Consider the following 70,596-nt stretch of genomic DNA (forward strand, 5'->3'; position numbering starts at 1 on the left):
GTGTGTGTGTGTGTGTGTGTGTGTGTGTGTGTGTGTGTGTGTGTGTGTGTGTGTGAGTGTGTGTGTGTGTGTGTGTGTGTGTGTGTGTGTGTGTGTGTGTGTGTGTGTGTGTGTGTGTGTGTGTATGTGTATGTGTGTGTGTGTGTGTGTGTGTGTGTGTGTGTGTGTGTGTGTGTGTGTGTAATAAACCAAACAAAGCTCCACCTGAAGTGTGTCTATAGTGGGGGAGGGGGGGGAGCAACCCCGCCACCCGCGAGACCAGAGGCCGACACGGAAGAGCCTGGAACCCAGGCCACCGGCAACCCAACAGAGGGGAGAAGTAGGAGGGAGGCAACCCACCGCCTGCGAGGCCCCCCCCCCCCCCGACAGCGCGGGAAGAAGCAGCCAGGGATCCCGCGGCGGCGGACCGCGACCCAGGCAATCCCCGGCCACCCGGTCCAGGCCGGACACGCGGCCAGGAGGCCCTCACCCTTCAGGCCAACGACCCCCACCCGGCAGGGGGCCAGCCTGCCCGGAGAGACAGAGCGGCCCCGGCCGCCGACGCGGGCAGGCGCACCCGCCCCCCACGAAACTGTGGACTCTTATTGAACATTTTGTGAATATGTGAAACCGACTTTGGCTCAATCTTCAGTCTGGGACCAGTTTCAAATGCCTCTTAAAATGGCTGCTTGGTGAAAAACTACAAAGACCAGTGTGGCTTGGGGGCGGCGCCTGAAGGGCGCACGTCCAATCACTGGCCAGGCGCTGATGACGTCACCGCAGCCCACGGAACGAAAAGGCTCGCCTTCCTTCTTCAAATTCTCTTCTCTTCTGCTCTTCGTCATCTCTGCATCCCCTCGCGCTCCAGCTTGGCTTTGTGCCAAAGGCACATCGGGAGGGGGGGGGTGCACCCGCATCGGATCATCGTGCCTGAAGATCCGTAGCGGTCTCCTGCGGCCCTGCTCGCTCCTAACCTTTTCTCTGTTTGAGTTCTTTCACCAGGAGGATCCGATCCTCCGGCAGCATGTCCATATTAGCCCGAAAAGCCATATCCTCCTGCGTCCGTGAAGCCCGTGCCTCGATGATGAAACGGGAGCAGCCCTGATTACAGTGGACTGTCCGGCACCTGTAGGCCGCATCAAGAGGCTCCGTGGCGGGAAGGATCGGCATGGCTGTTGCACGCTGTAAGACTGTCTTTTCTTTTCAGAGTTGGATGCAGGAGAGGGATTCAGGAGCCGCCCGCTACTGGAGAATCCCCGTCAGAAACGATCGGCGGTGGGATCAGAGCCAAGCCGAACCGAACCGAGGGGCTGTCTCGGACTGAAACCCCCGGCAGAAATCGATCAGCATCCAAAAGAGCCCGCAGCTTCCCGATCCGGAGGAGAAGAGGCGAGAGGTTTATGGTTCTGGGCGATCAGTTTAATTTAGAGCGGTTCAGAGCTAAATTTGCATTTAATGTTTAGTTACCATATGTATATTACTGTGTAACGCCGGCAACTACCGGCATTATTGTTGTTTGCTTATTTTGTGGCGCCATTTTCACCAGTTATCCGTGGGTTTAAATACCGCGGTCATCCGTCTCATTGCACGTGGTGTGACGGGGCGCAGCCATCTTGCCAGCTACGTCCGGTCACGTTGTTTTGAGACACAGATGATCGGAAGATATGTACAACATGTTTATTGTTTTGATCTCTTTTCCTTCATGCAGTTAACGTTTTATTCCTGTTTTCTTTATGGTAGTGTTTTATGTTTTAATGTAGTTTGCCGTCAGGATTTATTCAATGGTGTCGCTTTTCCACCTGCTTGACACCTGGATGTAAATAAATTCTGATTGATTTTAATGAGAGAAGTCGTTTGTGTTGTTTGCACATATTTTGTCACAGTGCTGGTTTGACAGAGCTAGAGCCGAACTGGTAATGGCCTTCAACAGTTATAATGTAAAAATAATACTAAAATGTACTACTCTGCAGAATAATCCCTATTTTTGAGACTTATTTTACTGTTAAAAGTTATCATTTTGCTGGTTAAGCCCAGGTGGTGCCCCAAATAATTAAATCATTTTGAATAATTCAATTTGATAAATAATTTACTTTATTAATTATTAATAATAATTAATAACTCTTGATAACTGAAACAGCGCCCCCTACGTGTGGCACAACAGAGTCATACAAGCGCTTCGACTGCAGCCTGAACGTGCACAAGGGTGCGAGGGCCTGTTCATCGCTGCTTGCAGCACCAGGGATTTTGTTTTTGGGTTACTGAGTTTGGAGGTTGCTGCTGAACAGAGCAGGTGTATCAGTATACACATTTTTTCCCTCAGTTTCTTTTCTTAGTTTAATTTGTTGGACGTCCGAGTTTCTTTTATTTTTTTGTCTATAAAACACCTTGATGGATGGATGGATGGATGGATGGATGGATGGATGGATGGATGGATGGATGGATGGATGGATGGATGGATGGATGCATGGATGGATGCATGGATGGATGGATGCATGGATGGATGCATGGATGAATGGATGACAGATGGTCCTCCAAAACTGGTGATTTCATGATTGCTTTCCAGGAGGTGGAAACTCTCAGGTCCTTCTTCAGCTACAAGATTGTTTTAAAAACCAGTTTTAAAAAGCATAATATGGTTTGCTGATTGAAATTTTCAGGTACCGGTATTTAGTTTTAAATAAGTATAAGTTAGTAAAAACAGCTTGGACCTACCACCCGTCAGACACTACTGACTTTGGAAAGTTGTTTTAATTTATCTGTCTTTGCATCGTCACATCAGGAACCGTTTTCTGTCATTTTCTTCTCCCACAGAAACATGTCTGTGAAGAGGAAGAGTGATCCACAGAGGGGATCCGGTCTGGACCAGGATAAGGACTTTGGTCTGGACCGGGAGGAACCAGAGCAGCTGGTTCTGAAGCAGGAGACTGAAACCTTCACGGTGACTCCCACTTACCAGGAAAGGGACTTCAGTGACCCAGAACCGAAACCTGAGCAGCTTCACTCTCAGAACTCTCCCTCAACCGAGAACCCAGATCAGGACCAACGCCAGAATCTGGATTCAGGAGCAGCTCCAGATGTGGAGACGGGTCCAAAGAGGAGTCTCAGAAACAGACCTGACGGTAAAGTAGAGCAGCCTTCTGAGCCACAGCTGGGGGTTAAACCGCAGGAGGGTAAAACATCTGTAATATGTGATATCTGAGGAGAAAGATTCAGAAACAAGAACAAGTAAGGTCTGGATCCAGACCTGCAGTTCCTCTACTGACCACTAGGGTCTGGATCCAGACCTGCAGTTCCTCTACTGACCACTAGGGTCTGGATGCAGACCTGCAGTTCCTTTAGTGACCACTAGGGTCTGGATGCAGACCTGCAGTTCCTCTACTGACCACTAGGGTCCAGATCCAGACCTGCAGTTCCTCTACTGACCACTGGGGTCTGGATCCAGACCTGCAGTTCCTCTACTGACCACTAGGGTCCAGATCCAGACCTGCAGTTCCTCTACAGACCACTAGGGTCTGGATCCAGACCTGCAGAAGTCCCACGGTAACGTGTCTGCTGTTCAAAGTTTTAATGATTCATCAACATAATCCAGTAAGAGTGTAGACATGTTTGTTTACATTTACAACAGTTTACAACCATAAGATGTTTATTTGCATGTTTACATCCAACTAGTAATATTTCTGGTTAAAATCTATCGTGGGCAGCTGTGTGTAGTAGCAGTTGTGTATTTCCTCCACAGCTGTCCAACCACAGATAACAGTCTGTGATACTAAACTCAGAACCAACCTGCATGTGTTTGTGGGAACATGAAGGTTTTAGTGCTTCTGCATCATGTGACCCAGACCGAGCTGTCAATCAGCAGCAGCAGCTTCTCTGTGGTCTGCAGGGGCTGATGGGAGTTTCCAGGAGCTGCTAGAAAGCAGCTTTTCCTGCTCTGGTCTCACAGCTCGTCCTTGTTGGGTCTGGGCTGCATCAGAGCTCCACTTCTCCCCAGGTTCACCAGAGGAAACACCACGGACCAAAATGCTTTTCCTCCCAGCTGCTGCTCTGTGCTGTCTGTGTTCAGGTGAGTGTTTCCAGCCAATCAGGAGCCCCCAAACTCCACCTGGAACAAACACCGTCACACTGACCTTCACCTGTCTGTCTGTGTCTCTGCAGCGCTGGTTGCCATGGCAGCAGAGCTGGTTCAGGACGATGTAACACTGACCAGGAGAGTTGGACAAAGTGTCTCCTTCAGCTGTGGACAAACTGATCAGTGTGATCGTAACTGGATATTCTGGTATCAGAAAAAAGAAATGGAAACTTTCAGAGTCATTCTACGTATTTACAGCGGTGGAATTGATTCAAACTACAATCATCCTCAGAAAGCAGATTTCTCAGCTGAAAAGACACAGAACGGTTGTTTGTTGAAGCTAAACAGAGTTAAACTGGATCATTCAGCCACCTACTACTGCTCCTGTAGGAAGTATGACGCCCACAGTGAGAAAAGATCCCTGCAGCCTGAACAAAAACCTCCAGCTGAACAGATGTCAAACACAGTTTCAGATCAGAATCTCATAATAGTTTGGGTTTCATAGAAGTTTAATTCTGTGTAACATCAGTATTACAGGGAACTTTAAACAGCCACAACAACTAAATTATGTCCATATTTCCTCCCTCTGGAGAGCAGCTCTGACAGAGGAAATAAGCGGTTGCCGTGGCAACAATTACAGTCTGGGCTTTCAACGGCTGACAGGTTTTTGTACGAGTCTTTCTCACCGTGGGAGGATACTGGTACTACATCTTTGGACCTGGAAGTAAACTGTATGTAACCGGTAAGAAACAACATTTCTCTTCCTTCAGTTGTTTGATTGTAGAAGTTGAAAATGTGTTTAAAGTCAGTTTGAGCTGCTTCAGACTTTCCATGTTAGTTTGTTCATGTTTAGTAGAGAACTCATCATGCAGCCGTTGCTACAGAAGAGAAGCTCCATCATTTCTGGAAACATGTTTAAATGTCTCCCAACAACTAAACGTGTTCTTTATTTCTGCAAATATCAGAGATGTTACAAATATTGATGTTTGATCATCTCAGTAATTCTGGAGCATCTGCTGCTCTTTGAACACAAGACGACTTTGAGCTCAAAAACAATTTAATAGAGATTTACAGCTGGATTTAAGAACGTTCGTGGAAAGCTGGAACTGCAAATATATTCACTCAGAACGTTATTAAGTTCAGCAGTTGGACTGAATAAAGTAGCTGCTTAGTTCACGTGGAAGAGAAGAACTCATCTTTATTCTCAGTCAGTCGCCTTTTTATTCAGTCAACCAGAAAAAGGTTTTAGCAAAGTAGTAAATTAAGAAATAAAAAGATGAATAAGTGAAATTAAAATGAATAACACATTTATGGACAGTTTGACATAAATATTTCTTTCAACAATTTAAGAGAACGTATAAATGACTTAAGTCAAAATAATTGTATTTTGTTTTTTTAATATAAAGTTTAAATGATTAATATATTCGAACATCTCCAATAATGTTATCAAACCAGATTTTTATGTATTAGGTTGGATTTCAATGAATTGTTTATATTGATAAAGTTTGGTTTAATTGTTAATATGTGAATGTTGTTGAGAGGATCAGACACACAAACATGTTTTTAGTGATTAGATTAAAAAACATCAGAGTAAATACTTTATTTTCCTCCAGATGGAGTTGGTTTCAGAGTCAGAACAGTTCAAATTAGGACTCGGACAGTTTCAGAGATAAAACATGGAGCATAAAATATAAAACTACATAAAACCATGAAAACAAAGATCCTGGAACCAGAAGAAATAAAAAAAGAAATATTAAACTGCATGTACACTTTATTAGAAAGAAAACGATAACATGTGATATTAATGTTTTGTGATCTGAGTCCAACCAAAAATATTTAAAAATACAGATAAATCTTATAAAACAGTGATTAGTTCAGCAGTACAATATAATTCAATCACTTTTATGTCTAAAGCGTCTATTCCAACAGAAGTGTCTCCAGGATGTTTCCAGAGACCAGAACACGACCCCCGAGCAATTATTACATAAACAAGATTGTATATTCCAGATTCCCGTCTCCCACAGAGGACAGACGTGGACCAGCGGCTGTAGCCACAACATTGTTTTAGAGTCATAAATAGAACTGGTTCATCCCTCTCCCTCACCTGCACTCACACATATTCAGAGATGGATCATGTCTCTGTCTGTGTTTGTGGTTGTTGTTGAACAAAAATGAACTAAAGATGTTAGAAGAAGGACAATGTTGGTAAAATGACGTCCCTTCTGGCTTCTTCAGGAGTTAAGAGATTGTTTTTTTTTCCTACGATATGTTTATTGTCGTTTTTTAAATGTATTCAACCATACAACATTATGCATACATTATACAGACACATTTAACTTGCAGAATTCTCTATACAAAGGTAAATAATTATATTGGGAGGAAAATATAAATAAATAAATGAAATATAAAGTTAAAAAATAAAATAAAATAAATGAAAATGATATTCTCCACAATATTTACAAGTTGTTTTCAGGTAAATCCTGCACTTTCATCCGTCATAATGTTCATATATGGTTCCCAGAGTTAGACAAAGTCTTTCCCTTATCAATGTACGTTAGTCTTTCCAGTCCAATACAGTTAGAAAGCTCCTTATCCACATTCTCAATGTAGGAGGATCCAGACTTTTCCAACATGATGCAATAGCTCTCCTGGCCTGAAGAAGTCCAAAGTCCAGAACTGTATATTGCTTTGATGTGGTTGAGCAGTTAAGAGTTAAAAGTTAGGATTGAATCTCCTGCCGGGAGGTGTTGACCACCAACGGCAGGTGAAGGATCATCAGGGGTGCAGACCTCTGCAGAAACACGTGTTGGCCTCAGTTTTGTAGCTGCATTGATGAGTGTTTAGTGATCAGAGTCCACGTGGTTTCCAGGATCAGGCTGAATGCTGGAAGCTGCTGCTGACTGTGTGAATGTGTCTGTGTCCAACTTCAGATGAGCAGGTAGTGAAGCCCGTGGTGAGCGTGTACCCAGCAGCATCCAGAGTCCACCTGGGGGGGGGCAGCTCCCTGCTGTGTGTGGCCTCAGCCATGTTTCCTCCTGGGGTCCGGTTCTCCTGGAAAAGACAGAAGAAGAACGGCCCGCTGGAGGACGTCCCCCCTGCCGAGGGAGAGCAGGTGGAGCTCAGAGAGCCGGGACGCAGCGCCTCCATCATGGTGGTCCACCGCCTCCATCAGGACACGTACAGATACAGCTGCTACGTCAAGCACGAGGGCGGCACGGTGGAGGCCCAGACACAAGGTGACGGAGGCTCGGTGACTGTGTTCAGCAGAGACTCAGCTTCACGTGGAGACGCTGTCAAAGACAGCAGAGGACGGACATTTGTCCCTGCAACTCCCAACATCTTCCTTCTCTGTTTCAGAGCTTCCAGCTCCAGCAGCCCCCTGTCCTCCAGAGAGAGAGCCAGCAGACCTGCCAGCTCCAGCAGATCCAGGTTCAGGGGTTCCAGCTCCAGCAGATCCAGGTTCAGGGGTTCCAGCTCCAGCAGATCCAGGTTCAGGGGTTCCAGCTCCAGCAGATCCAGGTTCAGGGGTTCCAGCTCCAGCAGATCCAGGTTCAGGGGTTCCAGCTCCAGCAGATCCAGGTTCAGGGGTTCCAGCTCCAGCAGATCCAGGTTCAGGGGTTCCAGCTCCAGCAGATCCAGGTTCAGGGGTTCCAGCTCCAGCAGATCCAGGTTCAGAGATCTTCCAGTCTGAGTGCAGGGTGAAGCTGCTCTGCCTGCTGTACACAGTGCTGACCCTGAAGAGTCTGCTGTACTGCTGTGGACTCTCTCTGCTGATGGTCCTCAGGAACAAGGGGCCGTCCACCAACTGAACACATGCTGACTGGTTTCTCTGATAATCTCACTCATCACATCATTTATACTCTTGATATACACAAATGATTAACCGTCTTGGTGATATTTCATCTTTTAACAGCATTTATTTCTCCTTCATTTCCTTTTTAATATTCTTTATGTGCACAGTTTGGAAGCTGATTACCGTTTAATCAATATTATCATCAATAAAGTGAAAAACAAGCTTGTTGTTGTACTTTTATCTCTACTTGTTGCCAGGTTACATGGGTTAAAGCAGAGAAAAGACTTCCTGCAGGGGGTGAACAGCAGCAGATCTGAATCTGGTCTCTGTGGTTATTAGGACTCATCAAAACTGCTGACAGCCAATCACAGGGGTTTTCCTGCAGCTGTGTGGGTTCCTGCTCTGCAGCCTCCACGTCGTGAGCTGTGGCTTTTCACTTTAACACCACCGTGACAGTTACAAGCAGCCACTGCTGCACACGGTCCGGGGACGTGGGGGAGGTCGGGGGGGCAGGAACATCGTATGCATTCAGACTTTCTAACCAGTTACTGAATTTTACTGGAACCTGAAGCTTTATATCAATTTCTTGTACGATGACATTTTCTTAATAAATAGTTTTTTATCATTAAACAAAATTTGCTGAGTCATTTCTCTCAGATGTGATCAAATAAAAGTTATGGGGTAAAAAATCCACCACTTCTACTCGTGCTGTGTTGCAGGGAAACGTGTCAAACAGCGTCTTCAACCCTGGTCCTCGGGGCTCCTGTCCTGTGTTGTGCCACAATCTGGGTGCTGGTTCAGTTATTAGAGAGTTTTAAAAACTGTCTTACTATAGTTATTAATAATTAATAAAGAAGATGACTTATCAAAATCAATTATCAAATTGAATCAATCTAAATGGGGCACCACCTGACTTATCAGGAAATAATAACTAAACAGCAAAATCAGTCTCAAGGTAACTGTTATTCCATACAGTCTGTTGCCAGGGGGGGCGTTACAGAATCACAGATAAGGAAGGAGTCTGAGCACAGATCTTTGTAACCAGCAGCTGTGACAATGTATAAAATAAACACAAACAACTTCTCTCATTCAAGTTAAACAGAATTGATTTAAACAAGTGTTAAAAGATAGTGAAACAACACTTGGGATAAATTCTGATGCCTAAACTACACATAAACAACTAACTAAACATTAAACACAAACTTCAGATAATATACGTGTGTGTGTGTGTGTGTGTGTGTGTGTGTGTGTGTGTGTGTGTGTGTGTGTGTGTGTGTGTGTGTGTGTGCATGATTCAAAATGGCGGACGAGATTTCGTCTCGTCCAGTGAAAACAAACTCGGAGGCTTTATGGCCAAGAAAAGAGTGTTTTTTGTGTGTGCAGGGGTTAGTAAGCGAGGATGAGAGGAATAGAGAAGAAAGTAAAACCAAAGATACTATAATAACTTCTAACTAATGGAAAACCAAGCTCTTCTGATGTTTCCCACACAGAGACGCACCAGTATGAAACTAACTTCACATGTGCGCTCTGGTCATTCAACTGGGAAATGAGGAAGGACTTTTTTTCTGTTGTGGAAGAACATTTCATCAAGATCCAGCAACGTGGATGCAGCAGTAGACAAACGATTAAATAAACAAACACACTTAAACTAATAAACACAGTTGTGACGGGATCAGCGGTCCGGCTCACAAAGTAAAACTAAACTAGTTAAATGTGTTCACTATGTTTCACAGCCCAGACATAAAAAGCCTCTTAGGTGGATCTTTGTAGTTGAAGAAGAAGGTGGTTTGTTCGGGCCGGTTAGGGTTCCTTGGTGAACAGCGGGATGGTTACGCTCCGCAGGTGAACAGCGGGATGGTTACGCTCCGCAGGTGAACAGCTGGATGGTTCTCTATCGTATCGAGACTATCTCTCCACTCCGTTACATATTCCATATGTACGGGCGTGGCTGGCTGTGCTGGCGTGTAATTAGTGATTGTTTGATCTCCACCTGAGTTAAGGTGCAAGTGTGAGACGATCCGTGTTGCAAGAGAAGCGTGAGTGTGTGGGTGCAGCGTGAGTCCACTTACCCACCGTAGCTGTGGTTGGGCGTCTGTCTTTGGGCAGCCTCCCTGGATTGCTGTTTCCCTTCTTCTTCTCCAGAAAACACACAGAGACGCGGCCGTGATCCCATTCCGGCGTATTGCCCATGCTCTCGTGGGTTGACGCGCCGGCTGGATCCGTGCTGATCTTCCGGTCAGGGCGACTGTGATTCCTCCTTCCGGCATATGGCTCATGCTCCTGTGAGTTGACGCGTCCGGTTGGACCCGTGCTGATCTCCGGTCCCTTCCGGCGTATGGCCCATGGTCTCGTGGGTTGACGCGTCCGGTTGGACCTGTGCTGATCTCCGGTCCCTTCCGGCGTATGGCTCATGCTCCCGTGAGTCTACGCGCCCGGTTGGATCCGTGCTTTAGGCTTGTCAGAGTCTGTGGTAAAGACTGTGCAAGCGGCCCGGGCACCTTCCACTAGGGCTGCCTACTCATACCGATGGGGGGTATTTACCACGCCCGGGGCATCCTGTGGTTTTTACAGTCTCAATTGGAGGCTGGGAAGTCTGCTGCCACCCTATGATTTATGGTGGCAGCTGTCAAGGCAGTTTGTGTCGGTGAGCATGCTTTGTCTCCCGATGACTGCTCCCTGATTTCCCGATTCCTTAAGGGCGCCCAGAGGCTTGCGGTTCGTAGGACTAGACCTTCTGTCCCTCCTTGGGACTTGGATATCGTCCTTGGTGCACTTCAGCATTCCCCCTTTGAGCCCCTTGGGGTTGCTGATTTGCAATTGCTCTCGTTTAAGACCGCGTTTCTGCTGGCTGGGACTTCTGCCAGGAGGGTGAGCGAGCTCTATGCACTGTCTGTTCACAGTGACTGCTGCAGGTTCCTGCCAGATGGCTCGGGGGTTGTCCTCCGCCCAAATCCAGCTTTTCTGCCTAAGGTTCTGTCTGAGTTTCATCTGTCCCAGACAGTCGAGCTGCGGTCACTGTCCTCTTCGGACGTGGGACAGTCGAATGAGCAGCTCCTGCCCGTGCTATGCCCTGTCAGGGCCCTGACAGAGTACATACGGCGCACGCAGGCCATCAGGAAGACAGATCAGCTTTTTGTTTGCTTCAACTCGAGCTGTCTTGGCGGGCCCTTATCGAAGTCTCGACTGTCCCACTGGATTGTGGAAACTATTCAGATGGCTTATGTGCTCTCGGGTGTGCCTGTCCCGTCCGGGGTTCGGGCGCACTCGACACGTGGCATGGCCACCTCTTGGGCCTTGTGGCGAGGGGCCTCTCCCGCTACCATCTGTGCAGCAGCCACATGGTCATCGCGGCCCACGTTTTCACGGTTTTACCGTCTGAATGTTGCAGCCAGCCCCTCCTTTGGTGAGCAGGTGCTGGGTGTGACTCAACGGTAGCCGGCTAACCTTTTGTTTGGTTTCTTTTGGTCAGATCCTTTGTTGTCTCCTTTGGTCACCTTGGCGCCTTGCTGGCTGATCTGAGCGGCCGCTCCGTTCTTGACTTTTTGTTTGGTTTCTTTTGGTCAGCCTTGCGACTTGCAGCCCGTCTGCCTCTCAGGCTTGGACTTTGCGTCTTGCGGGGCCTTGTCCTGACTGGTATGTAGACAGTGTGGAAGAATAGGAGATGTCACTTTGGTGTACTCGGCTGTGAGCTGCACCGTCTCCTCACGGGGTGTCTTAAAGAGTTCCCCGTACATGGAATAGGTAACGGAGTGGAGAGATAGTCTCGATATGATAGAGAACGTTTGGTTACTTTGTAACCTTGGTTCTCTGAGTGAGAGACTATCTCTCCAGCTTTTCAGGCCGCTCGGAGACATGTTTCGATCAAACTATCACTGATTACACACCAGCACAGGTGCTTTATAGGTAAACCTAAGGGCGTGGCCGGGCAAGCCGGTGTGTCTTAAAGAAATATCCACGTACCTTGACAGCAGGGGGATCAATCCCCGTACATATGGAATATGTAAGGGAGTGGAGAGATAGTCTCTCACTCAGAGAACCAAGGTTACAAAGTAACCAAACGTTACGCTCCGCAGGTGAACAGCTGGATAGTTATGCTCCGCAGGTGAACAGTTGGATGGTTACGCTCCGCAGGTGAACAGCTGGATGGTTACGCTCCAGAGGTGAACAGCTGGATGGTTATGCTCTGCAGGGGAACAGCTGGATGGTTATGCTCCGCAGGTGACCCTGGTGAAGAGCTGTTCTCTGTTTCCTGCTCTCCTCATCGCTGTGTGGATGAGGGATGCAGCATGGGCACAGCAGCTGGGCCTCCTTCAGCTCCATGTCAGTCCAAAGGCGTTCATGTTGTCGGGGCATGCAAGGGTCCCTCATTCAGCTTAACTGGGGCTCTGAAAGTTCGCAGGTTACTCGTTGCAGCACTAAAGACTGTGGTTACCATTTCAAGGCAGGTCGTCCTGGACGAACCCCAGCCTGTCCCTGTTCCATGGTGGTCTTGTACGCACCCCAGCCTTTTTCCTGTTCCAGAAGTGGTCTTGGACACACCACAGCCTGTCCTTGTTCCCGAGATGGTCCCGGATGCACCGCAGTCTTTCCCTGTTCCAATGGTGGTCTTGGACGCACCCAAGCCTGTCCCTGTTCCAGCGATGGTCCTGGACGCACCCCAACCTGTCCTCGTTCCAGTGCTGGTCTTGGACACACGTCAGCCTGTCCGTGTTCCAGTGGTGGTCTGGGATGCATCCCAGCCTGTCCCTGTTCCAGTGATGGTCCTGGACGCACCCCAGCATGTCCCTGTTCCCGAGGTGGTCTTGGACGCACCCCAGCTTGTCCCTGTTCAAGTGGTGGTCCTGGACGCACCCCAGCCTGTCCCTGTTCCAGAGGTGGTCCTGGATTCACCCCAGCCTGTCCCTGTTCCAGTCATATTCTTGGACGCACCCTAGCCGGCCCTATTTCCCAAGGTGGTCCTGGACGCACCCCAACCTGTCCTTGTTCTCCAGGTGGTCTTGGACGCACCCCAGCCTGTCCCTGTTCCAGAGGTGGTCCTGCACGCACCCCAGCCTATCCCTGTTCCACTGGTGGTCCTGGACACACCCCAGCCTGTCACAGTTCCAGTGTTTGTCTTGGACGCACCCCAACATTTCCCTGTTCCAGTGGTGGTCTTGAACGCACCACCGTCTGTCCTTCTTCCCAAGGTGGTCTTGGACGCAGCTTGTGATCTGATTTGACCCTAAAACACTGAAAATAAGTTTTAAAAATTATAGGTGTGTGGATGATGGATGTATGATAGATGATCAATGATGGCTGATAGACGGATGATGAATGGATAGATGGACTGATGGATGGAAGGATGGATGATAGATGGTGTGACGAAGGCCCGTCACTGAGGACAGGCAACACATGGCATACTTGACACACACTAAATCCGATCACTCATATTCATTATTTCCCTCAGTCATTGTGGTGAGTGCACGCATCGACTCCACCTGCTGAGGAGACTGAGGTCCTTCGGCGTGTGCAGGGAGCTCCTAAGGACTTTTTATGACTGTGCTAGCGTCTGCCATATTCTATGCAGTGGTCTGCTGCAGCTGCGGGAGCTCGGAGAGAGAGAGGAAGAGACTGAACCGACTGGTCAGCAGGGCTGGCTCGGTTCTTGGTTGTGCTCTGGACTCTGCTGAGGAGGTGGGTGAGAGGAGGATGCTGGTCAAGCTGAACTCCATCATGAACAACCTTCTCACCCCCTACATGACACTGTGGGAGCATCAGCAGCTCCTTCAGCTAAAGACTGCTCCACCCGCGCTGCAAGAAGGAACGCTACCGCAGGTCCTTCACCCCCACAGCCATCAGACTCTATAATAACCAACTGTAGCCACCCGAGTGCAATAACCTGTTTCTCTGAAAGTGCAATAACCTCCGCCCGCTAAATACCTCATGTATTTTTGCACATGTAAATATTATACATTTTTTGGGTTTACTATTTTCTCTTGTACATTGCTCATTTTTCTACATTTTATATTGCTCTTTTTAAAATTATTTAGCTATTTATTGGTTATTTTTATTTTTATTTTATTTTATTAATTTATTTTTTAGGATATACTTTTTTATACCTTGTCATACTTTCATGTGTATTTGTATAAACCGTTCAGTGTGTGTGTGTTTTGCTGCTGCACAATTGAATTTTCCTCTGGGAGATCAATAGTCTATTCTATTCTATTCTATCACAATAAAACAACAATTGAACATTTACAACATCACCTGAAGTCATATATATTCTGAGAAAACATAGTCACAGTTTACTCAAGTCAGGTTTTTTTATTCATGCTCATCCTTTAACTAGTTACTGAAGTATACTACCTGCTGTCTCTCTCCTCCACAGTCACTGAGTGAACCAGAGCTGCACAACAAGTGTGCTGATAGTGGGATGTACCATATGTGGCTGGGTTATTATTCAATTTAGTTGTGGTATAATTCAGGGATTTATTTGATATGAGGTAATGGTATTGTTTCAGGGGCCATTGTAGAGAAGCTTTAATGTTTGCTTATTACCTTTAATGGGTTACTTTTATTTGATTTCCAATTAATTATGAGTTGGTCCAGAGGGAAGGGCTTAGCAGTTAAAGGCCTCTGGCCACCAGGGGTTTTGTTTTGGGTTGTTCAGTTTGGGGGTTGCTGCTGAAAAGAAGAAGTGTATATATCAGTGTACATATCTTTCCCCTCAGTATTTTTTCTTAGTTTCGTTTGTTGAGTTTCTTTCATTTTTTTTGTCAAAAAAAACACCTTAATCTGCTTTAGCGATTCCAGCCATTTTTTTCTTTCTTGGACAGTAACCCACAGGTTTTTAACAGATGGATGGATGGATGGATGGATGACAGATGGACGACAGATGGACAGATGGTCTTCCAAAACTGGTGATTCCATGATTTCTTTCCAGGAGGTGGAAACTCTCAGGTCCTTCTTCAGCTACAAGATTGCTTTAAAAAACAGTTTTAAATATCATATTTAGGTTTGCTGATTGAAGTTTAAGGTATTTCACAAGTTTTAAATAAGTATAAGTGAGTAACAACAGCTTTGACCCACCACCCGTCTGACACTACTGACTCTGGAAAGTTGTTTTGATTGATCTGTCTTTGCATCGTCACATCAGGAACCGTTTTCTGTTATTTCTTCTCCCACAGAAACATGTCTGTGAAGAGGAAGAGAGATCCACAGAGGGGCTCCGGTCTGGACCAGGATAAGGACTTTGGTCTGGACCGGGAGGAACCAGAGCAGCTGGTTCTGAAGCAGGAGACTGAAACCTTCACGGTGACTCCCACTTACCAGGAAAGGGACTTCAGTGACCCAGAACCCAAACCTGAGCAGCTTCACTCTCAGAACTCTCCCTCAACCGAGAACCCAGATCAGGACCAACGCCAGAATCTGGATTCAGGAGCAGCTCCAGATGTGGAGACGGGTCCAAAGAGGAGTCTCAGAAACAGACCTGACGGTAAAGTAGAGCAGCCTTCTGAGCCACAGCTGGGGGTTAAACCACAGGAGGGTAAAACATCTGTAATATGTGACATCTGTGGAGAAAGATTCAGAAACAAGAACAAGTAAGGTCTGGATCCAGACCTGCAGTTCCTCTACTGACCACTAGTCTGGATCCAGACCTGCAGTTCCTCTACTGACCACTAGGGTCCAGATCCAGACCTGCAGAAGTCCCACGGTAACGTGTTTGCTGTTCAAAGTTTTATTGATTCATCAACATAATGCAGTAAGAGTGTAGACATGTTTGTTTACATTTACAACTGTTTACAACCATAAGATGTTTATTTGCATGTTTACATCCAACTAGTAATATTTCTGGTTAAAATCTATCGTGGGCAGCTGTGTGTAGTAGCAGTTGTGTATTTCCTCCACAGCTGTCCAACCACAGATAACAGTCTGTGATACTAAACTCAGAACCAACCTGCATGTGTTTGTGGGAACATGAAGGTTTTAGTGCTTCTGCATCATGTGACCCAGACCGAGCTGTCAATCAGCAGCAGCAGCTTCTCTGTGGTCTGCAGGGGCTGATGGGAGTTTCCAGGAGCTGCTAGAAAGCAGCTTTTCCTGCTCTGGTCTCACAGCTCGTCCTTGTTGGGTCTGGGCTGCATCAGAGCTCCACTTCTCCCCAGGTTCCCCAGAGGAAACACCACGGACCAAAATGCTTTTCCTCCCAGCTGCTGCTCTGTGCTGTCTGTGTTCAGGTGAGTGTTTCCAGCCAATCAGGAGCCCCCAAACTCCACCTGGAACAAACACCGTCACACTGACCTTCACCTGTCTGTCTGTGTCTCTGCAGCGCTGGTTGCCATGGCAGCAGAGCTGGTTCAGGACGATGTAACACTGACCAGGAGAGTTGGACAAAGTGTCTCCTTCAGCTGTGGAACTGATCAGTGTGATCATGACTGGATATTCTGGTTTCAGAAAAAAGAAATGGAAACTTTCAGAGTCATTCTTCTTATTGAAAGACAATCCAGTGAAATTTATTACTTCAATCATCCTCAGAAAGCAGATTTCTCAGCTGAAAATACACAGAACGGTTGTTTGTTGAAGCTAAACAGAGTTAAACTGGATCATTCAGCCACCTACTACTGCTCCTGTTGGAAGATAGACGCCCACAGTGAGAAAAGATCCCTGCAGCCTGAACAAAAACCTCCAGCTGAACAGATGTCAAACACAGTTTCAGATCAGAATCCCATAATAGTTTGGGTTTCGTAGAAGTTTATTTCTGTGTAAAATCAGTATTACAGGGAACTTTAAACAGCCACAACAACTAAATTATGTCCATATTTCCTCCCTCTGGAGAGCAGCTCTGACAGAGGAAATAAGCTGTTGCCGTGGCAACAATTACAGTCTGGGCGTTCAACGGCTGACAGGTTTTTGTACGAGTCTTTCTCACCGTGGGAGGAAACTGGTACCGCATCTTTGGACCTGGAAGTAAACTGTACGTAACCGGTAAGAAGCAACATTTCTCTTCCTTCAGTTGTTTGATTGTAGAAGTTGAAAATGTGTTTAAAGTCAGTTTGAGCTGCTTCAGACTTTCCATGTTAGTTTGTTCATGTTTAGTAGAGAACTCATCATGCAGCCGTTGTTACAGAAGAGAAGCTCCATCATTTCTGGAAACATGTTTAAATGTCTCCCAACAACTAAACGTGTTCTTTATTTCTGCAAATATCAGAGATGTTACAAATATTGATGTTTGATCATCTCAGTAATTCTGGAGCATCTGCTGCTCTTTGAACACAAGACGACTTTGAGCTCAAATACAATTTAATAGTGATTTACAGCTGGATTTAGGAACGTTCCTGGAAAGATGGAACAGCAAATATATTCACTCAGAACGTTATTAAGTTCAGCAGTTGGACTGAATAAAGTAGCTGCTTAGTTCACGTGGAAGAGAAGAACTCATCTTTATTCTCAGTCAGTCGCCTTTTTATTCAGTCAACCTGAAAAAGATTTTTGCAAAGTATTAAATTAAGAAATCAAAAGATGATTAAGTGAAATTAAAATAAATATTACATTTATGGACTGTTTGAAATTAAACTTTAATAACAATTTAAGAGAATGTATAAATTACTTAAATGAATATTTTTTATCTAGTATTTTAATCTGAAGTTTAAATAATTCATATATTTGAACATCTCCATTAAAGTTATCAAACCTGATTTTTATTATTATTATTATTAGTATTAGATTTCAATGATTAGTTTATATTAAGTTTGGTTTAACTGTTAATATGTGAATGTTGTTGAGAGGATCAGACACACAAACATGTTTTTAGTGATTAGAATAAAAAACATCAGAGTAAAGACTTTATTTTCCTCCAGATGGAGTTGGTTTCAGAGTCAGAACAGTTCAAATTAGGACTCGGACAGTTTCAGAGATAAAACATGGAGCATAAAATATAAAACTACATAAAACCATAAAAACAAAGATCCTGGAACCAGAAGAAATAAATATATATCTATTTATGTTATTAGACAGAAAGCAATAATGTGTGATATTACTGTTCTGTGATCTGAGTCCAGCCAAAAATGTTTAAAATACAGATAAATCTTATAAAATTGTGACTGGCTCAGTGGTTAAATATAATTTAATCACTTTTATATCTAAAGCGTCTATTACAACAGAAGTGTCTCCAGGATGTTTCCAGAGACCAGAACACGACCCCCGAGCAATTATTACATAAACAAGATTGTATATTCCAGATTCCCGTCTCCCACAGAGGACAGACGTGGACCAGCGGCTGTAGCCACAACATTGTTTTAGAGTCATAAATAGAACTGGTTCATCCCTCTCCCTCACCTGCACTCACACATATTCAGAGATGGATCATGTCTCTGTCTGTGTTTGTTGTTGTTGTTGAACAAAAATGAACTAAAGATGTTAGAAGAAGGACAATGTTGGTAAAATGACGTCCCTTCTGGCTTCTTCAGGAGTTAAGAGTTTGAGTTTTTTTCACGATATGTTTATTGTTGTTTTTTAAATTTATTCAACCATACAACATTACGCATACATTACACAGACACATACATTAAACTTGCACCATTCTCTATACAAAGGTAAATAATTATATTTGATTAACCAATTGGGAGGAAAAATAAAATAAATAAATTAAATATAAAATTAAAAAATAAAATAAATCAAAATGATATTCTCCAGAATTTTAACAAGTTGTTTTCAGGTAAATCTTGCACAATCCTCCATCATATTGTTCATATATGGTTCCCAGAGTTAGACAAAGTCTTTCCGTTTTCCCTTATCAATGTACGTTAGTCTTTCCAGTCCAATACAGTTAGAAAGCTCCTTATCCACATTCTCAATGTAGGAGGATCCAGACTTTTCCAACATGATGCAATAGCTCTCCTGGCCTGAAGAAGTCCAAAGTCCAGAACTGTATATTGCTTTGATGTGGTTGAGCAGTTAAGAGTTAAAAGTTAGGATTGAATCTCCTGCCGGGAGGTGTTGACCACCAACGGCAGGTGAAGGATCATCAGGGGTGCAGACCTCTGCAGAAACACGTGTTGGCCTCAGTTTTGTAGCTGCATTGATGAGTGTTTAGTGATCAGAGTCCACGTGGTTTCCAGGATCAGGCTGAATGCTGGAAGCTGCTGCTGACTGTGTGAATGTGTCTGTGTCCAACTTCAGATGAGCAGGTAGTGAAGCCCGTGGTGAGCGTGTACCCAGCAGCATCCAGAGTCCACCTGGGGGGGGGCAGCTCCCTGCTGTGTGTGGCCTCAGCCATGTTTCCTCCTGGGGTCCGGTTCTCCTGGAAAAGACAGAAGAAGAACGGCCCGCTGGAGGACGTCCCCCCTGCCGAGGGAGAGCAGGTGGAGCTCAGAGAGCCGGGACGCAGCGCCTCCATCATGGTGGTCCACCGCCTCCATCAGGACACGTACAGATACAGCTGCTACGTCAAGCACGAGGGCGGCACGGTGGAGGCCCAGACACAAGGTGACGGAGGCTCGGTGACTGTGTTCAGCAGAGACTCAGCTTCACGTGGAGACGCTGTCAAAGACAGCAGAGGACGGACATTTGTCCCTGCAACTCCCAACATCTTCCTTCTCTGTTTCAGAACTTCCAGGTTCAGAGGTCTTCCAGCAGTCTGAGTGCAGGGTGAAGCTGCTCTGCCTGCTGTACACAGTGCTGACCCTGAAGAGTCTGCTGTACTGCTGTGGACTCTCTCTGCTGATGGTCCTCAGGAACAAGGGGCCGTCCACCAACTGAACACATGCTGACTGGTTTCTCTGATAATCTCACTCATCACATCTTATACTCTTGATATACACAAATGATTAACCGTCTTGGTGATATTTCATCTTTTAAAAGCATTTATTTCTCCTTCATGCCCTTTTTAATATTCTGATTATTGTCAATAAAGTGAAAAACAAGCTTCTTGTTGTAGTTTTTTCTCTACTTGTCGCCAAGTTACATGCATTATTGTGTTACATGTGGGGTGGGGGGTGAAGTATCACATCTGCACCTGCTCTCTGTGGTTATTAGGACTCATCAAAACTGCTGACAGCCAATCACAGGGCTTTTCCTGCAGCTGTGTGGGTTCCTGCTCTGCAGCCTCCATGTCGTGAGCTGTGGCTTTTCGCTTTAACATCACCGTGACAGTTACAAGCAGCCACTGCTGTACACCGTCCGGGGACGTGGGGGAGGTCGGGGGGGCAGGAACATCGTATGCATTCAGACTTTCTATGTATGTATGCAGTCATTAACCCTGGTCCTCGGGGCCCCAGTCCTGTGTTGTGCCACAAAAGGGGTGCTGTTTCAGTTTTTTAAAAGTTATTAATAACTGTCTTATGATAGTTATTAATAATTAATAAAGAAGATTTTTTTTTATTTTTTTTTTATTTATTTCGTTTATTTCGGCATGTTTATATAGACACATTTCATCTCCAGAACATTATACATTGCATACTCATAGTTACATACATACATAGTTTACCACATAGCAATTTGTCTAATTTCATCCTTCACAGTCCAGATAGCATGTATGTTTGTACACTTGTCCAGTCCACTCATCCTGATCACCGTTCCTGTGATTTACTACTGTGTCCACTGTTCAGTTATTTTTATGTCCAAGCCTCTTTTTGCATGCAATCCACTTTGCAATGGAGGTGCGTGTGTCAATGCAGATTTTGATTAGTCGCTGTCCTCTGGCTCTCTAGCCGCCACAGCCTTTGCCCCCTCCGCTCGTACTGACTTCATCTCCTCCCGAGCTTTGGACACCTCCGACCATACACTGGTCAGTCTCCCCTGGATGTCAGCGAGGCCAGAGAGCAGCTTTGCCTATGGTGTATCCCGCCAAGAATGTCCCATCTGGACAGGCCGGTTCCCTTGTCCCAGCACGCCGTGTAGAAAAAATCTTGTCAATAGCATTTACTGACCAGTTCAGAATCTCCATTCTTGATTTTATGTTCTGCTTGGTCGTGATATCTGCTGTGCTGTGATAGAGCTCAATGTCACACACACACATTTTATAGTGACTTTGTTTTGTTTCCATGTTTTGTTTCCATGCCAGGTGTTCCAGTGCTGAATTTCCCACATTGCCATTGTTTTGTACACATAGCCAGACATTGCCATTCCTGTACCTAGTTTTGATATTCCTTCCATAACAGCTTCTTTAACTCATGTTTGAAAACAGTTAAATTTCTTGCTAACTTTAATTCATTGCTTGCAGATGACTTATCATAATGAATAAAAGTAAACTGGGCACCACCTGAATTATCAGGAAAATAACAACTAAACAGCAAAATCAGTCTCAAGGTAACTGTTATTCCATACAGCCTGTTGCCAGGGGTGTTACAGAATAACAGTGAAGGAAGGAGTCCGAGCACAGACCTTTGCAACCAGCAGCTGTGACAATGTATAAAATAAACAAAAACTTCTGTCATTCAAATTAATCAGAAATTATTTACACAAGTGTTAAAAGATACTGAAACAACACAGGATAAATTCTACGCCCTAAACTACACATAAACAACTAACTAAATATTAAACACAAACTTCAGATTATACACGTGTGTGTGTGTGTGTGTGTGTGTGTGTGTGTGTGTGTGTGTGTGTGTGTGTGTGTGTGTGTGTGTGTGTGTGTGTGTGTGTGTGTGTGTGTGTACTCTGGCGGATACTACTTGGTGGGGCCCTAGCACCTGTAGCCCACCCACGGCTTGGGGCCCTGAATCCCCGTGGGGCCATTTTGCTGGGCCCCGCAAGATTTTATGCTTTAAAGTGGCTCAGGAGCCTTCCCTGATGCTCCTCATGCTTTTATCTCACAGGGCCTCACGAGGTCAAAATATGGAAATGTGTGTGTGAAGTGTGTGTGCTCACTGCCACCCTGGTGGTGACGGGATGCAACTGCAGCCCACACACACACTTCCGGGAGTTTGTGTGATATTAGCCAATAGGATGTTAGCTAATGTTAAAGACCATTTCTGGAACGTTTGCACATTTCTTTGACTAAATTAAAATGCTATTAATAATCTGATGATACATTAAATGTAAGAACAAATAATTTTTTCATTCTCATATAATAATAATGATAATATTATTATTCGTTGTTGATAGTTCAGGGGTCCTGGTGGGGGTGAAGGTGGAGGGTGAGGGGAGGCTTGATAATGAGGCTCTGTACTGATTGGCTGCTTGAATAACGTGTAGCAGGGGAGGGAACAAAGCCTCGCTCCAGCCAGAAGAGCCGGCTGCGTACACAAAGCGTGTCTCATGCGAGGGAGCTTCGGCGACAAAATAAATTCCATTGCTTTGGTTTTTTTTGTATTGGACTGTCCTAACTGGCCGTGAGTTTAACGGTTTCAGTGTGGACAGAGAGCGTCCGATGTCACGCAGCTCGACGCGATAGTCGGACGCTCGCATGCAGTTATGACACGGTGTAAACGGATCTTAAAACCTGATTTACGGTTCTGCGTTAAATCGACGCGTAGCCTACATCGTAGGCTCTGCGTTGGTGTAACGCGGAACCATAAATCCGCCTTTAGTTCCCTGAAGACGGAACGGGTCATCTCATCTTCACAGTAATTCACACAGGAAGATTTAATTGAATTCTAAACAGGTACACCACAGTTCTTTACCCCGATTCCTAATAATTTCTTATGTTACAAGACAAATGAATCATGTTAACTGTAAAGAAATCACAACACTGAATTTTCACAAATGGCAACTTTATTGTTAAAAAAATAAAAGAACATAAGTTGTATATAAATAACATGTATGCACTATTGCTGGCTCAAGGAAGGGCCGCGCATCTTCTGAAGGTGTCATTGAACAGCATTGCTTGGAAGATCTGAAACCATGAACAGAAGAAAAATGTATTACTAATAGAGGTCCAGTGTTACCTAACGAGAAAAACTAGAAAACTTTGTGACTCCTGCCCCACAATACAGTTTGACGTTTATGCACAAAAATCGGCACACACCTGTATCATGTTGCAACTTAAAGAAAATACTCTTGGCGCCATGGCCGAAACCGAACAGGAAGTCGGCAATTTTTAATTAATTATGTAATTTTGGCGCAATTTATGCAATTTCTTCGGCCGTTTTTTCGCCCGAACCGTAACGTGCACCCAGATGTGTTATACATCAAAATGTGCGTCTCGATCCTGCGATGACGCGCATTACTTTTCTCAGTCAAAATCATTACCGTGGTGACGATAGATGCCAAAAAGCACTCCACCTTCATCTGATTGGTCCATATGTGATAGTTCCTACTTTCTGCCATAACTTTTGAATCGTTTGACATAAAGACTTGTGGGTGGTGTCACCGTACTCGGTTTTGATACCTTGAACAAAATTGGTGCAAATTAGCCCCGCCCCTTCTTCTGATTGGTCCATATTTGATAGTCCCTATTTTCTCCCATAACTTTTGAATGGTTTGATATAGAGAGTCGTGGGTGGTGTCAGCCGCTAAATGTCCAGGCCTGAAGACATCTACATGCAAGATGTTGGACCACCGTCATGTGCCCATGCGAACTGTGGACTCTTATTGAACATTTTGTGAATATGTGAAATCGACTTTAAAGTTGGCTCAATCTTCAGTCTGGGACCAGTTTCAAATGCCTCTTAAAATGGCTGCTTTGTGAAAAACTACAAAGACCAGTGTGCCTTGGGGGCGGCGCCTGAAGGGCGCACGTCCAATCACTGGCCAGGCGCTGATGACGTCACCGCAGCCCACGGAACGAAAAGGCTCGCCTTCCTTCTTCAAATCCTCTTCTCTTCTGCTCTTCATCATCTCTGCATCCCCTCGCGCTCCAGCTTGGCTTTGTGCCAAAGGCACGTCGGGCGGGGGGGGTGCACCCGCATCGGATCATCGTGCCTGAAGATCCGTAGCGGTCTCCTGCGGCCCCGCTCGCTCCTAACCTTTTCTCTGTTTGAGTTCTTTCGCCAGGAGGATCCGATCCTCCGGCAGCATGTCCATATTAGCCCGAGAAGCCATATCCTCCTGCGTCCGTGAAGCCCGTGCCTCGATGATGAAACGGGAGCAGCCCTGATTACAGTGGACTGTCCCGCACCTGTAGGCCGCGTCAAGAGGCTCCGTGGCGGGAAGGATCGGCATGGCTGTTGCACGCTGTAAGACTGTCTTTTATTTTCAGAGTTGGAAGCAGGAGAGGGATTCAGGAGCCGCCCGCTAGTGATGCGCGGGTCGACCCATAACCCGCGGGTCCCGCGGGGCGGGTTGGGTTGGGTCAAGAAATTTTCACTTCATGGGCGGGGCGGGTGAGGCAGGCCAAAACTGTCTGCGTTCAGCGAGTGGGAGGATAATGGTGAAAAAGATGACCAGAAAGACGAGGTGCAGTGCTACATTGACAGCCAGCTATTCTGGGATTGGAATTACCTTTTAAGTTTCTGGGAGTCTCAGTCACAGGTCTTCCCTCACAGGTCTGCTTGGCAAGGTGGCCAGAATGATTCTCTGCATCCCTGCAACAAGTGCATCGAGCGAGCGCACCTTAAGCTCAGCCGGCCGGGTGCTCGAGTCCAGGCGAAACAGACTAAACCCCGGCACAGTTGATGCAATTCTTTTTTTGCACAGTGCACATTGAATGACAATGCCCCGGTTAGATTAATGTGGTTAATAGCCTATGCTTCGTTATTCAGTTTATTGCAAATAGCCACAAAAACCTAATTTTATTTTTATTTTTGGATTTATTTATTGTTTATTTACCAGCCTTAAGATTTGAATTTGTTGCAGTTTCCAGTGCACTGTAAAGCCTGTTTTCACCTTTGTGAGAGTGAGACGGAATAAACGCCTTATTCAATGGCACATTTAACGTGTAATCGTGTATTAATACCGGCGGGTGCGGGTTGGGGCAGGTTGTGTAAATAGATATGGTGGTGCGGGGCGAGATGGGGCGGGTCATATTTTCTCATTAATGCGGGACCCGCGGGTTGGAAAAACCCCGACCCGCGCATCACTACCGCCCGCTACTGGAGAATCCCCATCAGAAACGATTGGCGGTGGGATCAGAGCCGAGCCGAACCGAACCGAGGGGCTGTCTCGGACTGAAACCCCCGGCAGAACTCGATCAGCATCCGAAAGAGCCCGCAGCTTCCCGATCCGGAGGAGAAGAAGCAAGAGGTTTATGGTTCTGGGCGATCAGTTTAATTTAGAGCAGTTCAGAGCTAAATTTGCGTTTAATGTTTAGTTACCATATGTATATTACTGTGTAACGCCGGCAACTACCGGCATTATTGTTGTTTGCTTATTTTGTGGTGCCATTTTCACCAGTTATCCGTGGGTTTAAATACCGCGCCGTCATCCGTCTCATTGCACGTGGTGTGACGGGGCGCAGCCATCTTGCCGGCCACGTGCAGTCACGTTGTTTTGAGACACAGACGATCGGAAGATATGTACCACGTGTTTATTGTTTTGATCTCTTTTGGTGCCCCGAATAATTAAATCATTTTGAATAATTCAGTTGGATAAATAATCGACTTTATTAATTATTAATAATAATTAATAACTCTTGATAACTGAAACAGCGCCCCCTACGTGTGGCACAACAGAGTCATACAAGCGCTTCCACTGCAGCCTGAACGTGCACAAGGGTGCGAGGGCCTGTTCATCACTGCTTGCAGCTTTAATTGTTAACTTTTATTTGATTTCCAATTAATTATGAGTTGGTCCAGAGGGAGGGGCTTAGCAGTTAAAGGCATCTGGCCACCAGGGATTTTGTTTTTGGGTTACTGCGTTTGGAGGTTGCTGCTGAACAGAGCAGGTGTATACATCAGTGTGCATATTTTTTCCCTCAGTTTTTTTTCTTAGTTTCATTTGTTGGACGTCCGAGTTTCTTTAATTTTTTTGTCAATAAAACACCTTAATCTGCTTTAGCAACTCCAGCCATTTTTTTCCCTTGGACAATAACCCACAGTTTATGTAACAGATGGACTGATCGATGGATGGATGGATGGATGGATGGACAGATTGATGGATGGATGGATGGATGGATGGATGGATGGATGGATGGATGGATGGATGGATGGATGGATGGATGGATGGATGGATGGATGGATGGATGGATGGATGGATGGATGGACAGATTTATGGATGGATGACAGATGGACAGATGGTCCTCCAAAACTGGTGGTTCCATGATTTCTTTCCAGGAGGTGGAAACTCTCAGGTCCTTCTTCAGCTACAAGATTGCTTTAAAAACCGGTTTTAAATATCATTCTCGTTTGCTGATTGAAATTTTCAAGTACCGGTATTTAGTTTTAAATAAGTATAAGTGAGTAACAACAGCTTTGACCCACCACCCGTCTGACACTACTGACTCTGGAAAGTTGTTTTGATTGATCTGTCTTTGCATCGTCACATCAGGAACCGTTTTCTGTTATTTCTTCTCCCACAGAAACATGTCTGTGAAGAGGAAGAGTGATGAACAGAGGGGCTCCGGTCTGGACCAGGATAAGGACTTTGGTCTGGACCGGGAGGAACCAGAGCAGCGGGTTCTGAAGCAGGAGACTGAAACCTTCACGGTGACTCCCACTTACCAGGAAAGGGACTTCAGTGACCCAGAACCGAAACCTGAGCAGCTTCACTCTCAGAACTCTCCCTCAACCGAGGACCCAGATCAGGACCAACGCCAGAATCTGGATTCAGGACCAGCTCCAGATGTGGAGACGGGTCCAAAGAGGAGTCTCAGAAACAGACCTGACGGTAAAGTAGAGCAGCCTTCTGAGCCACAGCTGGGGGTTAAACCGCAGGAGGGTAAAACATCTGTAATATGTGACATCAAGATTCAGAAACAAGAACAAGTAAGTTCTGGATCCAGACCTGCAGTTCCTCTACTGACCACTAGTCTGGATCCAGACCTGCAGTTCTTCTACTGACCACTAGGGTCTGGATCCAGACCTGCAGTTCCTCTACTGACCACTAGGGTCTGGATCCAGACCTGCAGAAGAGTCATGGTAACATTTCCGTTGTTCAAAGTTTTAATGATTCATCAAAATAATCCAGTAAGAGTGTAGACATGTTTGTTTACATTTACAACAGTTTACAACCATAAGATGCTTATTTGCATGTTTACATCCAACTAGTAATATTTCTGTTTAAAATCTATCGTGGGCAGCTGTGTGTAGTAGCAGTTGTGTATTTCCTCCACAGCTGTCCAACCACAGATAACAGTCTGTGATACTAAACTCAGAACCAACCTGCATGTGTTTGTGGGAACATGAAGGTTTTAGTGCTTCTGCATCATGTGACCCAGACCGAGCTGTCAATCAGCAGCAGCAGCTTCTCTGTGGTCTGCAGGGGCTGATGGGAGTTTCCAGGAGCTGCTAGAAAGCAGCTTTTCCTGCTCTGGTCTCACAGCTCGTCCTTGTTGGGTCTGGGCTGCATCAGAGCTCCACTTCTCCCCAGGTTCACCAGAGGAAACACCACGGACCAAAATGCTTTTCCTCCCAGCTGCTGCTCTGTGCTGTCTGTGTTCAGGTGAGTGTTTCCAGCCAATCAGGAGCCCCCGAACTCCACCTGGAACAAACACCGTCACACTGACCTTCACCTGTCTGTCTGTGTCTCTGCAGCGCTGGTTGCCATGGCAGCAGAGCTGGTTCAGGACGATGTAACACTGACCAGGAGAGTTGGACAAAGTGTCTCCTTCAGCTGTGGACGAACTGATCAGTGTGATGGTGACTTGATAAGATGGTTTCAGAAAAAAGAATTGGAAACTTTCAGATTGATTCTTGTTATTAACAGACAAACCAGTGAAATTAAGTCAGGCTACAATCATCCTCAGAAAGCAGATTTCTCAGCTGAAAATACACAGAATGGTTGTTTGTTGAAGCTAAACAGAGTTAAACTGGATCATTCAGCCACCTACTACTGCATGTGTGTGAAGTATGACGCCCACAGTGAGAAAAGATCCCTGCAGCCTGAACAAAAACCTACAGCTGAACAGATGTCAAACACAGTTTCAGATCAGAATCCCATAATAGTTTGGGTTTCGTAGATGTTTAATTCTGTGTAACATCAGTATTACAGAGAACTTTAAACAGCCACAACAACTAAATTATGTCCATATTTCCTCCCTCTGGAGAGCAGCTCTGACAGAGGAAATAAGCTGTTGCCGTGGCAACAATTACAGTCTGGGCGTTCAACGGCTGACAGGTTTTTGTACGAGTCTTTCTCACCGTGGGAGGATACCCGTACTACATCTTTGGACCTGGAAGTAAACTGTATGTAACCGGTAAGAAGCAACATTTCTCTTCCTTCAGTTGTTTGATTGTAGAAGTTGAAAATGTGTTTAAAGTCAGTTTGAGCTGCTTCAGACTTTCCATGTTAGTTTGTTCATGTTTAGTAGAGAACTCATCATGCAGCCGTTGCTACAGAAGAGAAGCTCCATCATTTCTGGAAACATGTTTAAATGTCTCCCAACAACTAAACGTGTTCTTTATTTCTGCAAATATCAGAGATGTTACAAATATTGATGTTTGATCATCTCAGTAATTCTGGAGCATCTGCTGCTCTTTGAACACAAGACGACTTTGAGCTCAAATACAATTTAATAGTGATTTACAGCTGGATTTAGGAACATTCCTGGAAAGATGGAACTGCAAATATATTCACTCAGAACGTTATTAAGTTCAGCAGTTGGACTGAATAAAGTAGCTGCTTAGTTCACGTGGAAGAGAAGAACTCATCTTTATTCTCAGTAAGTTGCATTTTTATTTTACCCAGATTTTATTTTGAGAAGAAAAACAATAAATATGTGGACTTCAGTTTAAAATAACTATAATTAATGGAACCTACAGTAAGTCTGAATCAAATTTGAATAAACAATGTAAGAGAACACATAAACGCCTGAAACAGGTTCACTTGTATCTTGATGGTTGATAAAAACTTAAACAGTAAATGAAGATTATTATATTTGTCAACCAGAAAAAGGTTTTTACAAGCATTAAATTCATATATCCAACGATTAATAAGTGAAATTAAAATAAATAACACATTTATGGACTGTTTGAAATAAATATTTAATCAAGAATTTAAGAGAATGTATACATTATTTAAGTGAATATATTTGTATTTTGTTTTTTTATATAAAGTTGAAATGATTCATATATTTGAACATGTCCATTAATGTTATCAAACCTGTTTTTTATGTATTAGATTGGATTTCAATGATTCGTTTATATTGATAAAGTTTGGTTTAACTGGTAATATGTGAATGTTGTTGAGAGGATCAGACACACAAACATGTTTTTAGTGATTAGACTAAAAAACATCAGAGTAAAGACTTTATTTTCCTCCAGATGGAGTTGGTTTCAGAGTCAGAACAGTTCAAATTAGGACTCGGACAGTTTCAGAGATAAAACATGGAGCATAAAATATAAAACTTAAAAAAACCCATAAAAACAAAGATCCTGGAACCAGAATAAATTAAAAAAAAACAAATATTATTTGAGCTTTATTATTTGAGCTTCATTTCGAATATGCAAATTAAAAAAGAACAATACTAAAAAGTAAAAAAATAAAGTACAAATATATATATATATATATATATATATATATATATATATATATATATATATATATATATATATATATATATATATATATATATATATGTGTGTGTATATATAGACATACAGAAGCTCTTCAGTGTTGTGCGTCTATTGGTAACTTTGAAATTAAGTTGGCCCCTGAGGTTATAACCTCCCTCCCATTCAAAGAATATCCCCTGTATATGTCCTGGTAATAAATTATTCTTGGCTCTAAACATTAGTTTTGCTGTATTGTAATTAACTAGATCTAGAAATTTTAGTAATTTAGATTGTAAAAATAATTTATTTGTGTGTTCCCGTCCCGGTAACCGGCATTGTATATTATTCTCACAGCTCTTTTCTGTAATATGCACAAGGAGTGAAGTGAGCTTCTGTGCATATTAAACTGTGCATGTAAATTTTATTAGAAAGATAACAATAACATGTGATATTAATGTTCTGTGAAAAACAGATAAATCTTATAAAACAGTGATTAGTTCAGCGGTTAAATATAATTCAATCACTTTTATGTCTAAAGCGTCTATTACAACAGAAGTGTCTCCAGGATGTTTCCAGAGACCAGAACACGACCCCCGAGCAATTATTCCATAAACAAGATTGTATATTCCAGATTCCCGTCTCCCACAGAGGACAGACGTGGACCAGCGGCTGTAGCCACAACATTGTTTTAGAGTCATAAATAGAACTGGTTCATCCCTCTCCCTCACCTGCACTCACACATATTCAGAGATGGATCATGTCTCTGTCTGTATTTGTGGTTGTTGTTGAACAAAAATGAACTAAAAATGTTAGAAGAAGGACAATGTTGGTAAAACGTCCCTTCTGGCTTCTTCAGGAGTTAAGAGTTTGAGGTTTTTTTTCCACCATGTGTTTATTGTCGTTTTTTAAATTTATTCAACCATCAACACATACATTACACAGACACATACTTACATTTAACTTGCACCATTCTCTATACAAAAGTAAATAATTATATTGGATTAACCAATTGGGAGGAAAAATAAAATACATTAATTAAATATAAAATTAGAAAATAAAATGAAAAATAAATAAAAATTATATTCTCCACAATATTTACAAGTTGTTTTCAGGTAAATCTTGCACAATCCTCCATCATAATGTTCATATATGGTTCCCAGAGTTAGACAAAGTGTTTCCGTTTTCCCTTATCAATGTACGTTAGTCTTTCCAGTCCAATACAGTTAGAAAGCTCCTTATCCACATTCTCAATGTAGGAGGATCCAGACTTTTCCAACATGATGCAATAGCTCTCCTGGCCTGAAGAAGTCCAAAGTCCAGAACTGTATATTGCTTTGATGTGGTTGAGCAGTTAAGAGTTAAAAGTTAGGATTGAATCTCCTGCCGGGAGGTGTTGACCACCAACGGCAGGTGAAGGATCATCAGGGGTGCAGACCTCTGCAGAAACACGTGTTGGCCTCAGTTTTGTAGCTGCATTGATGAGTGTTTAGTGATCAGAGTCCACGTGGTTTCCAGGATCAGGCTGAATGCTGGAAGCTGCTGCTGACTGTGTGAATGTGTCTGTGTCCAACTTCAGATGAGCAGGTAGTGAAGCCCGTGGTGAGCGTGTACCCAGCAGCATCCAGAGTCCACCTGGGGGGGGGCAGCTCCCTGCTGTGTGTGGCCTCAGCCATGTTTCCTCCTGGGGTCCGGTTCTCCTGGAAAAGACAGAAGAAGAACGGCCCGCTGGAGGACGTCCCCCCTGCCGAGGGAGAGCAGGTGGAGCTCAGAGAGCCGGGACGCAGCGCCTCCATCATGGTGGTCCACCGCCTCCATCAGGACACGTACAGATACAGCTGCTACGTCAAGCACGAGGGCGGCACGGTGGAGGCCCAGACACAAGGTGACGGAGGCTCGGTGACTGTGTTCAGCAGAGACTCAGCTTCACGTGGAGACGCTGTCAAAGACAGCAGAGGACGGACATTTGTCCCTGCAACTCCCAACATCTTCCTTCTCTGTTTCAGAGCTTCCAGGTTCAGAGGTCTTCCAGCAGTCTGAGTGCAGGGTGAAGCTGCTCTGCCTGCTGTACACAGTGCTGACCCTGAAGAGTCTGCTGTACTGCTGTGGACTCTCTCTGCTGATGGTCCTCAGGAACAAGGGGCCGTCCACCAACTGAACACATGCTGACTGGTTTCTCTGATGATCTCACTCATCACATCTTATACTCTTGATATACACAAATGATTAACCGTCTTGGTGATATTTCATCTTTTAAAAGCATTTATTTCTCCTTCATGCCCTTTTTAATATTCTGATTATTGTCAATAAAGTGAAAAACAAGCTTCTTGTTGTAGTTTTTTCTCTACTTGTCGCCAAGTTACATGCATTATTGTGTTACATGTGGGGTGGGGGGTGAAGTATCACATCTGCACCTGCTCTCTGTGGTTATTAGGACTCATCAAAACTGCTGACAGCCAATCACAGGGCTTTTCCTGCAGCTGTGTGGGTTCCTGCTCTGCAGCCTCCATGTCGTGAGCTGTGGCTTTTCGCTTTAACATCACCGTGACAGTTACAAGCAGCCACTGCTGCACACGGTCCGGGGACGTGGGGGAGGTCGGGGGGGCAGGAACATCGTATGCATTCAGACTTTCTATGTATGTATGCAGTCATTAACCCTGGTCCTCGGGGCCCCAGTCCTGTGTTGTGCCACAAAAGGGGTGCTGTTTCAGTTTTTTAAAAGTTATTAATAACTGTCTTATGATAGTTATTAATAATTAATAAAGAAGATGACTTATCATAATGAATAAAAGTAAACTGGGCACCACCTGAATTATCAGGAAAATAACAACTAAACAGCAAAATCAGTCTCAAGGTAACTGTTATTCCATACAGCCTGTTGCCAGGGGTGTTACAGAATAACAGTGAAGGAAGGAGTCCGAGCACAGACCTTTGCAACCAGCAGCTTTGACAAATATGTATAAAATAAACAAAAACAACTTATCTCATTCAAGTTAAACAGAATTGGTTTACACAAGTGTTAAAAGATACTGAAACAACACAGGATAAATTCTACGCCCTAAACTACACATAAACAACTAACTAAATATTAAACACAAACTTCAGATTATACACGTGTGTGTGTGTGTGTGTGTGTGTGTGTGTGTGTGTGTGTGTGTGTGTGTGTGTGTGTGTGTGTGTGTGTGTGTGTGTGTGTACTCTGGCGGATACTACTTGGTGGGGCCCTAGCACCTGTAGCCCACCCACGGCTTGGGGCCCTGAATCCCTGTGGGGCCATTTTGCTGGGCCCCGCAAGATTTTATGCTTTAAAGTGGCTCAGGAGCCTTCCCTGATGCTCCTCATGCTTTTATCTCACAGGGCCTCACGAGGTCAAAATATGGAAATGTGTGTGTGCAGTGTGTGTGCCCACTGCCACCCTGGTGGTGATGGGATGCAACTGCAGCCCACACACACACTTCCGGGAGTTTGTGTGATATTAGCCAATAGGATGTTAGCTAATGTTAAAGACCATTTCTGGAACGTTTGCACATTTCTTTGACTAAATTAAAATGCTATTAATAATCTGATGATACATTAAATGTAAGAACAAATAATTTTTTCATTCTCATATAATAATAATGATAATATTATTATTCGTTGTTGATAGTTCAGGGGTCCTGGTGGGGGTGAAGGTGGAGGGTGAGGGTGGAGCGTGAGTTGGTAGTTCAGGGGTCCTGGTGGGGGTGAAGGTGGAGGGTGAGGGAAGGCTATGATAATGAGGCTCTGTGCTGATTGGCTGCTTGAATAACGTGTAGCAGGGGAGGGAACAAAGCCTCGCTCCAGCCAGAAGAGCCGGCTGCGTACACAAAGCGTGTCTCATGCGAGGGAGCTTCGGCGACAAAATAAATTCCATTGCTTTGGTTTTTTTTGTATTGGACTGTCCTAACTGGCCGTGAGTTTAACGGTTTCAGTGTGGACAGAGAGCGTCCGATGTCACGCAGCTCGACGCGATAGTCGGACGCTCGCATGCAGTTATGACACGGTGTAAACGGATCTTAAAACCTGATTTACGGTTCTGCGTTAAATCGACGCGTACCCTACATCGTAGGCTCTGCGTTGGTGTAACGCGGAACCATAAATCCGCCTTTAGTTCCCTGAAGACGGAACGGGTCATCTCATCTTCACACTAATTCACACAGGAAGATTTAATTGAATTCTAAACAGGTACACCACAGTTCTTTACCCCGATTCCTAATAATTTCTTATGTTACAAGACAAATGAATCATGTTAACTGTAAAGAAATCACAACACTGAATTTTCACAAATGGCAACTTTATTGTTAAAAAAATAAAAGAACATAAGTTGTATATAAATAACATGTATGCACTATTGCTGGCTCAAGGAAGGGCCGCGCATCTTCTGAAGGTGTCGTTGAACAGCATTGCTTGGAAGATCTGAAACCATGAACAGAAGAAAAATGTATTACTAATAGAGGTCCAGTGTTACCTAACGAGAAAAACTAGAAAACTTTGTGACTCCTGCCCCACAATACAGTTTGACGTATATGCACAAAAATCGGCACACACCTGTATCATGTTGCAACTTAAAGAAAATACTCTTGTCGCCCTGGCCGAAACCGAACAAGAAGTCGGCCATTTTTAATTAATTGTGTAATTTTGGTGCAATTTATGCCATTTCTTCGGCCGTTTCTTCGCCCGAACCGTAACGTGCACCCAGATGTGTTATACATCAAAATGTGCGTCTCGATCCTGCAATGACGCGCATTACTTTTCTCAGTCAAAAGCCTTACCGTGGTGACGATAGACGCCAAAAAGCGCTCCCCCCTTCATCTGATTGGTCCATATGTGATAGTTCCTACTTTCTGCCATAACTTTTGAATCGTTTTTACATAAAGATTTGTGGGTGGTGTCACCGTACTCGGTTTTGATACCTTGAACAAAATTGGTGCAAATTAGCCCCGCCCTTTCTTCTGATTGGTCCATTTTTCTATAGTCCCTATTTTCTGCCATAACTTTTGAATGGTTTGATATAGAGAGTCGTGGGTGGTGTCAGCCACTAAATGTCCAGGCCTGAAGAATCTACATGCAAGATATTGGACCACCGTCATGTGCCAATGCGAACTGTGGACTCTTATCGAACATTTTGTGAATATGTGAAATCGACTTTAAAGTTGGCTCAATCTTCAGTCTGGAACCAGCTTCGAATGCCTCTTAAAATGGCTGCTTTGTGAAAAATTAAAAAGACCAGTGTGCCTTGGGGGCGGCGCCTGAAGGGCGCACGTCCAATCACTGGCCAGGTGCTGATGACATCACCGCAGACCGCGGAATGAAAAGGCTCGCCTTCCTTCTTCAAATCCTCTTCTCTTCTGCTCTTCATCATCTCTGCATCCCTTCGCGCTCCAGCATGGCTTTGTGCCAAAGGCACATCGGGCGGGGGGATGCACCCGCATCGGATCATCGTGCCTGAAGATCCGTAGCGGTCTCCTGCGGCCCCGCTCGCTCCTAACCTTTTCTCTGTTTGAGTTCTTTCGCCAGGAGGATCCGATCCTCCGGCAGCATGTCCATATTAGCCCGAGAAGCCATATCCTCCTGCGTCCGTGAAGCCCGTGCCTCGATGATGAAACGGGAGCAGCCCTGATTACAGTGGACTGTCCGGCACCTGTAGGCCGCGTCAAGAGGCTCCGTGGCGGGAAGGATCGGCATGGCTGTTGCACGCTGTAAAACTTTCAGCTGTAAGTCTTTTCTTTTCAGAGTTGGAAGCAGGAGAGGGATTCAGGAGCCGCCCGCTACTGGAGAATCCCCGTCAGAAACGATTGGCAGTGGGATCAGAGCCGAGCCGAACCGAACCGAGGGGCCGTCTTGGACTGAAACCCCCGGCAGAACTCGATCAGCATCCGAAAGAGCCTGCAGCTTCCCAATCCGGAGGAGAAGAGGCGAGAGGTTTATGGTTCTGGGCGATCAGTTTAATTTAGAGCGGTTCAGAGCTAAATTTACGTTTAATGTTTAGTTACCATATGTATATTACTGTGTAACGCCGGCAACTACCAGCTTTATTGTTGTTTGCTTATTTTGTGGCTCCATTTTCACCAGTTATCCGTGGGTTTAAATACCGCGCCGTCATCTGTCTCATTGCACGTGGTGTGACGGGGCGCAGCCATCTTGCCGGCCAGTGCAGTCACGTTGTTTTGAGACACAGATGATCAGAAGATATGTACCACGTGTTTATTGTTTTGATCTCTTTTCCTTCATGCAGTTAACGTTTTATTCCTGTTTTCTTTATGGTAGTGCTTTATGTTTTAATGTAGTTTGCTGTCAGGATTTATTCAATGGTGTCGCTTTTCCACCTGCTTGACACCTGGATGTAAATAAATTCTGATTGATTTTAATGAGAGAAGTCGTTTGTGTTGTTTGCACATATTTTGTCACAGTGCTGGTTTGACAGAGCTAGAGCCGAACTGATAATGGCCTTCAACAGTTATAATGTAAAAATAATACTAAAAGAAGAACAAAAACAACAGAGCAGGTGTGTATATCAGTGTACATATTTTTCCCCTCAGTTTCTTTTCTTAGTTTAATTTGTTGGACGTCCGAGTTTCTTTTATTTTTTTATCAATAAAACACCTTAATGGATGGATGGATGGATGGATGGATGGACGGACGGACGGACGGACGGACGGACGGACGGACGGACGGACGGACGGACGGACGGATGGATGGATGGATGGCTGGATGGATGGATGGACAGATTTATGGATGGATGACAGATGGACAGGTGGTCCTCCAAAACTGGGATTCCATGATTTCTTTCCAGGAGGTGGAAACTCTCAGGTCCTTCTTCAGCTACAAGATTGCTTTAAAAACCGGTTTTAAAAAGCATAATCTGGTTTGCTGATTGAAATTTTCAGGTACCGGTATTTAGTTTTAAATAAGTATAAGTGAGTAACAACAGCTTTGACCCACCACCCGTCTGACAGTACTGACTCTGGAAAGTTGTTTTGATTGATCCGTCTTTGCATCGTCACATCAGGAACCGTTTTCTGTTATTTCTTCTCCCACAGAAACATGTCTGTGAAGAGGAAGAGTGATCCACAGAGGGGCTCCGGTCTGGACCAGGATAAGGACTTTGGTCTGGACCGGGAGGAACCAGAGCAGCTGGTTCTGAAGCAGGAGACTGAAACCTTCACGGTGACTCCCACTTACCAGGAAAGGGACTTCAGTGACCCAGAACCCAAACCTGAGCAGCTTCAATTCAATTCAATTCAATTTTATTTATATAGCGTCTAATACAACAGAGTTGTCTCTAGACGCTTTCCAGAGACCCATACCCAGAACATGACCCCCGAGCAGTTATTACATAAACAATGGCAGGTAAAAACTCCCCTAGTGGGAGAAAAACCTTAAGCCAAACAGTGGCAAGGAAAAACTCCCCTTTAGGAGGGAAGAAACCTTGAGCAGGACCAGGCTCATAAGGGGGGACCCTCCTGCCGAGGGCCAGACTGGTGGGTCAGGGACGGGAACAGCACAGCAGGCAGGTGGAAGCAGCAACGGGATGACCGGGGGTGGGGACCGCAGGCCAGCACGCAGCTCCCGAAGCTCCGGCCCAATCAGCAAGTCCCAGGTTGGGGTGCAGGGTCGGGGAAGGGTTGAAGGGAAAGGGTCAGGGAAAGACTTGTGCTCCGTAATGCAAGCTACAAGCCACCCACGACCACCTTCAGGTTCCGGTGTCCGGCAAAGGATGCTGCAACATGGACAAAAGAGAGAAAAGGGAGGAGAAGGGGGGGCCAGCACAAGAAACTACAGGAGCGACTCTGACACACTACAGTTTACACTACCTAGAGATTTACCAACACCAGCTAGAGGTTTACTAAACACTAACTATAGGCTTTACTAAACAGAAATGTTTTAAGTTTAGTTTTAAAGGTGGAGGTGGTGTCAGCCTCCTTAACCCAGATTGGAAGTTGGTTCCATACACAGCAAAAAAACCAGGGTTTACGGCTGTGTATACCACCGGTATTTTAGGCACTAGCACGGGAATTTATGTAAGGTAAACCAGCCGAAAACGAAAAATTTTCCCGGTCCGGAAACACCCGTATTGTACTGGGACCTCCTGCTGTGTTTGGAGTAGCCAGCTCAGCAGGGTGCCATGCTGGCTATTGTCACACAAAGGTGTGACATTCCAGACTTGAGGGGGGTGGGGGGTAACTTCACCGACCCAAGCCTCACCCACCAACCCCCCCCGACCCCCCCCCCCAAGCCTCACCCCCCCAACCCCCTCCAAGCCTTTCCTTTTCACTATGGATGCTTGGATGGATGGACTATGGATGCTCACTAGTTGTCATTGTGTTTGAAGGGGTATAAGATGAACTACAATCTAAAATATGAATATTTTAAATTAAAAGGTCATAATGTTATAAGGGCAGGATAAACTCAGGCAGGCTAATTAATTGGTGGAATTATTGATTAGCAACCATTTAATTCAGTAAAGGACTATATATATATATATATATATATATATATATATATATATATATATATATATATATATATATATATATATATATATATATATATATATATATATATATATATATATATATACACACACATACACACATTTTTTTTATTGTCCTTTACTGAATTAAATGGTTGGTAATCAATATTTTTTTTTAATTCTGGTGCTATGCCCATACCTGTCAAGTCTCCCGTTTTGGCCGGGAAACTACCGTATTTTATTAGTATTTTCCTGTAAATTGCCCGTTTTATGATATAATAATTTTTTAAAAGGGTTATTGTGCCTCTACAAACTGAATTATCACTAACCTGGCAAGAACTGCCCCTTGCTGTCGCCTGGAGGGCAGTTCCTACAAGGTTAGTGGCAACAACGGGAAAAAAAACAACAAATCAGATGGATGGATGTAATGAGAAAGACATTTCTGCCAGAAAAGCGAAAACTATCTTGTAAATATATCTAAAAATGGGAGCCAGAGACCCACATGAGTGACAATGACAAATTAAAAGAAAATGTTTCACTTGAAGACAATCAATTTGTATATAAACTGAAAATATTTAAAATAAATAAATGTGCTTTAATTCCCCTTTGTTTTCATTTAGACTCTATTATAGGAACTACATACATACATACATACATACCAGCAAAGCCCCTGACCTGCTTCAGCTTCTCTTGCGGGTCTTTCCCACTAGAGGTCACCAAAGAGTATAAATATTTAGGATTACTGCTCACTGAGTTCTTAGACTACAATGTAACCGCTAGGCAACTAGCCCTCTATGCCAACAGAGCTCTAGGAGCAATTATAGCTAAAAGTAAAGTTTTGGGTGGTTTCCCCTTTAAATGTTTTACCAAACTTTTTGACTCTTTGGTCCTACCCATCCTTACTTATGCATCCGCAGTATGGGGTTACAGAAGTTACTCCTGTATCAATGCAGTCTTTAATAGAGCATGCCGCTTCTTTCTGGGTGTTGGTAAATATACCCCAAATGCTGCCATACAAGGTGACATGGGATGGAAAACGACCTGGCAACACCAGTGGTCATGTATTTTTAAGAACTGGAAGAGACTATGCAGTATGCCAGATAACCGGTTATGTAAGCGTGTGTTTTTGTGGGCTAATCAGATGAGAAATGTGAAAAACTATCCCCATACGGTACGGACATATTTCTCCTCTCTGCATCTATCCCACCTCGCCAGCACTGACCTAGTCCTCTCAAGTAACGATCTAAACAGGCTTGACCAAGCAGTTGCAGAGGCAGAGAAGGAGAAATGGCTCCTGCAGATAAATAGAGCAGAGGGAAACAAGCTTCGCACTTACTGTACCTTTAAGAATGCCTTTGATACAGAGCCGTATGTACAAAGTATTATGCCCAGGCAGCATAGAAGTGCCCTTGCCAAGTTTAGGTGTGGAGTTGCTCCATTGGCTCTTGAAACCGGTAGATATACCAACATCCCAATACAGGAGCGTGTTTGCACACTATGTAACAGCGGTTCCATCGAATCTGAGTCCCATGTCCTTCTACACTGTGAACTTTACAAAGACATTCGCGAGGACCTTTTTATCTCATTTTCAAAGAATCAGGAACATTTTCAAGACCTCGATGATGTTAATAAAGTATGTGACATTTTAGCAGCTAAACATCTCTTTAACGAATCAGCCAAAGCCTGCCACCTCATCCTAAAGCGTAGAGCAGCTTTTATATGTACTGGCCCTTAATTTCCCCTTTTCCTCCTTTTATTGTAGACCTAATTGATTAAGCCATTGAGTTTTTATTGTAATATGACTGTGATTTTTGTAACAGTCAAATGATTTTAATACTTTAATGTATGTTACTTTTTATCGATATGAATATGTATTGTGTCTCACAACTCTTAGTGAGTGGCCCTCAACTTTTTATTATTGCCAATTTTATTAATGTATAATGATATTGTACGCTGGGGGGTGACACATAAATAAAGCTTTATCTATCTATCTATCTACATAGGAATGTCAACAGCATTTCAGTGTCAACAAAGGTACATAAAGAGCATATAATTGTAGTTTGTAAGTTATTGAGGTAGATATTTTAAATATTTTGTAAACCTGTCTTAAAATGTAATACTGGTTGGGCTGGTTGGACAGCGGGTGGCGGAAAATTTCCCTTATTTTTATATCCAAAACTTGACAGGTATGTATGCCATGAGTATTCATATACAGAAATCCCTTGTTTTTGTGGGGGTTACGTTCCAAAAAGAACCCGTGATAAGTGATATCCGCATAGTAGCAACCTTTTTCTTTTTTTTTTTTTTTTTACAATTACCATTGTAGGCTTCAGATTGCGGAGATCAGCACGGCCTCGCACGTATTTCACTTCTCTTCTGATGCCGCTGCATCCTGACTCGCGCTGTAGCGTAGTTTTCTGTTGGAATATGCATCATAAGTGCTCAGCAATACCTTTTCACTTCAACCCTATTGACTAGACACATTTTCAGATTTGCAAAACCCACCATGCGTTCAAAGTTACTGTTGTCAATGAGATGCACTTCCTCCTCGTCAAACTGCTTCAATTTCAGGATATCATCCTCAGCGAAAAGCTTCTCCAGGGGCGTTAGCTTCATCTTCTTCCTCGTTTGAAGCTTAAAAGAAAAAAGTAATTCAAACTCAAAACAACATACAATCATTGATTTTTTTAAATAAAGTATGATTAAAAGGAACGTTTAATGTTTATTGAAGTGTACTCACTGAAACAGTCTCATCCTCCGATTCCTCGCTCTCCTCCCCTCTTGGCTCGTCAGTCTGCTTGCGTCCCTCCTTGCCGAAGACACCAGGCTGTCAGCTGCAGCAGGTAAGTGTAATCAGACAGTCGGAAACAAATAAGTAATACAGAACATGTGCAGGAAATCAGTATGTGTACAAATCTAAATTCATTCAATTGACATTACCTGTTCTGTTTCTGCAGGATCATGTGCAGCAAGGATTTTCTCATTGATCCGGTTCCACACTTGTCTTGTCTCACTTGTCTTATCTTCCTCAGCATCCTCTTCCTCTAGCGTATGCTTAGAGCGAGGGTCCATGGCAGTTGCTTCTCCAAGGAAGTTTTTCACCTGGTCTGTCTGAAAAATATGAACATGTAATTTAGATTTAAAGCAGCACAACGTAACTTTCAGCTTTTCTGAGTTTGGCGGCATCTTTTGGACAAAAGCGGTAGTGCCTTACCAGAAAGAACACTACGTTTCCCATGAGCACCAGCGCGTACTGCTGGAAAACTCCTGTCCCGTTGCTGCATTTGTTTTGATGAGATAAGACGGGACACTTTTCTGTTTCACCAAGTGAACAGACAGAACGCAAAAAAAAAGAGGTTAAACTGCTGGAAAGGAACTGGAATTTACCGGGATACCTTAAACAAGGAAGCCAGGGAGCGGTATATGGAGAAAATAATGACTATTAATTATTATTAATTATAATAATAATTAATCCCTACTGAAGAGCCATGTGTTTCAATAAATTTGTATAATAGTACAACATAGAGTACATGTTTTGTATTGTATTTTTGACTGCTATATTATGCTGAAGAGGCTCCGAGGCGTGAGCAATATTTTTGTTTTCCTCGTGAGATAATTTTTTTCCTCTGCAGCTACAAATAAGAGTTAATATTTTTTCCTCAACAAACTACTTTTATCTGAAGATTGGGGTTAATTGCACCACAGAGAGCTGGCGAGCAACTGCGTTTAGCTGGAGAAGTGGGGAATAAAACCCGTGTTTTGATCCGACCCGTCTGTGTGAGTGTTTGTGGTTTAAGGCTGTTTATGGTTCTGCGTTAAATCGACGCAGAGCCTACGGCGTAGGGTACGCGGCGACACGCACCGTACGTTGCGTCTCGCCACGTACCCTACGCCGTAGGTTTGCGTCGATTTAACGCAGAACCATAATTCAGGCTTTACTGTGTGGAAGCCGGTGTTTGGTCGTTACAGCCGCGATCCAAAGCGAGCCGACGACTCTTTCACTCTTTTACTTTGTTATGTCAGATACTTGGCCTGCGTGGTTCTGCCTCCGAGCAGGAAACCGTTGAAAAGTTAAACCATTAGGATCTTTTCCCCACGTCTGTTATGTGGAGCTGCTGCTGCAGCAACGGGTTACCAGCTTCTCCTGAGCTCTGCGCTCCACGCCCCGCCCATTTTCGTCTCGACTGCGAATCGGGAAGGAGGGGGAAGTGACGTATGCCGTAAAGCAGTCAAAGTCGTAACGATTTGTAGTTTTTTAGTGTGGCAGGGTTCCTACCATGCTCCTCAAAGTTACATAGTGCCAGTGAAGGTGATACAGACCCCTCAGACCATGACAGAGGTTTCATTAAACCTGTTGGAAGTTGATGTACCATCACAATGACTCTGGAAATATGATATTAAGGTGGAAAAGTTACGTAGTGTCGCTTTAATTAGAGTAATAAAAAATACATGATGAATTTGTCTCAGTGACATTGATTTTTACCTGATGTCGCTTTAATAGATCAGTCCAGATTGTCTTCTTTAGACAGGAGACAAACAGTGAATCTCCATTTCGGACTGTGAAATGGTTCTTTAGCTTTTGCAAGATTGGTAGGACTTGGCCGCAGGTGGAGCTCTTTTCAGTTGAGGCACAAAGGGTTGATGTGTACAGGATCTCCATGAGTTCAATAAATTCCTCTGCTTTTCTGTAGTCCTCATTTGTCAGTTTGGAGAGTCTGTTTTGGAAAAAAGGAAAACAAAATAATCATTAATTAATTAATTAATTAGTTAATTAGTTTGTTGATCAAATTATTCTCAATTTAATCATGAATCAAACAATATGTAATTAATATGTAACAAATAAAAATCAAACAATATGTAATTAATATGTAACAATTTTAAAAACTGTAATAACTTTAATTTACAATTATAATATGATGTTTAATAGGAGGAATAATGTAATGCAATGCAGTGTAAACTTAAACTTAAACTTTATTTATTTGTATAGCGCCATATCATACAATATAAAATGCAACACATGGTGCTTTACATGCAGAATAAAATAACAATAAAAAACACAATTTAAAACATTCCATACGACCCCACCCCCCACGCGTACACACACACTCACTCACACTCATATACATGTGCACACACTCACACGCCCACACCCACACACACACACACAATAAGTGGACTGGTGACATGGCTTAGCACTAACGATCCAGGTGAGGAAAACACTACCTATGGGTGGCCGTCCACACTGAGAAGCTCCACCGACCACGACCACCAGAAGCATCGCCACAGAGACCCCCCCAACCCGGACAGACCGGGGCAGACCCCACACAGAAGGTGGAGCCCTCCCCCAGCTACCCAGGCCTGAGGGATCCCCATGACGACACCCCCATGGGCGGAGCAGGCACACCTCCCAGTGTGGACGACCCCCCTGAGGAAACACTGGAGCTAAAAACTAAAAGATTAAAAGAAAGTAAGAAATGCCTAAAAGTGTAAAATTTTAGAGAAATCTATATAAAACTTAAGATGAATAATAAATAACATAAAGTAAAAAGTCACTAAAATGGATTAAAGTTTTAGAGATGATAAAAGAGCTAAAGAAGTAGACACAATACATAGCTAAAACAATAAGTAAATGAGATCAGATAAAAGCCAAACTAAAAAGGTGTGTCTTGAGCCTCCTTTTAAAAATATCAACATTCTCTGCGGCCCTGAGGTTCTCTGGCAGGCTGTTCCATAAAGCGGGGCCATAATGGCTGAATGCAGCCTCACCGTGGGTTTTGGTCGCGGTTCGGGGAATGGTTAAAAGGCCGGTGCCAGAGGACCTCAGGGTCCGTGAGGGTTGATACAGTAAAAGCAGATCAGATAAATAAGATGGCCCAAGACCGTTAAGACACTTAAAAACCAGTAAAAGAACCTTAAAATCAATCCTGAAACGGACGGGGAGCCAATGCAGCGATTTTAAAACAGGTGTAATGTGCTCCCGCCCTCTGGTCCTCGTCAGCACGCGAGCGGCTGAGTTCTGTAGTAATTGTAAGTTCTTAATACTCTTTTTAGGAAGACCAGAGAGCAGGGCATTACAATAATCTAAACGACTAGAGATAAAAGCATGCATCAGCACCTCCGTGCTGGCCTGAGAGAGAAACGGGCGGACTCTGGCTATGTTCTTAAGATGGAAAAAACCTATTTTCGTAATATTCTTTATGTGTGGAATAAAAGTGAGCTCAGAGTCAAAAATAACACCCAGGTTCTTTACACGTTGCGAAGGTTTAAAATCTTGTAGTTTTGGTAAAAGTTTCTCTCTCTGGCCTTCAGGACCAATAACTAAAACCTCTGTTTTGTCCTGGTTGAACTGTAGGAAATTATCTGCCATCCATGACTTAATATCTAAAATACAGTTAAAAAGGGCATCAAGTGGCCCTGTGTCATCAGGAGACACGGCGATGTACAGCTGTGTGTCGTCAGCGTAACTGTGGAAGCTGATGCCGTGTCTCCTGATGACGTCCCCCAAGGGAAGCATGTAAAGGTTAAAAAGAAGCGGACCTAAAATTGACCCTTGGGGGACCCCACACTTAATTTCATGCATTCTGGAGGAACATGTATCCAAACTTACAAAGAAAGATCGATCTGTGAGATAGGAGCGGAACCAGTTAAAAACAGCACCAGAGAGGCCCACCAGGTGCTTCAGTCTGTTTAATAAAATGTGATGGTCTACTGCAGGGGTATTCAATTAAAATTCAATGAGGTCCAGTTAGTAAAATTTCCTTCCAGCAAAGGTCCGAACCTCATAATGTCTAAATTGTGTCCTATAGCCTACCCCTATGTCCATCAAATAAAATCAACAATGTACATTTTCATATTGTTTCAACAATATTTATTCTCAATTTTCAAAGTGGGACTTTAACATACACATGGGACTTGTATGGCACTTGAATAGTAAACAAACAGCTGCCTTTACCATAAATAAAAGTATTCTCAGCCTAATGAACTTGAGGCCTACATTTCAAGTAAAAGAAAACAACACAGACTATTCAAAATAAAATAAATAAAAAAGTGCCTCTTTAGAAAAAGTGCCAACAGAGCCCCTCTTTATTTTTTTTTCTTTTACATTTTTTCTACTTCCTTCCTGAATGAGAGAAATGGGCATGTGACTGCCCTGCCAGTATTTTGAATCTTGGCTTGAATGGAGTTAGTGCCATTCTCATGCACATGTGTATGACATGTGTATTTGACTGATTTTTTCACACAACTAGTCTTTTTGTTTTCTTTCAAGTAACGTCTCAGCAACGGCGGTTAAGCACTCCTTCACAACTGTCCCATCACTAAATGTTTTCTTATGTTGCTCGGACTTCAGTGGATAAGTTTGCTCAAAAGATTTGTGTTTTGTCTCGTAGTGGCGCTTACATTACCGCTTTTGATTAATGCCACGTTTTCGGAACATAAGAGGCACACTGGTTTAGAACTGGCTACCGGAAGAATGAACATAAATTGGTCCATCCATTCATCTTTAAATCAACTCTTTTCTGCATCAACTTTCCTTATTTTGGAGCGAGCCATGCTGCGCTGTCTCATGTCTCTGTTCCTCTCTCCACAGTCCACAGCGTGCAGGCCACGCAGGGTAAACAAACCATTTGATTGGCTCAATTGCCGTGTTAACTGGATTAGCTCCGCCCCCTGTCTAGAGCCGACCCGTGACCGTCAGAAATTTTTTTTTTTTTGTGATCAACTTTTTATTTCTTTTTCATTTATATATATATATAGAGAGAGAGGAGAAGCATCCCCATAGTCCAAGAGAAAAAGACCACCTGAAAAAAATATATAAAACTCCTGTGTACAGTAAAATGTATTCTCATTAATTTATTAGAAATTGGTCACGGGTCCGGATAGAACCATCACTCGGTCCGGACCCGGACCGGGGTCCGCCATTTGGTGATACTGTATCGAAGGCGGCACTAAGATCCAGTAGAACCAAGACTGTCAGTTTGCGGTTATCTAAATTGCACCTGATGTCATTTAAAATCTTTAAAAGGGCTGTCTCGGTGCTGTGGTTCATCCTAAAGCCAGACTGAAATTTCTCTGAAATATTGTTTCTTATTAAAAAATAATTTACTTGGTTAAAAACCAGCTTTTCTAAAATCTTACTTAAAAAGGGTAAGTTGGATACAGGTCTGTAGTTATTAAAAATGCTGTGATCTAAATTACTCTTCTTCAGAAGGGGCTTCACCACCGCCATTTTAAAGGCGGCAGGGAAGACACCCGTCTGAAGAGAGTAATTTACTATATTTAAAATATGTTCCTCAAAGAATTCATAAAATGTCTTTAAAAGTGATGTGGGAATGGGATCTAAAAGGCAGGTTGTTGGGTTTACCTGGGAGAAAACTCGACCAAGTGTCCTCGCATCAACCAGGGCAAAACTCTCCAGTGTTTCCTCGGGTAAGAGCAACTGTCCAGATGTGTTAAAAATGACATTTTGATGTGGTAAAAGACTGGACCTAATGTTGTCAATTTTACTTCTGAAGTGGTCTGCAAAATCCTCACAAAGATTGTCTGTTGGTGGTTGTGAGGAATTCTTAAAATGTACATTTGTTAAAAGATCGAAGGTGGAGAAAAGAAATTTAGAATTGTTCTTATTGTCTGTAATGAGTTTTGAGAAATGGGCAATTCTTGCTTGTTTGACGGTTTTATTGTAGGATTTGAGTTGATCACGAAATATCTGATAATGTATTGTAAGTTTGCTTTTTCTCCACCTTCTCTCAGCACTCCTGCATTTTCTTTTTGATTTTTTGACTTCCTCAGTTCTCCATGGGGGTGTAGGCTTAGTTTTTATGGTTTTTGTTAAAAGTGGAGCAACTGAGTTCAGAGTGGATTCTAGTTTCCTGTTAAAATTATCAACAATAAAATCACATGATGGAGGTAAAACATCAGCAGGAGTGCTCTGTAAAATTTCAATAAAATTTGCAGCCACTTCAGAAGTTAGGTAGCGTTTCCTCACCGTTCTCATCGAGGCTTCCTGATGATTAAGACTGGTGATGTTAAAAAACACGCAGTAATGGTCAGACACAGCCAGATCGACAACAGAGGACACACCGGTGGACAGGCCATAGGTTATGACTAGGTCCAGGGTGTGTCCTCTGTTGTGAGTCGGCTGTGTGACATGTTGGGTAAAATCCATGCAGTTTAAAAGGTTTAAAAATTCTCTCGACAGTGGGTCGGAGGTATTCTCAATGTGTAGATTAAAATCACCAGTTATTAAAATTCTGTTGTAAGTGGTATGTATGATTGATAAAAGCTCTGAAAATTCACTGATAAAAACAGTGGAGTGATGGGGTGGTCTATAAACAGTTAAACAAAGAATAGGAGGACTGCTAAAAACAAAGGCAAGGTGTTCAAATGAGGAGTAGTTGTTAAAAGAGACCTCCTTTGTAGCTAATATGTTTTTAAAAATTGAAGCTGTGCCGCCTCCCTTTCTAACACCCCGTGTAGTAAATAAAAAATAAAAATTTGGTGGAGAAGCCTGGATGAGGGAAAATGCAGCGTCCGTGCCAAGCCATGTCTCTGTTAAAAGAATACCATCAAGTTTATGATGCACAATAAGATCATTTAAAATAAAGGTTTTGTTTAAAAGAGAGCGCACGTTCAACACAGCCAAGTTAATGTCTGTGTTGGACGTGCGCTCACGACCACAACGTACCGGGTTGATAAAAACAAGATTGTCTCTGTTAAAACCAGTGGGTCTGTGGATCTGACGGGGAAAACGGGTGGTGACCAGGGGATGAATTGGTTGAGGATCTGGTGTGTGGGTGGCGCCAGATGTAGCTGGTTTAATGGAAGAATTATCTGGTGGGGGTGGCAATGATGACTGTGACCTGTGGGGGAAGCTGGAGAGGGGGGCAGTGCTGTGAGCGGCTGGCTCCACAGGTGAAGAGGAAGACTCCGGGCCAGAGCTGGGAGTGTGGGTGTGGCCAGAAAATAGTCACTCCCGTGGAGCCGACAGAACCGCGTGCTGAATGTTTGCAGCCAACACGTGGCCCCCCAGCCTATTTGGGTGAAGTCCGTCGGGTCTGTAAAAGGAGGGACGATTCCAGAAAAGATTAAAATTGTCGATAAAACCAATGTTAAGAGCTCTGCAGGTGTTCTGAAGCCAAGAGTTCAGATAGAGCAGCCTGCTGAAGCGCCATGCTCCGCGGGACAGCGTTGGAAGCGGGCCGCTGATAAAAATGGACTTCCCACAGTTTTTAAGGAAGGTGAACAGCTCATTAAAATCATTTTTTAAAAGCTCAGAGCGCGGTTTGGAGCAATCATTGGATCCCACATGGACAATGACGCGAGCAATGGTGGATGGAGCAGACTGTAGCAGAGCGGGGAGTTTCCCTAGAATCACCGGGACTGTGGCTCCAGGGAAGCAATGAGTGGCTGCGTTGAAGAACCTAATGTTCCGGGATATTGAGTCTCCCACGATCAGTGCGGTTGGGGAGAAGAGGGGGCGAGGAGAAGAAGGTTGTGGGGACTCACGGTTGGAGGATGCAGGGTCCCCGCTGGGTGCCCGGGTAGACGGGTGAGGTGGTGAGGCTGTGGCCGCGGCATCAGACGAGGAACGGGGATTTCCTGCCGGCTCCGGACGAGGACGAGGAGGGCCCCCGGAGCGCCGGAGCACCGCCTCCCTCAGGATTTCCCGCCGGGCAGAGGAGGAGGTCGTCGGCCGGGATGAGGATGGGCGTCGCTGGGGCTCCTGGGTGTCGCCAGCTGACGGTGGAGGGGCTGTGGTGTCGGCCGGCGCTGTCGTGTAGAGCTGAAAACCGCAGGTGGTGGGACATCAGCCGGATGGACCGGATTTTCATCCGGCGACAAAGCCGTGTAGCGGTTGGAGAGGCTCAGCAGCGGAGGAGGAGAGGCGGCCCCGCCTGAGTGCTTCTTGCGGCCGCGAACCACCACTTCAGACCAGGGTGGTTCGCGGTTCGGTGTGGAGCAGGAGGAGGGCCGTGGACAGGTGGAAGGATCCCACACGGCTGTATCCAGGAGGGCCGCGCTCAGTTCTGAGATCTTCCTGGACTGCCCGGCCGCCACCTCCATGACGCTGGAGAGCAGGGAGTCCTTCTGCTTCAGATCTTCGGAGAGTCGTCTGACATCATCCTCCAGGTCGGTGATCCTTTTGTTAGCTCGTGTGAGGAGTTTGTTTTCCTCACACGGCAGGGCTGGCATTGTGTAGCTGGGGAGAACAGAAAAAAGAGCTCCGGCAGCAAGGTGTGTGGTCCACAGCGTTGAGGTTTCAGGAGAGGTATGACTGTATCCTTTAAGGACAGCCTGAGGAACAGGCACTTACCGGCGCGGGCCCAGTAAAGGGCCCGGTGAGGTGAGAAGGTATCCGGTAAGCAATCCGGATACCGAGTATCTTACTTGTTGCTGCCGCCGGGTCCGTCGGCTCCGTTTTCCCGGTATTTTTAAATATGCCACAGTCCCTCACATATAATCCGTGGGTGATTAAATGTTTGGCCATATTTGACGTACTTCCCCCCTTGCACGAGATTTCTCGGTCACACTTCACACATGTCGCCAATCCGTCAGTTCTCTTACCATAATATAACCACACTTTAGACCGTTTTGATTTTCCACCGCTTCCCTCCATTTTGTTTGAATTTGTCTAAACAGTACACTGCGCAGCCGCGGATGTGACGTAATACTCAGAGCGCGCGCGGGGGGCGGGGGGGAGAGAGAGAGAGAGAGAGAGAGAGAGAAAAAAAAAAAAAAAACCTGCCAGGACTCGAAATGAAGATTCGAAATGCGCATTTTTAAACGAATCTCGAATTTTGGGATTTCGGTTCCGGTTCCAAAATTGGAACCATACTTTTTTTGTCTTGCTTTCATGCCAATAAGGCCCATCAATTCAATTCAATTCAATTCAATTTTATTTATATAGCGTCTAATACAACATATGTTGTCTCTAGACGCTTTCCAGAGATCCAGAACATGAACATAAACATAAACATAATCATAAACCCCCGAGCAATTATTACATAAACAATGGCAGGTGAAAACTCCCATAGTGGGAGAAAAGCCTTAAGCCAAACAGTGGCAAGGAAAAACTCCCCTTTAGGAGGGAAGAAACCTGGACCAGGACCAGGCTCATAAGGGGGGACCCTCCTGCTGAAGGCCAGACTGGGGGAGTCAGGGACATCAGCAGCACACATCAAATTGAATTGAATTGCATACCACTCCTGTACTATACTCTGTCTTGTTTAATTAATTGGATTCAGCCTGTGCAAATAAAAATAAAGACTGGTTTTGTGCCATACAATTGTTTGTATGGGGGGGGGGGGCTCCCTCCCCTCCCCTCCCCTCCCCTCCCCTCCCCAAACAAAGGCCTTAAAGGTCCCCTACTGTTCCTCTACCCGTGGCAAAAAAGTGGGGTCAGTAAACTCCCGATTACAGCTCAGAAATGGCCGTATTTCACAGTAAACTTCTTTCACCAGTAAATTCCCAATAACATCCACATACACCCAGCAAACACAAACATTACCGGTTAAATGCTATGTCAGCATATTCCCATAAACTCATCTTTTCGTGCTGTGATAGTTTCACTCTCAGAACTCTCCCTCAACCCAGAACCCAGATCAGGACCAACGCCAGAATCTGGATTCAGGACCAGCTCCAGATGTGGAGACGGGTCCAAAGAGGAGTCTCAGAAACAGACCTGACGGTAAAGTAGAGCAGCCTTCTGAGCCACAGCTGGGGGTTAAACCACAGGAGGTTAAAACGTCTTTAATATGTGACATCTGTGGAGAAAGATTCAGAAACAAGAACAAGTAAGGTCTGGATCCAGACCTGCAGTTCCTCTACTGACCACTAGGGTCTGATCCAGACCTGCAGTTCCTCTACTGACCACTAGGGTCCAGATCCAGACCTGTAGAAGTTCCATGGTAACATTTCCGTTGTTCAAAGTTTTAATGATTCATCAACATAATCCAGTAAGAGTGTAGACATGTTTGTTTACATTTACAATTGTTTGCAACCATAAGATGTTTATTTGCATGTTTACATCCAACTAGTAATATTTCTGGTTAAAATCTATCACGGGCAGCTGTGTGTAGTAGCAGTTGTGTATTTCCTCCACAGCTGTCCAACCACAGATAACAGTGTGTGATACTAAACTCAGAACCAACCTGCATGTGTTTGTGGGAACATGAAGGTTTTAGTGCTTCTGCATCATGTGACCCAGACCGAGCTGTCAATCAGCAGCAGCAGCTTCTCTGTGGTCTGCAGGGGCTGATGGGAGTTTCCAGGAGCTGCTAGAAAGCAGCTTTTCCTGCTCTGGTCTCACAGCTCGTCCTTGTTGGGTCTGGGCTGCACCAGAGCTCCTCTTCTCCCCAGGTTCACCAGAGGAAACACCACGGACCAAAATGCTTTTCCTCCCAGCTGCTGCTCTGTGCTGTCTGTGTTCAGGTGAGTGTTTCCAGCCAATCAGGAGCCCCCAAACTCCACCTGGAACAAACACCGTCACACTGACCTTCACCTGTCTGTCTGTGTCTCTGCAGCGCTGGTTGCCATGGCAGCAGAGCTGGTTCAGGACGATGTAACACTGACCAGGAGAGTTGGACAAAGTGTCTCCTTCAGCTGTGGACGAACTGATCAGTGTGATGGTGACGGGATATTCTGGTATCAGAAAAAAGAAATGGAAACTTTCATAGTCATTCTTGTTATCTACAGAAGTACCGGTGGAATTGATTCAAACTACAATCATCCTCAGAAAGCAGATTTCTCAGCTGAACGTACACAGAACGGTTGTTTGTTGAAGCTAAACAGAGTTAAACTGGATCATTCAGCCACCTACTACTGCTCCTGTGAGAAGAGAGGAGCCCACAGTGAGAAAAGATCCCTGCAGCCTGAACAAAAACCTCCAGCTGAACAGATGTCAAACACAGTTTCAGATCAGAATCCCATAATAGTTTGGGTTTCGTAGAAGTTTAATTCTGTGTAACATCAGTATTACAGGGAACTTTAAACAGCCACAACAACTAAATTATGTCCATATTTCCTCCCTCTGGAGAGCAGCTCTGACAGAGGAAATAAGCTGTTGCCGTGGCAACAATTACAGTCTGGGCGTTCAGCGGCTGACAGGTTTTTGTACCAGTCTTTCTCACCGTGGGATGGAACTGGTACGACATATTTGGACCTGGAAGTAAACTGTATGTAACAGGTAAGAAGCAACATTTCTCTTCCTTCAGTTGTTTGATTGTAGAAGTTGAAAATGTGTTTAAAGTCAGTTTGAGCTGCTTCAGACTTTCCATGTTAGTTTGTTCATGTTTAGTAGAGAACTCATCATGCAGCCATTGCTACAGAAGAGAAGCTCCATCATTTCTGGAAACATGTTTAAATGTCTCCCAACAACTAAACGTGTTCTTTATTTCTGCAAATATCAGAGATGTTACAAATATTGATGTTTGATCATCTCAGTAATTCTGGAGCATCTGCTGCTCTTTGAACACAAGACGACTTTGAGCTCAAATACAATTTAATAGAGATTTGCAGCTGGATTTAGGAACGTTCCTGGAAAGATGGAACTGCAAATATATTCACTCAGAACGTTATTAAGTTCAGCAGTTGGACTGAATAAAGTAGCTGCTTAGTTCACGTGGAAGAGAAGAACTCATCTTTATTCTCAGTCAGTCGCCTTTTTATTCAGTCAACCAGAAAAAGGTTTTAGCAAAGTATTAAATTAAGAAATCAAAAGATGAATAAGTGAAATTAAAATAAATAACACATTTATGGGCTGTTTGAAATAAATATTTAATCAACAATTTAAGAGAACATTTAATTGACTTAAGTGAATATATTTGTATTTTGTTTTTTAATCTACAATTTAAATGATTCATATATTTGAACATCTCCATTAATGTTATCAAACATGATTTTTATGTATTAGATTGGATTTCAATGATTTGTTTATATTGATAAAGTTTGGTTTAGCTGTTAATATGTGAATGTTGTTGAGAGGATCAGACACACAAACATGTTTTTAGTGATTAGACTAAAAAACATCAGAGTAAAGATTTATTTTCCTCCAGATGGAGTTGGTTTCAGAGTCAGAACAGTTCAAATTAGGACTCGGACAGTTTCAGAGATAAAACATGGAGCATGAAATATAAAACTAAATAAATGCACAAAAGGAAATAACCTGGAACCAGAAGAAATTAAAAAGAAAAATATTAAACTGTGCATGTGAATTTTATTAGACAGAAAACAATAATGTTTGATGTTAATGTTCTGTGATCTGAGTCCAACCAAAAATGTTTAAAAATACAGATAAATCTTATAAAAAAGTGATTACTTCAGCAGTAAAATATAATTAAATCACTTTTATGTCTAAAGCGTCTATTACAACAGAAGTGTCTCCAGGATGTTTCCAGAGACCAGAACACGACCCCCGAGCAATTATTACATAAACAAGATTGTATATTCCAGATTCCCGTCTCCCACAGAGGACAGACGTGGACCAGCGGCTGTAGCCACAACATTGTTTTAGAGTCATAAATAGAACTGGTTCATCCCTCTCCCTCACCTGCACTCACACATATTCAGAGATGGATCATGTCTCTGTCTGTGTTTGTTGTTGTTGTTGAACAAAAATGAACTAAAGATGTTTGAAGAAGGACAATGTTGGTAAAATGACGTCCCTTCTGGCTTCTTCAGGAGTTAAGAGTTCGTTTTTTTTCCACGATATGTTTATTGTCGTTTTTTAAATGTATTCAACCATCAAACATTACACAAACACATACAGGACTTTCTCAGAAAATTATAATATTGTGAAAAAGTTCTTTATTTTCTGTAATGCAATTAAAAAAAACAAAAATGTCATACATTCTGGATTAATTACAAATCAACTGAAATATTGCAAGCCTTTTATTATTTTAATATTGCTGATTATGGCTTACAGTTTAAGATTAAGATTCCCATAATATTCTAATTTTTTTGAGATAGGATATTTGAGTTTTCTTAAGCTATAAGCCATGATCAGCAATATTAAAATAATAAAAGGCTTGCAATATTTCAGTGGATTTGTAATGAATCCAGAATGTATGACATTTTTGCATTACAGAAAATAAAGGACTTTATCACAATATTCTAATTTTCTGAGACAGTCCTGTACATACATTAAACTTGCACCATTCTCAATACAAAGGTAAATAATTATATTGGATTAACCAGTTGGTATGAAAAATAAAATAAATAAATGAAATATGAAATGAAAAAAACCAAAATAAAATAAATAAAAATGATATTCTCCAAAATATTTACAAGTTGCTTTCAGGTAAATCTTGCACTTTCATCCGTCATAATGTTCATATATGGTTCCCAGAGTTAGACAAAGTGTTTCCGTTTTCCCTTATCAATGTATGTTAGTCTTTCCAGTCCAATACAGTTAGAAAGCTTCTTATCCACATTCTCAATGTAGGAGGATCCAGACTTTTCCAACATGATGCAATAGCTCTCCTGGCCTGAAGAAGTCCAAAGTCCAGAACTGTATATTGCTTTGATGTGGTTGAGCAGTTAAGAGTTAAAAGTTAGGATTGAATCTCCTGCCGGGAGGTGTTGACCACCAACGGCAGGTGAAGGATCATCAGGGGTGCAGACCTCTGCAGAAACACGTGTTGGCCTCAGTTTTGTAGCTGCATTGATGAGTGTTTAGTGATCAGAGTCCACGTGGTTTCCAGGATCAGGCTGAATGCTGGAAGCTGCTGCTGACTGTGTGAATGTGTCTGTGTCCAACTTCAGATAAGCAGGTAGTGAAGCCCGTGGTGAGCGTGTACCCAGCAGCATCCAGAGTCCACCTGGGGGGGGGCAGCTCCCTGCTGTGTGTGGCCTCAGCCATGTTTCCTCCTGGGGTCCGGTTCTCCTGGAAAAGACAGAAGAAGAACGGCCCGCTGGAGGACGTCCCCCCTGCCGAGGGAGAGCAGGTGGAGCTCAGAGAGCCGGGACGCAGCGCCTCCATCATGGTGGTCCACCGCCTCCATCAGGACACGTACAGATACAGCTGCTACGTCAAGCACGAGGGCGGCACGGTGGAGGCCCAGACACAAGGTGACGGAGGCTCGGTGACTGTGTTCAGCAGAGACTCAGCTTCACGTGGAGACGCTGTCAAAGACAGCAGAGGACGGACATTTGTCCCTGCAACTCCCAACATCTTCCTTCTCTGTTTCAGAGCTTCCAGCTCCAGCAGCCCCCTGTCCTCCAGAGAGAGAGCCAGCAGACCTGCCAGCTCCAGCAGATCCAGGTTCAGGGGTTCCAGCTCCAGCAGATCCAGGTTCAGGGGTTCCAGCTCCAGCAGATCCAGGTTCAGGGGTTCCAGCTCCAGCAGATCCAGGTTCAGGGGTTCCAGCTCCAGCAGATCCAGGTTCAGGGGTTCCAGCTCCAGCAGATCCAGGTTCAGGGGTTCCAGCTCCAGCAGATCCAGGTTCAGAGATCTTCCAGTCTGAGTGCAGGGTGAAGCTGCTCTGCCTGCTGTACACAGTGCTGACCCTGAAGAGTCTGCTGTACTGCTGTGGACTCTCTCTGCTGATGGTCCTCAGGAACAAGGGGCCGTCCACCAACTGAACACATGCTGACTGGTTTCTCTGATAATCTCACTCATCACATCATTTATACTCTTGATATACACAAATGATTAACCGTCTTGGTGATATTTCATCTTTTAACAGCATTTATTTCTCCTTCATGTCATTTTTAATATTCTGTATGTGCACAGTTTGGAATCTGATTCACGTTTAATCAATATTATTGTCAATAAAGTGAAAAACAAAGTTCTTGTTGTACTTTTATCTCTACTTGTCATCAGGTTACATGTGTTAACAGCCATTTGAGCCCCAGAAAGCAGAGAAAAGACTTCCTGCAGGGGTTGAACAGCAGCAGATCTGAATCTAGTCTCTGTGGTTATTAGGACTCATCAAAACTGCTGACAGCCAATCACAGGGGTTTTCCTGCAGCTGTGTGGGTTCCTGCTCTGCAGCCTCCACGTCGTGAGCTGTGGCTTTTCACTTTAACACCACCGTGACAGTTACAAGCAGCCACTGCTGCACACGGTCCGGGGACGTGGGGGAGGTCGGGGGGGCAGGAACATCGTATGCATTCAGACTTTCTAACCAGTTACTGGATTTTACTGAAGCGTTAAGTTTTATATCAGTTTTGTGTACGATGACATTTTCTCAATATTAAGTTGTTTTTTTTCATTAAACAAAATATACCGATTCATTTCTATCAGATGTGATCAAATAAAAGTTATGGGATGAAAAATCCACCACTTTTACTCGTGCTGTGTTTCAGGGAAACTTGTCAAACAGCATTATCAACCCTGGTCCTCGGGGCTCCTGTCCTGTCCTGTGCTGTATCACAAAGGGGGTGCTGGTTCAGTTATTTAAGAGTTATTAATAATCGTCTTACGATAGTTATTAATAATCAATAAAGAAGATGACTTGTCAAAATGAATTATAAAATTGAATTAATCTAAACGGGTCACCACCTGATTTATCAGTAACTAATAACTAAACAGCAAAATCAGTCTCAAGGTAACTGTTATTCCATACATGCCAGCCTGTTGCCAGAGGGCGGCGCTACAGATTAACAGTTAAGGAAGGAGTCTAAACTCAGACCTTTGCAAACAGCAGCTGTGACAAATATGCATAAAATAAACACAAACAACTTATCTCTTTCAAATAATAATACTGTCATTTAGCAGACGCTTTTTTACAAAGCAACTTACATGTGAGAGAACAAACACATGGGGAGCAATTAGGGTTAAGGGCCTTGCTCAAGGGCCCAAGGTGGTTCATCTTGGTTGCCATTCTGGGACTTGAACCTGGGTTCTCCAGACTCAAACCCTCATCTGTAGCCACAAGTCTACCCCTCCCCAAATGAATCAGAATTTATTTACACAAGTGTTAAAAGATAGTGAAACAACACCTGGGATAAATTCCGATGCCTAAACTACAGAAATAGAGAATAAAGTAAAACCCAAGACACTAGAATAACTTCTCACCACCAGAAAATCAAGTTCTTCTGATGTTTCGCACACAGAGACGCACCAATGTGAAACTAACTTCACATGTGCGCTCTGGTCATTCAACTGGGAAATGAGGAAGGGCTTTGTTTTCTGTTGTGGAAGAACATGTCATCAAAATCCAGCAACGTGGATGCAGCAGTAGACAAAAGATAAAATAAACAAACACACTTAAACTAATAAATACAGTTGTGACGGGATCAGCGGTCCGGCTCACAACGGAAAATTAAACTAGTTTAATGTGTTAACTATGTTTCACTGCCCAGACACAAAACAGCCTCTTATGAGGATCTTTGTAAGTGAAGAAAAAGGTGGTTTGTTCTGGCCGGCCAGCGTTCCTTGGTGAACAGCTGGATGGTTACGCTCCGCAGGGGAACAGCTGGATGGTTACGCTCTGCAGGTGACCCTGGTGAAGGAGTGGTTCTCCGTTTCCTGCTCTCCTCATCGTTGTGTGGATGAGGGATGCAGCATGGGCACTGCAGCTTGGTCTCCAGGTCCGGCCGAAGGCGTTGACGTCGTTGGGGAATGCAAGCATCCCTCATTCGGCTCATCTGGGGCTCTGAATGTTTGCGGGTCACTCGTTGCAGCGCTCCAGACTGTGGTTGCCATTTCAAAGTGTTGTGCTCGCCCATATGCCCATGTGAACTCTGGACTTATAAATGTATATGAACATTTTGTGAATGTGTATATTCAACTTTGAAACTGGTCAGCTGAAAATCGGCTGTAATGTGCCTCCAAAAATGGCTGCCTGGCCATGGACTACAACCCCCAGCATGCCTTGCGTGGGGGGGGGAGGCGCCTACAAGCGGCGTGCATCCAATCGCAACGAGGCACCGATGACGTCACCGCAGCACGCGTAGGATCAAAACGCTGCGCTGCTCTTTTTCCTCTCTCTTTTTCCTTCACCAACCGGTGGGTCAGCACGTACTTTTGGCTCCAGGCCAAAGGGACCACGACCTTCCCCCCCCCCAAAAGGGGGGGTAAGAGGAGAGATCCGCGGCGCGCTCCAGCCGGTCCGGCCGGAGGATCAGCGAGGATCCACGGCGCGGACTGCGGCGTTGCGGCCCTCTCTCCCCTTTTGCTCTCTTCCACACCACCTTTCATCGGAGCTGGACCTTCTGGCTCCGGGCCAAAGGTCCCATCTCCTTTTCTCCCCCCGGCTGGGGGGAGGTGTAAGGCCCGCATCGGATCGGGCCGCTCCGTTGGACCTGCGGTCCACGGAACCGCGGTCCCCAGGGAGGGTCCGACCTCTCACTAAAACTCTGTCCTCTTTAAGTTTTCGCAGATCCAAGCTCCCGACGCCCACGCGCTCCCGGCATCAGATCGGGACACAGCTGCGACTGAACGCTCCGACTGAACCCCCCCCCTCCTCGCTCCGAGCCCCTGTCTGCTGACCGCGCAGGGATCGGGACGGACGGCCGGCGTCTCGCCCGGTTGTGAGCTTTCCCGGGGCCTGGACGGCAGCGCGTCGGCGACCGGCGAGCGGGGAAGCACGGCAGGAGAGACCGGTCCCCCCGCCGCGCCTAGGAATGCGTGGGAGCGTCCGTTGGTCCGGAACCACGGCCCGGCACGAGGCGGCCCCGCCGCTGTCTAATCCGTTTCAGGGGAAGGGACGGGACGCGAGAGCCTGACTGCGAAACCCCAGCAGGACCGCGAACCCAGTCGACAAAACCCGCAGGCACCCGAGCCGGATCCCAGAGGAGACGTGAGCCCGGGAGCAGTTATCAGTAATTTAAGAGTGTTCAGAACTGTGTGTGAGGTTGTGAGACCTGGGTTATCAGTAACTTAAAGAGTGTTACAGAGCTAAATCTGTGTCCAGAGCTGAGATTACACCAGCATCATTATCATGACTGTTGTCATTAATTTGTAGTCACCACTTTCTGCTAGTCATTCATGTTTTAAAGCGCTGTTTCGCCAGTTGATCACGGTTTAAACACCGGGATCACCACCCGTTCTAATTGCACGTGGCGTGGTTACAGTCCCGCCATCTTTAAAATACGGCAGCCATCTTCCACCCACGTTGTTGAACCGTACATGTTCGTTGATACCATGTTTATTATTACATTTGATTCTCTTTTTTTTTCATTCCATGCATTTAACTTTCATTTCATTTTTATGGATTGTTGTTTTCCTTAATTAATGGTTTTATAATAAGGTAGTTTGCCATCAGGATTCATCCGGGGTGTTACTTTACCATCTTTTGACACCTATATGTAAATAAATCCTGATTGATTTTTAATGAGTGGTTGTTGTTATTTCATGCAAGATTTGGTCACAAACTGATTGTTTAAGCAGAGCCAGTGCTCGAATTGCACGCCTTCAATTGTTATTCTGTAAGTGATAGTAAGATTTGCTGTTATGCAGGATAATGCTAATCATATGAGACTGATTTTCTGCTGTTTAGTTATCATTTTCCCCCGGATTAAGGCCCCGGGGGTGGTGCCCCTACGAGAATTATTATCATTTTGATAATTCAATTTGATAAATAGTCGACTTTATTAATTATTAATAATTATTTAATAGAATTATCATTAGCCTTCGATAACTGGACAGCCAAGCTACCTGAGTTGCACAACAAAAGCAACCGAAAGTTTCTTCAGGCACGATAATGGAGAAGGCCGGCCCATAGCTAGTAGCTCTTCATGCTAAAATAGGAGCTGTGGCCTTCTTCATAGATTCGCCCCCAGCCAGCAAGTTCCGAGGACCCTTGTCCCCCCTCAGCCAGCTCCGAGGACCCGTGTTCCCCCCCAGCCGGCTCCGAGGACCCGTGTCCCCCCCCCAGCCGGCTCCGAGGACCCGTGTCCCCCCCAGCAAGCTCCGAGGACCCGTGTCCCCCCCCAGCCCGCCCTGGATGTGGACTGTGGGGACATCTGGAATCTGTCCCTTGAGGGGGGGCCAGCGCCCCGGACCCGGGTACCCCCGCAGCCGGTGCCCCCGGACCCGGGTACCCCCGCAGCCGGCGCCTCGGACCCGGGTACCCCCGCCGGCGCCTGGGACCCGGGTACTCCCGCAGCCACGTCAAGTTCCAGAGCCACGTCAAGTTCCAGAGCCACGTCGAGTCCCAGAGCCCCGTCGAGTCCCAGAGCCCCGTCGAGTCCCAGAGCCCCGTCAAGTCTCAGAGCCCCGTCAAGTCCCAGAGCCCCGTCAAGTTCCAGAGCCCCGTCAAGTTCCAGAGCCCCGTCAAGTTCCAAAGCCCCGTCAAGTTCCAGAGCCCCGTCAAGTTCCAGAGCCCCGTCAAGTCCCAGAGCCACGTCAAGTCCCAGAGCCACGTCAAGTCCCAGAGCCACGCCAAGTCCCCGAGCCCAGCCAAGTCCCCGAGCCCAGCCAAGAATCCCTGTCACGCCCCCCACCAAGACCCAAGCCCAGGCCTCGGGGATGCCCCCCCGAGCTCTCTCGCCGGCCTGCCCAGCCTCGAGGATGGCCCCCGGAACGCTCTCGCTGGTCTGCTCGGTCCCGAGGGCGGCCCCCGGAGCTTTGGCCATGTGGCAAAAAAATGGAGGCTGGGCTCAGAGTTGGGCCTCAGAATTGAAATTAAATCTTGGAGGCACCCTAGCCTTTCCCTGTCCCCATGGTCGTCTTGCATGCACCTCAGCCTGTCCTTGTTCCCGATGTGGTCTTGGATGCACCCCAGCCTGTCTCTGTTCCAGTGGTGGTCTTGGACGCACCCCAGTGTCTCCGCGTTCCAGTGGCGGTCTTGGACGCACACCCAAGCCTTTCCCTGTTCAAGTGGTGGTCCTGGACGCACTCCAGCGTGTCTCTGTTCCAGTGGTGGTCTTTGACGCACCCCACCCTACCTTGTTCCCGAGGTGGGGTTGGACAGACCCCAGCCTGTCCTTGTTCCCGAGTTGGTCCTGGGTGCACCCCAGCCTGTCCATGTTCCAGTGGTGGTCTTGGACGCACCCCAGCCTGTCCCTGTTCCAGTGCAAGTCTTGGACGCACACCAGCCTGTCCTTGTTCCAGAGGTGGTCATGGACGCACTCCAGCCTATCCCTGTTGCAGTGGTGGTCTTGGACGCACCCCGGCCTGTCCTTGTTCCCGAGGTGGTCATGGACGCACTCCAGCCTATCCCTGTTGCAGTGGTGGTCTTGGACGCACCCCAGCCTGTCCCTGTTCCATTAGTGGTCTTAGACGCACCCCAGCCTGTCCTTGTTCCAGTGGTGGTCTTGGACGCACCCCAGCGTGTCCCGTTTCCATTGGTGGTTTTGGACTCATCCCAGCCTGTCCCTGTTCCAGTGGTGGTCTTCGAAGCACCCCAGCCTGTCCTTGTTCCCGATTTGGTCTTAGGCGCACCCAGCCTTTCCCTGTTCCAGTGGTTGTCTTGGATGCACCCCAGCCTGTCCCTGTTCCTGTCGTGGTCCTGGACGAACCCCTGCCTGTCCCTGTTCCAGTGGAAGTCTTGGATGCACACCAGCCTCTCCTTGTTCCAGAGGTGGTCTTTGATGCACCCCGGCCTGTCCTTGTTCCAGAGGTGGTCCTGGACGCACTCCAGCCTGTCCATGTTCCAGTGGTGGTCTTGGACGCACCCCAGCCTGTCCCTGTTCCAGTGGTGGTCCTGGACTCACCCCAGTCAGTTCCTGTCCCAGTGGTGGTCTTGGACGCACCCCAACCTGTCCCTGTTCCAGTGGTGGTCTTGGACGCACCCCAGCCTTTGCTTGTTCCCGAGTTGGTCCTGGACGCCCCCTATCCTTTCCATGTTCCCGAGGTAGTCCTGGACGAACCCCTGCCTGTCCCTGTTCCAGAGGTGATCTTGGACGTACACCAGCCTGTCCTTGTTCCAGAGGTGGTCTTGGACGCACCCCGGCCTGTCCTTGTTCCCGAGGTGGTCATGGACACACTCCAGCCTGTCCCTGTTCCAGTAGTGGTCATGGACGCACCCCAGCCTGTCTCTGTTCCAGTGGTGGTCATGGACGCACCCAAGCCTCTCCCTGTTGCAGTGGTTGTCTTGGATGCACCCCAGCCTGTCCCTGTTCCAGTGGTGGTCTTGGACGCAACCCTGCCTGTCCCTGTTCCTGTCGTGGTCGTGTACGCACCCCAGTGTCTCCCCGTTCCAGTGGTGGTATTGGACGCACACCCGAGCCATTACCTGTTCCGGTGGTGGTCCAGGACTCACCCCAGTCAGTTCCTGTTCCAGTGGTGGTGTTGAACGCACCCTATCCTTTCCATATTCCCGAGGTGGCCCTGGACGCACTCAAGCCTGTCCCTGTTGCAGTGGTGGTCCTGGACGCACTCCAGCCTGTCCCTGTTGCAGTGGTGGTCTTGGACAAAAGCATCCCAGCACCCCAGCCTTTGCTTTTTCCGAGTTGGTCCTGGACGCACCCTATCCTTTCCATGTTCCCGAGGTGGTCCTGGACGAACACCAGCCTGTTCTTGTTCCAGAGGTGGTCTTGGACGCACCCCAGCCTGTCCCTGTTCCATTAGGGGTCTTAGACGAACCCCTGCCTGTCCCTGTTCCAGTGGAGGTCTTGGATGCACACCAGCCTGTCCTTGTTCCAGAGGTGGTCTTTGACGCACCCCGACCTGTCCTTGTTCCCGAGGTGGTCCTGGACGCACTCCAGCCTGTCCCTGTTGCAGTGGTGGTCTTGGACGCACCCCAACCTGTCCCTGTTCCATTAGTGGTCTTGGACGCACCCCAGCCTTTCCCTGTTCCAATGATGGTCTTGGAGGCACCCTAGCCTTTCCCTCTCCCCATGGTCGTCTTGCTCGCACCCTAGCCTGTCCCTGTTCCAGTAATGGTCTTGGACGCATCCCAGCCTATCTCTGTTCCAGTGGTGGTCTTGGACGGACCCCAGCCTGTCCCTGTTCCAGTAGTGGTCATGGACGCACCCCAGCCTGCCCTTGTTCCAGTGGTGGTCCTGGACGCACCCAAACCTGTCCTTGTTGTTCCAGTGGTGGTCTTGGACGCACCACAGCTTGTCCCTGTTCCAGTAGTGGTGTTGGACGCACCCCAGCTTGTCCCTGCTTCAGTGGTGGTCCTGGACGCACCCCAGCCTGTCCTTGTTCCCGAGGTGGATTTGGACGCAACCCAGCCTGTCCTTTTCCCGAGGTGGTCCTGGACACACCCCAGCCTGTCCTTGTTTCCGAGGTGGTCCTGGACGCATCCAGCCTGTCCTCGTTCCAGAGGAGGTCCTGGACGCACCCCAGCCTGTCTCTTTTCCAGTGGTGGTCCTGGACGCACCCCAGCCTGTCCCTGTTCCAGTGGTGGTCTTGGATGCAGCTTGTGATCTGATTTGAGGCTAAAACACTGAAAATAAATTATAGGTGTGTGGATGATGGATGTATGATAGATGATCGATGATGGTTGATAGACGGATGATAAATGGATAGATGGACTGATGGATGATAGGCTGATGGATGGAAGGATGGATGATAGATGGTGTGTCGAAGGCCTGTCACTGAGGACAGGCAACACATGGCATACTTGACACGCACTAAAACCAGTCACTCATATTCATTATTTCCCTCAGTCATTGTGGTCAGTGCACGCATCACAATAAAACAATTGAACATTTACAACAATACCTGAAGTCATATATATTCCAAGAAAACATAGTCGCAGGTTACTCAAGTCAGGTTTTTTTATTCATATCATACTTTAACTGGTTACTGAAGTGTACTACCTGCTGTCTCTCTCCTCCACAGTCACTGAGGGAACCAGAGCTGCACAGGTGTGCTGATAGTGGGACATACCATGTGTGGCTGGGTTATTATTCAATTAAGTTGTGGGATAATTTGGGGATTTATTTGATAGGAGGTAATGGTATTGTTTTGGGGGCCATTGTAGAGAGCCTCTAATGTTTGCTTATTACATTTAATTGGTTAGTTTTATTTGATTTCCAATTAATTATGAGTTGGTCCAGAGGGAGGGGCTTAGCATTTAAAGGCCTCTGGTCACCAAGATTTTTGTTTTTGGTTTGTTCAGGTTGGAGGTTGCTGCTGAACAGAGCAGTTGCATATATCAGTGTATAATTTGGTCCCTCGATTTTTTTTTAGTTTAATTTGTTGGACGTCCGACTTTCTTGCCGTTTCATATTTTTTCGTAAATAAAACACGTTAATCTGCTTTAGCAACTCCAGCCATTTTTTTTTCCTTGGACAGTGACCCACAGTTTGTGAAGAAGAGCAGAGGAGCAACGCAGGCTACGAAACCCCGGAAACAGACGCACTCCAACGTTCCAAGGCATCCACGACTGGCAGAGCAGCAGAGGACCAGCGCAGGCCGCAGAGGCCCAGAAGCAGACGCATTGTACACACCAAGACACTCACATCTGTCACAGGAACAAGACAGAGAAACCTACAAATACCACAAACGAGACCTATCTATTACTTCATGTGACACCTGTTACATTCTGAACTTCAATTCCTCTTATGAACACTGCACCTGTCACAAACCCCCAAAAACGAGACAATTATACTTTGATAAACTTAACTATTCACCTAGGAACATCAAAAGGTGTTCCAAAACATTACATACCCCTGTCAACACTGGTTTGTTTGACTGGTTTAAAGAACAGTTAGGATTTGCTTTGCTTGAGTTTGGATTCCTCACTGTTATTTTGATTCTGATCACATGTCTAAGGTTCACTTGCAAAGTATGTATCACTCAAACTATGTACTCCAGTGTAACTCAACAAAAAAAATAAAAAAAATTGTGAATTGATGAGGCACTGTGACAGCGTGGCTGACCTGAAACTCCAGCTCTAGCTTCAACAAAGACTTGAACCACAGGAATGCCATATGATGAAGTTCCTGACTGTCTGATATGTTAATACCAACTCATCTGGCCACAGACTTGAACCACGAGAACACCCTATGGGTGACCAGTTTTCTTGGTCACAAATATGCTTAAATACGTTTACTATGACTAAAAACCCAAACCTACAACTTATACAGTACAAAGTTCTTCATAGAATACATTATACTGGACAAAGGATGTTCCAGATGGGCTTTGTCACCTCTAATATCTGTTCACAGTGCACAGAGAACACCCCAGATAATTATATGCATGCTTTATGGTTCTGTACACCGGTACAGAGGTTCTGGAAGGAGATTTGTGAGGATTTATCCACATGGATCAACCACAGAATCCCAGTATGCCCCACGGTATGTATATTAGGTCACCTGGGAGACACTCAAATAGATCCTAATTGGACACACCGGATTCTCACTGCCTTATGTATCGCAAAGAAAACCATTTTAGTAAATTGGAAACAAAAATCCAGTTTATGTATCAACCATTTTAGGAATCTTTTATCAGATCATATTAGTAGTGAGATAATGTCTGCCTCCACTGAACAACATTCGGCTGAATTGCACTCTCTGTGGTCCCCGTTTATTGGCTTCGTTACCTAGTGGGGGCGGGGGGGTGGTGATCTCGTAGCCCTTGGGGTTGGGGGTCGGCTTGGGGGGTCTGGGGCGCGGGCCTCTGGTGGCCCCTGGGGGGCGGTGGGGGGGGCCGCGGGGCCCTGTCCCTAGCCGGTGGGGGCCTTGGGGGCCTGTGGGGGGGGTTACCTCATGGCGGTGGGGGGGGGTGGCTGGGGAGGGCTCGGGCGGGGGGCTGTGGCTGGGGCGTCTCCGGGCCTCCCGGGGGGGGCGGGGCCGTGGACGTGGGGGTCCCACCCGGAGGGCCCGGCCCTGCCTGGGTGGGGGGTGGCTGTCTGCGCTGGGGGGGCATTGCTGCCTTGGTCCTCCGTCGCTGGGCGGGGGCCAAGTGCCCCTGCGGATGTGGGGACTCCGGGACCCTTGGGGTGTCCGCCGGGGTGGCCTCGGGGGGGGGTGGGGCCGGGTCCGGGGAGCGGGCTTCCCCTGACCGGGGGGTGCACGGGCAGGCGCGGCGGCGGGGTGGCACCATTCCCAGGTATCTATGTCTTATGTTGTCAGTATGAATGGGAGGATGTTGGACCGTTTCCTCCTCCGTCTGGGGGCTCCGGCGGCGCCGGGGGCGCCCTTGGAGGTACGGTGGGGCCCTTGCCCGGCTCGGGGGGCCGGCCCCCGTCTACTGGACGGCCGGTGGGGGGACGCGGGTGTCTTATCAGGGCCGGCTTTGCTGGTCCTGCTTCCTGGCTTCGGCCTCCGCTCCCCCTCTTGCCCCCCCTACACGATTCATACGCACATAGGCGAAAGGCGGGGGGTCCGGGTCGTGGGGGGCACTGTCCCGCGGGGCCTGGCACTCCCCGCCTCACGGTTTTAACAGCAAAATAGACACTGCACATTCAACACTTAATAAATACATTTGACAAGGACACGTAGTTCGGGAGGGGGGGGGGTCTGTGTCAATCGATACTTGGCCCTCCCTCCTCCCTGTTTTTATGGCATTAATCACATGCACTCAACACAAGGGGCGGGAGGGGGTCCCACATCACCCGCGTTCCCTCACCGGCCTGGGCCTGGGACGGGTGGGTCGGGTTACCCGGGCCTGGCGGGGCCCGCCGTGCAGCCTGGGGTGCCTTCTGGCGGTGCTGGATCCCCCCGGGGAGGGGGAAACGGTGCGTGATTGTATGTCTGTGTCGGTGAGAATGCGGTATGGAAGGGTCCTGCCATGGAGGATTTGAGCCTCCATTGGCAGGACATCAAAAACTTAATAATTTATCAATATTATATTATACAAAGATGGTTATTATTATTATTATTATTAGTATTATTATTAGTATTATTATTATTATTATGTATAGTATATTATATTATTATTAGTATAGGTATCGGATAGGTGAATGGATGAATGAATGGGATGCCTGGGTCTGGGGCCCTCCGTTGTCGGGCCTGCGCGGGTGTCGCCTTGTTGGGGGGTTCCCTCTCTCCGGGCCCGTCTCCGGTCCCCCCCGCTGCCTCTACGGCGGGGCGCCCCTCTGGTCTTGGAGGGCCACTTTCGTGGGGGACGGGTGCGCCTGCCCGCGTCGGCGGCCGGGGCGGCTCTGTCTCTCCGGGCGGGCTGGCCCCCTGCCGGGTGGGGGTCGCTGGCCTGAAGGGTGAGGGCCTCCTGGCCGCGTGTCCGGCCCGGACCGGGTGGCCGGGGATTGCCTGGGTCGCGGTCCGCCGCCGCGGGATCCCTGGCTGCTTCTTTCCGCGCCGTGGGGGCCCCGCCCGCGGGCCCCCTCGGCCGCCGCCGGGTGGGGGGGGGGGCCTCGCAGGCGGTGGGTTGCCTCCCTCCTACTTCTCCCCTCTGTGGGGTTGCCGGTGGCCTGGGTTCCGGGCTCTTCCTTGTCGGCCTCTGGTCTCACGGGTGGCGGGGTTGCTCCCCCCCCTCCCCCACTATAGATACACTTCAGGTGGAGCTTTGTTTGGTTTATTACACACACACACACACACACACACACACACACACACACACACACACACACACACACACACACACACACACACACACACACACACACACATATAGTAATTTAGTCACACGCATACACACACACACACACACACACACACACACACACACACACACACACACACTCACACATGCATGATCATATACATACACACACACACACATAGACATACACACTGGCTTGTTCACCTGCATGCTGGCTCTCTAGTTTTTGGGTTTAGGTAGCGGTAGCGATAGCTTAGCTCAGACTGCGATCAGATCTCAAGATTTAGGTCGATTGCTGTTCGTGTTTTGGATGGCTCCGTGCCGGTTTCGTGCTTTGTTTGTGGTTTTTTTTGTTGCAGATTTCCAGTGCTTGACGTGTGTCTCCGTGTGTTCCTGCTTCCTGGATTGGCAGTGGATGTCGTCACCACCCCCCCCCCCCACCCCCTCCCCCCCCAAAAAAAAAAAAAAAAAAAAAAAAAAAAAAAAAACACTGGGTTTGTATGTGTATATTTATGTATGTGTACGCATATGTGTGCGTATATATATATGTATATATTACATATAGTAATAATGCACATATATACACGTTTGGTTTCTACCGTCATGGTATCAATCAATAATATGTGTGCAGACAAGGTAAAAAAAAAAAAAAAAAAAAAAAAAAAAAAAAAAGAACTTAGTGACAGTCATGCCAAATGCCCAATAACGGCATTTGGCCACAGATCACATCTGACTGTAAATTGTTTTCGTTTCTCACTTGGCTTGTTTATTCCTGCCTTTTGTGCTTTGAACTAACTGTATAAAAAGTCATGATTCCAACCACTCTGGGTCGGCACACCAACCCAGACCTGATCTGTGTCGGTCTGCTCACCGCCGGCTTACTGAATAAAACTCACTACACCACAGCGGACTTCCGAACTGGTTTTGATAATATCCTTCAACAGGACCAACGCCAGAATCTGGATTCAGGACCAGCTCCAGATGTGGAGACGGGTCCAAAGAGGAGTCTCAGAAACAGACCTGACGGTAAAGTAGAGCAGCCTTCTGAGCCACAGCTGGGGGTTAAACCGCTGGAGGGTAAAACGTCGGTAATATGTGACATCTGAGGAGAAAGATTCAGAAACAAGAACAAGTAAGGTCTGGATCCAGACCTGTAGTTCCTCTACTGACCAAGCGTCTAGAGACAACATCTGTTGTATTAGACGCTATATAAATAAAATTGAATTGAATTGAATTGACCACTAGGGTCTGCATCCAGACCTGCAGTTCTTCTACTGACCACTAGGGTCTGGATCCAGACCTGCAGTTCCTCTACTGACCACTAGGGTCCAGATCCAGACCTGCAGAAGTCCCACGGTAACGTGTCTGCTGTTCAAAGTTTTAATGATTCATCAACATAATCCAGTAAGAGTGTAGACATGTTTGTTTACATTTACAACTGTTAAGAGTCTTGTTTGCATGTTTACATCCAACTAGTAATATTTCTGGTTAAAATCTATCGTGGGCAGCTGTGTGTAGTAGCAGTTGTGTATTTCCTCCACAGCTGTCCAACCACAGATAACAGTCTGTGATACTAAACTCAGAACCAACCTGCATGTGTTTGTGGGAACATGAAGGTTTTAGTGCTTCTGCATCATGTGACCCAGACCGAGCTGTCAATCAGCAGCAGCAGCTTCTCTGTGGTCTGCAGGGGCTGATGGGAGTTTCCAGGAGCTGCTAGAAAGCAGCTTTTCCTGCTCTGGTCTCACAGCTCGTCCTTGTTGGGTCTGGGCTGCATCAGAGCTCCACTTCTCCCCAGGTTCACCAGAGGAAACACCACGGACCAAAATGCTTTTCCTCCCAGCTGCTGCTCTGTGCTGTCTGTGTTCAGGTGAGTGTTTCCAGCCAATCAGGAGCCCCCAAACTCCACCTGGAACAAACACCGTCACACTGACCTTCACCTGTCTGTCTGTGTCTCTGCAGGGCTGGTTGCCATGGCAGCAGAGCTGGTTCAGGACGATTTAACTCTGACCAGGAGAGTTGGACAAAGTGTCTCCTTCAGCTGTGGACAAACGTATCAGTGTGATGGTGCCTACATATTCTGGTATCAGAAAAAAGAAATGGAAACTTTCAGAGCCATTCTTGATATTCACAGAAAGACCAGTAAAATTGATTCAAACTACAATCATCCTCAGAAAGCAGATTTCTCAGCTGAAAATACACAGAACGGTTGTTTGTTGAAGCTAAACAGAGTTAAACTGGATCATTCAGCCACCTACTACTGCTCCTGTTGGAAGATAGACGCCCACAGTGAGAACAGATCCCTGCAGCCTGAACAAAAACCTCCAGCTGAACAGATGTCAAACACAGTTTCAGATCAGAATCCCATAATAGTTTGGGTTTCATAGAAGTTTAATTCTGTGTAACATCAGTATTACAGGGAACTTTAAACAGCCACAACAACTAAATTATGTCCATATTTCCTCCCTCTGGAGAGCAGCTCTGACAGAGGAAATAAGCTGTTGCCGTGGCAACAATTACAGTCTGGGCGTTCAACGGCTGACAGGTTTTTGTACGAGTCTTTCTCACCGTGGGAGGGAAACGGTACCACATCTTTGGACCTGGAAGTAAACTGTATGTAACCGGTAAGAAGCAACATTTCTCTTCCTTCAGTTGTTTGATTGTAGAAGTTGAAAATGTGTTTAAAGTCAGTTTGAGCTGCTTCAGACTTTCCATGTTAGTTTGTTCATGTTTAGTAGAGAACTCATCATGCAGCCGTTGCTACAGAAGAGAAGCTCCATCATTTCTGGAAACATGTTTAAATGTCTCCCAACAACTAAACGTGTTCTTTATTTCTGCAAATATCAGAGATGTTACAAATATTGATGTTTGATCATCTCAGTAATTCGGGAGCATCTGCTGCTCTTTGAACACAAGACGACTTTGAGCTCAAATACAATTTAATAGTGATTTACAGCTGGATTTAGGAACGTTCCTGGAAAGATGGAACTGCAAATATATTCACTCAGAACTTTATTAAGTTCAGCAGTTGGACTGAATAAAGTAGCTGCTTAGTTCACGTGGAAGAGAAGAACTCATCTTTATTCTCAGTCAGTCGCCTTTTTATTCAGTCAACTAGAAAAAGGTTTTAGCAAAGTATTAAATAGTGAAATGAGTGAAATTAAAATAAATAACACATTTATGGACTGTTTGAAATAAATATTTCATCAACAATTAAAAAGAACGTATCAATGACTTGAATATAGTGAATATATTTTTATCTTGTTTTTTAATCTACAGTTTAAATGATTAATATATTCGAACATCTTCAATAATGTTATCAAACCTGATTTTTATGTATTAGATTGGATTTCAATGATTCATTTATATTGATAAAGTTTGGTTTAAATGTTAATATGTGAATGTTGTTGAGAGGAT

The 70,596-nt window shown here is 45.5% G+C and overlaps 4 protein-coding genes and 1 long non-coding RNA gene across 5 annotated transcripts in view; 4 read left to right on the forward strand and 1 right to left on the reverse strand.

Moving 5' to 3' along the window:
• Nucleotides 1-3,835: 3,835 nt before the first annotated feature.
• On the forward strand, nt 3,836-7,990 carry LOC133451814 (immunoglobulin lambda-1 light chain-like). Its single transcript, XM_061730957.1, has 5 exons — nt 3,836-4,042; nt 4,135-4,455; nt 4,743-4,790; nt 6,979-7,284; nt 7,592-7,990. The coding sequence occupies exons 1-5, from the start codon at nt 4,000-4,002 to the stop codon at nt 7,855-7,857; spliced, it is 984 nt and encodes a 327-aa protein (XP_061586941.1). The 5' UTR covers nt 3,836-3,999; the 3' UTR covers nt 7,858-7,990.
• Nucleotides 7,991-16,014: 8,024 nt separating this feature from the next.
• On the forward strand, nt 16,015-19,725 carry LOC133451816 (immunoglobulin lambda-1 light chain-like). The gene is made up of 5 exons (XM_061730958.1): nt 16,015-16,057; nt 16,150-16,470; nt 16,758-16,805; nt 18,999-19,304; nt 19,336-19,725. The coding sequence occupies exons 1-5, from the start codon at nt 16,015-16,017 to the stop codon at nt 19,575-19,577; spliced, it is 960 nt and encodes a 319-aa protein (XP_061586942.1). The 3' UTR covers nt 19,578-19,725.
• Nucleotides 19,726-27,085: 7,360 nt separating this feature from the next.
• Nucleotides 27,086-31,599, forward strand: LOC133451817 (immunoglobulin lambda-1 light chain-like). Its single transcript, XM_061730959.1, has 5 exons — nt 27,086-27,296; nt 27,389-27,706; nt 28,009-28,050; nt 30,924-31,229; nt 31,261-31,599. Exons 1-5 carry the CDS (start codon nt 27,254-27,256, stop codon nt 31,500-31,502), a joined length of 951 nt encoding a protein of 316 aa, XP_061586943.1. The 5' UTR covers nt 27,086-27,253; the 3' UTR covers nt 31,503-31,599.
• An 8,572-nt stretch (nt 31,600-40,171) lies between these two features.
• LOC133451818 (uncharacterized) lies at nt 40,172-40,827 on the reverse strand. Its single transcript, XR_009783215.1, has 4 exons — nt 40,776-40,827; nt 40,576-40,669; nt 40,341-40,469; nt 40,172-40,252 (listed from the first exon to the last, which is right to left on the reverse strand). It is a non-coding gene; the product is annotated as an uncharacterized LOC133451818 (long non-coding RNA).
• A 28,012-nt stretch (nt 40,828-68,839) lies between these two features.
• Nucleotides 68,840-70,596, forward strand: part of LOC133451819 (immunoglobulin lambda-1 light chain-like) — a 3,891-nt gene continuing 2,134 nt past the window's right edge. Inside the window, exons 1-3 of the mRNA XM_061730961.1 lie at nt 68,840-69,049; nt 69,142-69,468; nt 69,756-69,803. Coding sequence (XP_061586945.1) covers nt 69,007-69,049; nt 69,142-69,468; nt 69,756-69,803 — 418 coding nt within the window. The 5' untranslated portion in view covers nt 68,840-69,006. The remainder of the gene's footprint in view (nt 69,050-69,141; nt 69,469-69,755; nt 69,804-70,596) is intronic.

Source organism: Cololabis saira, chromosome 10 (genome assembly GCF_033807715.1).
Source record: "Cololabis saira isolate AMF1-May2022 chromosome 10, fColSai1.1, whole genome shotgun sequence".
NCBI classification, from domain to species: domain Eukaryota; kingdom Metazoa; phylum Chordata; class Actinopteri; order Beloniformes; family Belonidae; genus Cololabis; species Cololabis saira.

Excerpts from the sequence above, each read along its gene's own strand:
- LOC133451817 (XM_061730959.1), top strand. The coding sequence starts at position 27,254 with ATGCTTTTCCTCCCAGCTGCTGCTCTGTGCTGTCTGTGTTCAG. Across the intron at positions 27,297-27,388 it reads TCTGTGCTGTCTGTGTTCAG|CGCTGGTTGCCATGGCAGCA; the intron begins GTGAGTGTTTCC and ends GTGTCTCTGCAG. Across the intron at positions 31,230-31,260 it reads GGTGGAGGCCCAGACACAAG|AGACTCAGCTTCACGTGGAG; the intron begins GTGACGGAGGCT and ends TGTGTTCAGCAG.
- LOC133451816 (XM_061730958.1), top strand. The coding sequence starts at position 16,015 with ATGCTTTTCCTCCCAGCTGCTGCTCTGTGCTGTCTGTGTTCAG. Across the intron at positions 16,471-16,757 it reads TTGGAAGATAGACGCCCACA|GAAACTGGTACCGCATCTTT; the intron begins GTGAGAAAAGAT and ends TCACCGTGGGAG. Across the intron at positions 16,806-18,998 it reads AAGTAAACTGTACGTAACCG|ATGAGCAGGTAGTGAAGCCC; the intron begins GTAAGAAGCAAC and ends GTCCAACTTCAG.
- LOC133451814 (XM_061730957.1), top strand. The coding sequence starts at position 4,000 with ATGCTTTTCCTCCCAGCTGCTGCTCTGTGCTGTCTGTGTTCAG. Across the intron at positions 4,043-4,134 it reads TCTGTGCTGTCTGTGTTCAG|CGCTGGTTGCCATGGCAGCA; the intron begins GTGAGTGTTTCC and ends GTGTCTCTGCAG. Across the intron at positions 4,791-6,978 it reads AAGTAAACTGTATGTAACCG|ATGAGCAGGTAGTGAAGCCC; the intron begins GTAAGAAACAAC and ends GTCCAACTTCAG.